This window comes from Protopterus annectens, chromosome 7.part0, assembly GCF_019279795.1.
Source record: "Protopterus annectens isolate FY-2018-M chromosome 7.part0, PAN1.0, whole genome shotgun sequence".
In the NCBI taxonomy this organism is placed as follows: Eukaryota; Metazoa; Chordata; order Ceratodontiformes; family Protopteridae; genus Protopterus; species Protopterus annectens.
The window spans coordinates 1,897,315,543-1,897,387,631 of NC_056739.1; positions in this window are offsets into that span (position 1 = coordinate 1,897,315,543).

Below are 72,089 nucleotides of genomic sequence, written 5' to 3' on the forward strand. Positions count from 1 at the left end.
GGCCTATGTAATTTCACCATGACCAAATTTCCAAATCATCACATCAGTAAATAATCAGTCTGCCAGTTTAATATAATTGACAATGGTACTGGCAAGGTATATGTCCTCTTCCCCATTGTAGTCCAATCATGGAGTTGGTAAACATAGGTGTGCTGGTGTGGGTGGCACAGCCCCCCCTCCACTTTGGAGGGTGTGGGGTGGCATAAAAACACACCAAGTGTGATTAACAACTACTTAACCTGTTAACATAAACTGTACAGTATAACAGCACACTAAGAAGGGGGATACGCACAACAATAACCCCAATGTGAGTGGCTGTGCCCACAGTAACCACACCCATTTATATATATATATACCAACTCCAGTATTGCTGTACAGCTGTACTGTGGGGAAGAAGGCATTTACACATCCAGTACTAGTTTTGATTGAATGTATTTCCACAAGATGATTGTTTTGTAATGTTACCTTTTGCCAGTTAGTTATCAGCCAAATGATCTCCTGGGACATATATTTTCTGCAAACTGAAGTAGATTCCTTCACATACACATGCACTTACTTGGCAACACTGAGAGTAGAACCCCTACCTAGGTACTTATTGCTACTAATGTGTTTGGCCTTAATTGCACATACCACAGAGCTTTTAGGGTGAGGTGTGTCCGGAGTTTCCTGCTAAGTGAAGAACATCACCAGGCCTTTTACAGTATGGTAATGGGGGATGTACTAGGTGTTAAAGAACAATACATAGTATGACATACTGTCATATACACATTGACAAACACATACAGTCATAGACACATTTGACAGACCTGGGTTTAGCAGTGCTAACTACCTTGTCACTGAGAAAATTCTGTTACAGAGTTTTTGCACACAGCACATGCATCATTGGGGTAGATAGTGTAATCAGTTACCTTTATGGTTGATGGTGACAGCGGTCCTCATACAGTGGACCTTGGGACATGCACTGGGAGTACCATGGTATTCAGACAGTATACCCAGTACCCACACCCCACATTGGATATTGTACTCACTGAAACCCATGATAATACTCTGACATACCCACAATCACACATTGACCAGGACTGCAATACAAACCCTTGTCTATCTAATCGGTGCTACTACAGGGATATGCATCTATTGCACATACCACAGGGATAGTAGGGTGAGGGGTTGTTGTGACTCTCCTAATGTCAGCAACATCACTATCTCTTATAATGTATGGCAATGTTTATTGTATTTGGAGAATGTGGCCTCAGAATGCTGTCACCTACAAATATGCACACTCATACACAATTGCACACAAATACACAAACTTTCCAGGACTCAGAGGGTAACCCATACCTATCTACCCATTTGTAGAACAATGTTATGCTGGTACTGCAAGCTACATGTAGCCCATAGGGTGAAGAGTGTAACAAGGTACATTTAATGTCAGTTATAGCAGCAGCCATTTCTAAGTATAGCAGTGGGGGGGTGTAGTGGGTGAGAAGGCCCTCAGAGTATTTTCAACTACAAGTTTACAAACATACAGACACTGCTATTCTCAGTAATGCACACTGACACATTTGTCAGTACTGAGGTCCATAGGTGCAGGTGTTCCTAGGTGTGTGCCAGGCTAATGTCCATGGAGAGATGAGAAGAGTACGGCATGTGGGTACCTTGGTATCATGCCACCTGACATTTGTCAGCAGGCCTTCTATCAACTGATGCCACTTGAGTGATTCCCAGGGTGACAGTTAAATTCAAAATCTAATCATCTGTTTTTCTCTTGCAGAGGACCAGTGAGGTGCTCCAATTGACATGTGTGCAACATATATTACATACGATGGCCAGTGTCTGGGTTAGAGACCTGTACCCGAGCATGTTCTTTTGACTGTGGTAGTCTGGTTGAGGTATCCATGGCATGTGGTGCATACAGCAAGGGGATTCCTAGCTGTAGCATTCATAACACAGCTGGGCAGACATGTCAGTGTCTGACAATCAAAGATTGTCTGTAAGCAGCCAAGATGGATACCTGACATCTGCACATCTGTACAGAAGACAGACAGAAATTAGCTAGCCAACAGGTTATGCATTAGGATGAATGTTTTGACAGATAGATGTCTGACATTGATAGGAATGCCATTACTACATGACAACAGCACTCAATGGCATGTCCTAAAAACATAGTAGTCTACAGTTAATATCCACATATCAGATTAATATCCAGTAGGAGATAATTAATAACATTCAGCTCACACACCAAGAACATGATAGTCAGTACTCAAAATCCAGCTTTGCATGCAGGAGTCTATGGTCCCAGTACTACAATCTGCAATCTACTCTTACTTGGAAAAAGCACTGCTAAAAGTAGTAATGTAATGATACAATACATGCAAGTGTCACTGCATATAACCTGGGATACTACGCATATATGAAACACATGCAAAGAGAAAAGATTGTGGTACTAGCCATGTATACTCAGGTATCTCATACAGTATACTCACACCCCTGGCTACTGTAATGACAACACATAGAAGCATGTTATGCACATGGAATTAAATACACTTACTAAAGATGTCATTACCCTGCTATTTTATCAGACTGGAATGTGATCACTGGTTACCAGGGCTGAGCTATGCTTAGCAGGTGTAAGCATTGCTTAAATGTAAATGCTAAGCAGATTTAGTCACTGGTAAACAAAGCCTACACGGTGCAAGTGCCTTTTTGTTTAACTGTACATTAGCTCCACTTACCATCACGCAAACCCATGCAAACCTGCTTAAAGCTGCTCAAAACTCCCTTAACCACTCTGTATCCAACAGTCCTTGTTCTGCCTAGCAACAAAATAGACAGCAATTGCAGGTCTTAAACCCAGGAACCTGTAGACTACAGTCACAGCACTTAACCACTAAGCCATCTGTGCTGTAAAACCGTTTGTTGCTTGTTCAACTATATCATTCAGTACACATACTGAATAGTAGTGAACAACTGCTTTGACTACTACAATTGTTTTCTACTTGTTAGTGAAAATAGTGTTGAATCAGTCATGTTTTTATATCTAAATATACACATATCAGATAAATATGTTGGGATACATCTGAGAAGGTATATATATATATATATATATATATATATATATATATATATATATATATATACATATGTAGATATATGTATACATGTACATACACACATATATATTTATATATATATATATATATATATATATATATATATATATATATATATATATATATGTATATATATATATATATATATATATATATATATATATATATGGCTCCCCTTCAAACCATCGAATGTTTAAATCATCAAAGTTCAGATCATCGAGACCAGAACATCGAGTTTTAAAACATCGAAGGTTTGAAGAGGAAGAAAAAGGTAAGTGTAGGTGGGAGAATGTTTGTGCTTTTGCAGGGCACCAAGGTGCCATGCATACTGTGTGTGTCTATGTGCCATCTGTGTGATGGCACTACAGATAGGGTACGGAAAATCTCCCGTTTAGCGCTTCTGCATATAGCGCTAAATGGGAGATTTCCCTTTACTCCACTGTAGTGCGGTCTCGGAGTTGGAATATTAAAGTAGGGGGTGTGTGGGCACAGCCCCCCACATGGGGGGTGCAGGGGGCAAAGCCCCCCTGCATACAAGTGTTAAATTTTCTTTTTCTTTTTTTTTTTTGATTACACTTGTAACCTTCGATGTTTCAAAATTCGATGTTCTGGTCTCGATGATCAGAACTTTGTTATTTTGAAATTTCGATAGTTATAAATGGAACCATATATATTTATATATAACATATGCCCATAACAAGTAGTGGAGTCATACCTCAGCACCATAACTCACAACCTCTTAGTGCAAGGGAATGTAATGTAAGTATTGCAGTTATAAATGTAGAATGTTGCTACAGTAACAGGGGTTGTGTCAACAGACATGTTGTGTAGAAAGGCTCTTCTGAAACTGACATGTACGCCATCAGTTACTGACAGACATCACAAGATCATCATAGTGAAGTACCACACAAATCACAGTAATCATCCTGTGGAATACCCCAGAAATATGACCAATAAACATGGATAGTCTGAAACAATCCATCAGTCCAGAGGTATACACAGAACTCCTTAGTTCAAGACGTGTGGACCAAGCCTGTCAAAGGGGATGTTTACAGCCATGAAAATGGGGATATAACACAAATACTGGAGTAGATAAGCTCACACAGTTGATGCATTCACACCCTCCTGTCTGTCTTAACACATATTAACTGGAGGAGCAGAGGTCCCAAGCCCACATACTTCCCACTAGTTAGTGACATACATCTTCACAGCATCCCACTGCTTTTTCAGAAATACACAACACATATGGTGGCCAGGCAACAGTACATCTGATAACTATCCGGACATAACATCACACTAGGTAAATACACTGAGCTGCTAGGCATGTCACCTAGCACTGTGTAAACTACAGGCAGAATGCCAAAACACTGACCCAAGTTTCCTATGGGGAAATGCACATGTAATTGCAAATATAGCAGGCACTACAGGCATGTAACAGCATGGAGTAACGGACACCAGTGTGAATTTGCATACCCACAACCAACCTCAACACAGTCACATTATGGTAAGCCTAATTAATAGTACAGTATATGGACTGTGTGAAAAAAAAACATCCTCATATTTGCCGCTTACACACTAAACCTACATATACTGGTCCAATTCACAATGTAGTCTGATGCCTGACTGTGGTATGGGAGATGTCTCAGTTTGGCCCTCCAAACAAAATAGGGTACCAGAAACTGGAGCAGCATGCAACGTCAGATAGAACAGGACCAAGAACACTGACATCTACCACAGTCTGTACACAGGCCAAGTAACATATTCACAATACACTGCTACATGATACTGACACTCTGTCAACAATCACCATAAGTACACAGACCTCACCACTGTACAGACTACAACAGAATGTCCAGGTTTTGTCCTCAAATATAAGGCCTACTATACATAACATGTCTGGCAGTCTGATATATCATTGGCTTGTTATCAGGAATGATGTCAGTAAATAATGATATACTGTGCATATTCACATCTTACTGCATGACATATGGACAAAGGGTGACAGACTTGGGGGACAGAGGCACAAACACAGGGCCAATATTGACATATCGCTGTGATAATCTGAGAAAATTGCTGGTGTAACAGGGTTTGTTGTGACATATCTCTTCTGAGGGTTATGAAGTCAGTAATACAGATGAGTGTCACCATTTACTCACTGCAATCATCAGAGTATGCTTCTGCATTTCTAAAGACAGGAAATGTGTGAGTAACACACCACATCTAATACTCCAAACTCTGGCCAGTCTGCAGATAGCTCTACAGGTGAGTTTCCTCAACCACATAACACTGTCATGCCAGACTTTAAATCATGCAGAACAGCCATATCCACACAAATCCTGTTAAACCAACATTACTTCAAATGTAGAATAGCAATACTTACATTCTGTCCTCATGTCTGGAACATCCCCCTCCTGTTTGTCGGCCTGTCTCCACAGTGTTTGTTGTAAGAGGTGTTTCCAACTACCCCCTGTGATGCTGTTTGTCAGACACCAACATGAAGTCCTGCTCAAAATGAAGGAAAAGGGCCAACAACCACATGAAGTGCTTAGTTATAGGAGTGTGTTTCCATGCAGTTGGCTATAGGAATGATACCACAGCTGTTCTACATGCAATAAGCAAGTGGGGATGCCAATTCATGCACAGGCCATTTGCTGAGCATGAGCATTACCTACAAAAGTCAAGCTGCTGCCTATGCAAAACAGATGCATTTTTCCACATCTACCAGAGAGAGAGAGAGAGAGAGAGAGAGAGAGAGAGAGAGAGAGAGAGAAAGTAAGAAAGGAAGGGAGAAAGAGCCAAGCGTGTTTGTGTATGATCTGTGTGTGGAGAATGGTATCTGGGTATTATAATGGTTGCCTATATTGCTTACTAATCCACACTGTCATATAGTAATTGCACATAGCAGTACACATTTATGGCTGTGGATTGTCTACAACAACCTCTATAATGTTTGAAAACTGTTGGCCTTGTAATGTGGACATTGGGACATATAGGTCCTCAATATAATAATGTAGCAAAACTCACACTGCAATGGATCCTGTCATTACAACTAACACCCCTGCACCCACAAGGATACTGATGACACACACACACACACACACACACACACACACACACACACACACACACACACACACACACACACCAGTACTGATTTTCAAACCCCTAGCTGGTTAATCATTGCTATTACAGTGTTACACAGTTATTGGATGTGCCATGGAGCTTATGTGTTAAAGAGTTGTCCAAAGGTATCTTTGAAGGTGAGTGACATCAGCAGCAGTGCTAAAGGAGGGGTAAGGGAAGTGTAGTAAGTGTGAATGTCCACAAAATAAGGTGTTAATAAAGACACACACACACACTCTCACACAAACACACACTTTATCACAGTTGCCAGGACCAGGATTAGAACTCCTACCTAACTAGTTTGCTACACTACAGTATTACACAGTTATCCCAAGCACCACAGAGCTTATAGCGCTGAAACATGACCAAAGGATTTTTCAAGGTGACTGACATCAGCAGGCATGCTAAAGTAGGGCAATGGGATGTGTAGTGAGTGTGAATGGCCTCCAAATCATTCATCTCCACACACACACACACACAAACACACACACACACACACACACACACACACACACACACACACACACACACACACACACACACACACACACTTGCCAGTACTGAGATCCATAGGTTCATTGCTTAACAGAAGAATGGACATAGGAGAATGGACCTAAAGGCTCTACAAGGCATGGCCAAGGGAATACTTTGGCATCAGGCCACATGACAATACTCCCCAGTGTGGTTCAAGGGTGTAGTCCCTGTAGTGGTCCCCAGTGGTGGGTATTGTATTCACCATCCACTCATCTGGGTTACTATTGTGGGTGGCCAGTGATGTGCACTGCTTCCCATGTATGTGATCTATATTCAATAACATGGACAATGTCTGGGTTGTGCACATGTCCCACATGCATGTTCTTTGACATGTAGAAGTGTACTTGAGGTCTCTTGGGCATGTTGTGTGGACAGATTGTTATCTTCTGATGTAGCATTCCTGACCTCATTTGGTAAGACCTGGCTATGTAGCTAAGGTTGTGCTTGCACTTAAATTGACAGGATGATACAGGTATTCAGTGGAGTTAGTGGCATCTGTCCATACAGGGCATGTGTATAAGGCATGGTATTCCCTTTGTGGGGTACATTTGCAGACTCTACAGTTGTTGCAAGCATCCAGTGGGGAACATGGCAAAAGGGCCACTGTACACATTTATTTGGCTACTGAGGAGATGGAACAGGGTGCCATGTCCTTTTACTTGCTGGATAACACAGTCAGGAGATGTAACACATCAAAGTACTTTCTAATGTCAGTGGCACTGTTGTGGTCAACAGGCATGTAGTCCACTGCAATCACACCGTGGGTACTATCTGGGAAGCAATATACAGGAAACTACCAATATAGTGGTTGTTGGCTAGCCAAGTGTGTGCATGAGACATGGGTGGAGAGTGTTCTCTGAGTAATAGAAGGGTTGCCTATATTGTTCACCAATCCATACTGCCACATGTAGGGCTGTGGATTGTCTACACTAACCTCTCTGGTGTTTGACATCTGTTGGCCTTGTAATGTGGACATTGTGACATATACTAGGTCCTCAACACAATAATTTAGCAAAACCCGCCCCACAGTGGATTCTGTTATTACACAATCACAGCACCCCCCACACAGGATACTGATGACAGACACACACTTGCCAGTACTGAATTTCAACCCCCTACCTAGCTATGCATGGTTACTACAGTGTACCACATTTATCGCACATGCCATGCAGCTTATAGGATGGATGTTGTCCCAAGGTATTTCCAAGATGAGGAACATCACCAGACCTTATAAATACTGGCATTGGGTGATGTAGTGGTTGAGAGATCCCCAAAATAATTTTACCCTGCATACACATTTACATTTGTCCAGGGGTGAGGTTTAAACCTCTATCTAACAATCTTTTCAAACTATTATGTTACACATTTGCCACATGGGATGTGTAGTGAGTGTGAATGGCCTCAAAATCATTCATCTCCACACACACAATTTAGTGTTGGCAACAGGTACTTCTAAGGTGGATGATATCTGCAGGAATGTTAAAGTCAGGCACTGAGATGTGTACTGGGGTGAAAATCTTTGAGGTACAGACATACATATGTACCCACACAAACACTTGCCACATATGAGATTCAAACGCATACCTATGTAGTTACTGCTACCACATTGTTCCACATTTATGGCACACACCATGGAGCTTACATGTTAGAGAGCTGTGCCATGGTATCTTTGAAGGTGAGTAACATCAGCAGCAGTGCTAAAGGAGGGGAAAGGGGAGAGTAGTAAATGTGAATGTCCATAAAATGTGGTATTATCAAAGACACACACACACACTGTCTCACACAAACGCACACAGTTTCACAGTTGCCATGTCTGGGATTAGAACTCCTGCCTAACTAGTATGCTATACTATAGTATTATTCAGTTATCACAAGCACAACAGAGCTTATATGTTGGAAAGCTGTCCAAAGGTATCTTTGAAGGTGACTAACATCAGCAGCAGTGCTAAAGGAGGGGTAAGGAAAGAGTAGTAATTGTGAATGTCCATAAAATCAGGTATCATCAAAGACACACACAATCTCTCACACAAACACAAAGTTTCACAGTTGACATGGCTGGGATTAAAATTCCTATCTAACTAATATGACACAGTATAGCATTACGCAATTATCACAAGTGCCACTGAGCTTGTAGGGCTGGCACTTCTCTAAAGGATTATTTCAAGGTGACTGGCATCAGCAGGCATACTAAAGTAGGGCAATGGGAGGTGTAGTGAGTGTGAATGGCCTCAAAATTATGCATTACCAAAGACACACACATTCTCTCACACAAATGCACATGGTTGTTATGTCTAGGATTAGAACTCCTGCCTAACTAGTATGCTACACTATAGTGTTACACAGTTATTGCAAGTGCCATGGAGCTTATATGAGGAAGAGTTGTCCAAAGGTATCTTTGAAGGTGACTAGCATCAGCAGCAGTGCTAAAAAAGGGGTAAGGAGAGAGTAGTAAGTTAAAATGTCCATAAGATCAGGTATTATCAAATGCACACACACTCTCTCACACAAACACACAGTTTCACAGTTGTCATGTCTGGAATTACAACTCCTACTTAACTAGTATGTTACACTATAGCATTATGCAGTCATCGCAAGCGCCACGGAGCTTATAGGGCTGGCACTTGTCCAAAGGGTTATTTCAAAGTAACTGACATCAGCAGGCATGCTAAAGTAGGGCAATGGGAGGTGTAGTGAATGTGAATGGCCTCAAAATCATTTATCTCCACAAACAAACACACACACACACACACACACACACACACACACACACACACACACACACACACACACACGCACACACACACACACACACACACACACACACACACACACACACACACACAGTTGCCATGTCTGAGATTAAAACTCCTACCTAACCAGTTTTCCACACTACAGTATTACACATGTATCGCCAGTGCCACACAGCTTACAGGGCTGAGACCTGGGCAGAGGGTTATTTCGAGGTGACTGACATCAGCAGGAGTGCTAACATGGGCAATGGGAAGTGCAGTGTGTGTGAACGGGCCATAAATCATTCCTCTGGAAACACACACTCAGTCACATACAACTTTACATTTGACAGGACTGGGTATACAAATGCAAGATGAAGACTGATTTGTACTATCATGTTACACAGTTATCACAAGCACCACAGACACTATAGGGCTGAGGGCTACCAAAAGAAATGTCTACAGTGATTGACATCAGCACATCATGTGATATCGGCTATTGGATGTGGGGTGGGTGGGACAGGACTCATAATGGAAATCTCTCTGTCACTGTCAGTCTCTCTCTTCCCCACATCTGTGTGTGTGTGTATGTTTGACATATTATAGTGTGTTGGACTTGGATATGTGTGAGTATTCCTATCCAATGTGTGTGCAAAGCATGAATGGTGTACAATGTGGTGTGTGTGCACAGACATCTGTGACTGACGGATATGTATAGTCCACTGTGTTGTCAGACATGGGCTTCATTTCTCTAAGTGTAGGAGCATGTGCAGTATGACCTTCTGTACTGAGTGTGTGACTCCATTCAAGGTAGGTTGTACTCCAGTCCAGGGTTTGGTGTTCTACACCTACAGCTAGCAACCTGTTTTTGCAGGATATCTGTAGATAGGTTGACAATATGGAGTCAGAATGGGCGACAGATGGGATACTGTAACTATTGCTGTCTGTGCTGCTTGTGTTACATGGTTGGTGTTAGCAGAGATATTCAGACATATGTACTGTTTTACACTGTGATGTATTATGTCATCAACTACTAACAGATATACTTATTTGCTCACAGTTATTTCCTGGGAAATACAAGATGAATGAAGATGTGTCCTGTATTGTGGTCTGCAGCCTACATATTCTTGAACACTCCTGCCATTCTGGAGGGGTTGCTGCAGACACTTGCTGATGTATTTGTGTAAATGGTCCATCACCTTGGTATTATGGTGGCTGAGGATCCCTTTCTTGTACATATATCGATGTAGCAGACTGGCCATATCCTGCTATGGCCATACCTCTCAGCTGTACAGATTCACCCAGATTACCCAGAGGCAAAGCTCATATATCTGTTCAGTTCCCCCTTCACATTGTGGTTTACAAGCAGGTTTGTAGCCACCCATTACTGGGTTTGCAGGCAGGGGTAGTATGGGTACACATCAGAGTTTCAGACTTCACACACTCCATGATGTCCATGCTTCTACACCCACCTACTCTGTTATTCTGTCCTTTTCCAAACATTATGCGAGCAATATCTGAGAAGCATCCCTATAGTTGGTCCTTCATCCCAGTGGTATTTAGGGGTTGGTCTACAGTTCATGCAGTAGGACATGGTGGGCATGCTACTGGGATTTGTCAACATGGCCTTCCACGTGTGTTCTGTTGACTGTTTTATGTTGTTAGTTGGGACCCCATGAGATACCATACATTGGAACTACGGGTGAGGCACAGGCCTTTGACAGAGGACTGTAGGCCATTTGGTAGTGATGCAAGCCATCTGTAGCAGGCTAGTGCATTCTGTCACTCCTATATTCCCAGGCTGCGAGCCAGTAGATTTGACTGGGGTGACAGGGTAATTGTGCAAGGTGTTAATGGCAATAGTTCATATCCATATTAATCCATTGGTCTGGATGCTGATAGGGTGCAAAAGTGGGGGGGGGGTCATTCATACTGTACTCATTCCCAACAGCAAGGATATCACCCATGATAAACCTGTGGCTGATGGTGGGGTGAGCTGAGTGCATGTGTGATATGGAAGCTACTTGCAGCTGACTCACAGATATACACGAGACATTCCCCTTATTTATTTATTTCCAGTTTGATAACGGGGGAAGTCTACTGGGCCCAAAAGCCTGTTTTCAGTGGAGGCCCAGGGAGAAAAGCTACATATTACAAACACATTGCACACTTAAAGCTCCATATTCCTAACACATTGCACACTTAATTTACAAACAAGTAAAAATAATTTTTTTTATACACTTGAATTGTTAGCATAGAAGAAAAAATATACATAGATATGAAATGCAAATGAAGTAAATCAGAGGAGAAGTGTAGGAAAAAGGAGGTGCAAAGAAATAAAGGGGAAGAGATGCCAGGAGGAGGGAAAAAAAAAGAACAGTTAGACAAAGATTCATTTTATGTTTGTGGTGAAAGATACATCTTATGGAAATGGTAAAAGATACAGTTGCAAAAATAGGCATATAGGCAGTGGGGAAGTGAAGATATAAAAATAATTTACATAGAGTTTATACAGGGGGAAAAAAGATAAAGAAGTAGAGGGTGGGGAGCTGAAGAAAGAGTTGGAAGAAGAGGGGCAGGAGGGAGAATATTGAAACCAGGATGTAATAGGATCTAGGTAGGAAGTATACAATTACATTTCCAGTTTTGGGAGAGGTGAGAATGGAGTAGAGATTTTAATTGTTCAGGGCTTCTAATGACTCTTAGCAGAGGAGGAAGCAAGTTCCATGTTTTTGCTATAGTATAAGAAAGTAGAAGGTGGCCAGGGGGTCGTTTAGGTTTATGCACTGAAAGAAGATTTTGGTGGCCTGATCTTAGGGGCCTGAGAGGAGTGCAGAAAGGCAAGATATTAGATAGTGCATGGCGAGCAGTGGGTTTAAAAATTAGTTTGTGGGCAGTAGTAAGTTGGAGGTAGTCAAGATGATTAGGGAGTTCTAGCCATTGAAGACTATGGAGGGAGATGCAATGGTGTGTAGAATGAGTAGAGTTAGTATCGAATTTGGCGATTTTGTTGTAGCAGCTTTCTAGTTTTGAAGAGATAGAAGCTGTGAGGTTGGTTAGAAGAGGAGCGCCATACAATAGAGAAGGTAGAAGGAAGGTAGAGGTGAATGTTTGTCGTGTAGCTAATGATAGAAAGTTAGCGTTTCTATAAAGCATACTGAGCTTCTGATGGGTTTTTTTATGTTTAGTTGAATATGAGTATTAAATTTCAGGTGTTCATCGATGATAACACTAAGTAATTTGGCACAACTAACAACTTCTATTGAGGAGTGGGAGAGGCTGGTGATCTTGAAAGAGAGCTTATCAAGTGGGAGTGCTTTTGAGGGGGAGAAGAGAATGATGTGGGATTTATTGGCATTAAGGGAGAGATGGTTTTGAAGCATCCAAGTCTCTGTAGTTGTGAAGGCCAATTGGGTCTTGGCCTGGAGCTCGGGAAGGCTAGAGGCTGAGCAGACTAAAGTGGAGTCATCTGCATATTGCACTATTTGAGAGTGAGTAATTGCTGAGTGAAAATCATTGATGAAGACATTAAAGAGCATAGGTCCGAGAATAGAACCCTGTGGAACTCCGGTAGGGGTAGGAAGGAAGGTAGAGGTACCCGTTTGCCATTTCACAGCTTTGGATCTATCTGAGAGATAACTTTTGAACCAAGAACGGGAATCGAGGGAGAGATTGAGGTTAGAAAGGTGGTTAAGAAGAAGTGTGTGGGATACAGTGTCGAATGCCTTAGAAAGGTCAAGAAGAACAGTGGGGACAATATCTCCAGAGTCATGGGCAAGGTTGACAATGTCTAAGAAAGACAGGAGAGCAGTAATGGTACTGTGGCCAGGACGGAAACCGTGTTGAGTAGGGGTGAGGAGATGGTTATTTAGGAGGTGGGGCATGAGTTGCAGGTGGATACATTTTTCAAGGACTTTTGAAATTGGGGAAAGAATGGCTATTGGGCAGAAATTAGAAATGCTATTATTTTTGCCTCCTTTATGAAGGGGCAGAATGTAGGCAACTTGCCATAGTTTGGGAACGTAAGATTCCTGGATGGATCTATTGATGAGAATGCCGATGGGTATGGCGATGCCATCTGCTGCCAGCTTGAGAAAGAGTGATGGGATATTGTCAGGGGCATTGGAGCATGGCTTGAGTTTGGAAAGAAGTTTTTTGATACAGGTGGTTGACACAGGTTTTAGATAAAAAGTGGGAGTGGGTTTAGGGGAGCAGGGGTGGGGAGAGGAGGGGGAAGAAGGTGTAGGGGTAGGGCAGGGGGTGGATTTGGAGAAGGTTTTGGTAAGTTCAGCTATGGAGTTGGTAAAGAAGGAGTTAAAAAGGGTTGCTATTTCTGTGTCGGTCTTATTGTTAGCGGGACAGGGATTGGATTTAGTACCTGGGTGTAAGAGGGAGTTGATGGAATTCCTGAATTGTTTTGGGATTTTTTGATAGGGTAGACTGTAGTTTGGTGTAGTACAATTTTTTATCTTTTGTGATAAGTTTTTTGGTGAGATTGCGGAGTTGCTTAAATTGAAGGAGTGTAGCTGCGTGTTTATTTTTATTGTAGAGTTTCCATGTTTTGTCCCTTTGTAGCATGAGAGTTTTAGTGTCATTAGTTAGCCAAGGGGCAGAGTTGTATTTTACTCATTTTGTTTGAGTTGGGGCTTGGGAGTTTAGGGTTTTAAGGCTTCTAGGGCTTCATCTAGAGGAAGAGTTTTTAGGATATCCCAATTTGTTAGTTTAAGGGTTTCAGAGAATATAGAAGGGTTGAAATTAGTGAGGTTACGAGTGTGGGCATATTGGTGTTGGTGAGGGAGGTGTTGGGCAGCTCGGTGAATAAAGGCTGGAAGATGATCACTTATTGAGTCAGGTAGTATACCAGAGTCAGAGATCTCATCAGGGTGGCTGACTAAGATCCAGTCCAGGATGGACCCTGGTTATTTTTGTTAGGTCTGGTAATGTTGTTTATTAGTTGAGTAAAATTATAAAGATTGATAGAAAGAGTGGGAGTATTGTTATTAATTTTATTCCAGTTGATGTTGACATCACCTAGAATGTAAGTCTCAAGTTTGATGTTGTTTGAAGCCCATAACAGAATATTCTCTAGGGTGGAAGTGTTGTCACAAGGGGGAATATAGATGTCTATAATACAGATACTTTTAAAGTTGTTCATTTTGAGGATTCCTATGATTAGTTTGGCATTATTAAACTGAGGAATGGGATTCTGGTAAGGGCAGAGATTCAGCAGGCAGTTGTAGATTAAGGCTACACCACCTCCTTTTTTGTTTTGGCGATTGAATCGAAGAGCTTGGAAGCTAGGTGGTATAATTTCAGAGTTAGTAGTTTGGTTTTAGCCAGGTTTCAGTGACTGCTACTATGTCAGGTGCAGTGTAATTTAGCCAAGCATGGAAGTTTGTTATTTTGTTATTTATACTCTGGGTATTAATGGTAATGAACTTAAGGTATTTATGGCTGTTTCTAATAGAAGAGGTAGTGGGAGAGAGATTGTTACTGGGTGTGGGCCCAGGGTTGGGATGGATGTCACCTGCTAGAGCAAGCCAAAAAAAGGGAGAGAGGAGGAGACACGTTGGATTGTGACATAAAGTTAGAGGGAGATGCAGTTTTGATTTGATAGCTGGAGGTTTTAAATAAACTGTATGGAGTTTTAATTTAAAATAATGAAATGGGTTTGGTTGAAGTAGGGAGGGGGATATTAAATAAAAGTGGAATGTCGAAGGGTGGGGAAGGGAGAGAGTGGAGGTGGAGGGGGGAAAGAGGAGGGTAGTTTGGTAGAGGAATAGGAGGTTGCATTATAGAGAGTTATTAGGAGGCGAATACATGTAAAAGAGGTGAGATGATATGGAAGAGACATGGATGAATAGAGTAGGATAGATTTTAGAAGAGGAGGTAGAGTAAGTGGGGAGAGTTTGGAGATGTAAGGTAGAGAAGTATATGTGAGAGTGTAGTCAGGTAAGCGATAGAGAGGGGGAGGGGTACTTAGTTGAATTGCAGCTAGGAGGGGGGGGGGCAAAGAAATGGGATAGGCTGAGGGGAAATGGGGAGGAGATTCAGGCGACTATAAAGGTAGATGCACTGGGGGTGGGAGAGATTTGGGGATAGGGTAGGGGAGCGGAGTGAGCCCGTAGGGCGAACAGAGCGGGTAGAGCCACTGAAGGAGAGAGGCCAAAGAAAAACTATCAGTGGAGAGCTGACTTGGTAAGGTAAGTTTGGGGATGGGTAGAAGGTAAAGGCCTAAGCAGTAGGGATAGTTGACAGAGAAAAGTAAATGAATTGGAGTACAGGTAGAAGGAAAGAAAAAGATGTAGGGGCAACATTTCTACAATTATTTAATAACTGTAAGTCTAAGGGAAGAGTTTTGAGTCAGTGAGGTAAGGCAGGGAGAAGGGTGCCACCTAGTGGACAAAAGTTATATAGTAATGAGTAGCTTCTTCTGAAAAGTAGCAGGGCTGGGAAAGTACAAGTACAAGGGGGGGGAGGAGTTATGTTTAAAGAACAGAGGACACAAGAGGAGAGGGTAAGCAAGAATTTAAGGAAAGGCTTTGGCTGCTGGTCGATCTAGCTAGGGAGTGTATAAAAAATATCCTGGAGTATCTAAACAGAACTAGCTTTAAAATATACTGGAGTATCTAAACAGAACTAGCTTTAGAACAGTCAGTTGTATTAGGAACACATACTTTCTTTTGTTTTATTTTTCTTCTTAGAGGGACTGTTGCACAGGGAGGTTAAGGTTCAGTTCCTCAGTTTAGGTTATGGACAGTAGAAGATATGGTGGGTGAAGGACGTTGGTCAACAGTGACAGGGCAGTCTCCCACTGGAGGACAATACAGGCAGGTTGGACAGCTGGGTAAATAAAAGTGGAGTGAAACAAGAAGTAAAGTAAAGTAAACAGAAAATTAGGCACACTAAGTAGAAATACTAGGCACTGATATTCATAACTTAGGCAATATATCACTGTTCTACATAAACAATATAGCAAAAGACAATTTAAAAAAAAACAGACATTTCCAGTAGAATAGTCAGTAAATAGATTTGGTACACTCAGAATAATGTCATACAATCGCAGCAATACCACTCTGTAATTGAAGAAGTACAATTTGCATTTAACAGAGACTAAGGTAAGGAGCAAAGAATGTTGTTTGAGTGCAGGCAAAAGTTAGCATAAATATAGGTAGAAAAACATGGGCACCAAATTAGCATGGCTTATTTAAAGTCAAAAGTATTTCAATTGAAGCAATTAGCACAAATAAACAGTACAAATCAGAATGAGACATTTATAAACTGCAGGAGTGCACATTTCAACAGCAAATATCCTGAAACAAGATCGCCAAGATGCTATATTAGCTAGGGGGTTGTTAACGTACAAGAAAGCAGCAGTGCAGCATCACTAAATAGTTCTAAATGTTTGTCAATACAGTATATTTAACAGTATTCTACAGTAAAAGTAGGGGGTAAGGCTAGTATTCTGCCTTGTCATAGCAGTTTAAAGCAAAGTATTTATTCTATATTGGTTAATTCAGGGGAAATCTTCAATAGCAGTAAAGTATAGGGCTAGTATTCAGCCTCGCTCTTCATATAAGGCATTAGTGGTTTAAGTAGAGCGTTTACTTGACAAGGATAGCAGCAGAGACTCAAGCCGCTATTTACAATACAGTATATCCGTTCCAAGACCAGGAACGCAAACCCAGGTAGCTGTAGCTGTTGACAATTCCCAAGTTCACTTACACCAAAAGTAAAAACAAAAAAAAAAAATCCTCCCCAGTGCACACAATCCAAATGTTTTAGCTTAGGATAAGAGTACAAGTGTATAAAGCAATAATCCTTTATAAACAACGACAGTTCAACCAAAACATAGAAAAATATTGCTGTATAAAGCAATAATCTTTTATAAACAGTGGCAGTTCAACCAAAATATAGTGATAGAGCCTCTGGCTTCTGAGTGTACAAAGCAGATACATTTAGGTTCTACTCAACAGTAAATAGAAGCAGAATGGCATATAGCTATTTACGATAGCGTATATCCATTCCACGTGCAGGAACGCAAACACTGGCAGCCGTTAGAGGCGATTAATACATAAGAACATTTAGCGTAGTTAATGTGTGCTACCTCGGCAATTAAAATAAAATAAAACAATCTATCTTCGCACAATTAAGTGGAATGATAGGACAACATGAAAATAGCTAGGCAAATACAGCAGGACTCACCTTAATTAAAGTATGGATTCCGTAGCCAGGGATGCACAGCAGCTGAGAGGTAGACCAGGGGGAAAAAAGATGGTGTCTCATGAGACAAGGAATATTTATGAAGTCAGGGAGGATGTAGGAGGGAGGGGGAGGAGAAAGAAAAAGGGGGGTGAGGGCAGGTAAAGACCCGAAGTAACTAGGGCTCTGCAATAGAGCACGAGTCAATACAGCAGCTACAGTAGGCAGTTTAAAGTGTCCAGCTAGAGTTAGTCAATGAGAGTATAGATAGGAGAAACAGAAGGCGCAAAATGAATGGGGCCAGGAGCAAAGTAGCTATTGATAAGAGGGAGCAGTGGAAAGGAACGAGAGAAGAAGAGACAGGGTCCAGTCCACTGAAGGAGAGAGCCCAAAGAAAAACTATCAGTGGAGAGCTGACTTGGTAAGGTAAGTTTGGGGATGGGTAGAAGGTAAAGGCCTAAGCAGTAGGGATAGTAGACAGAGAAAAGTAAGTGAATGCTTTTACTTGCTTTTATGCTGCCTTGTGCGGGGACAAGGTAGTCTCTAATAACTTCATAACTGTGCCTTTTGTGGTCTACCAGTGAATGGCCAGACTGCATCAGTATTCCATACCACACAGACAAATAATGTGCTGCTAACTTGTATGTACAGTTCCAAAGTTGTGTGCAGTTGACAGCTGCATTTTATGTACTCTGTCTAGGGTACTTCCACCTGTGTGCTGTGTGAATGTCTGGGTCCACATTCATGGTATGTCCATCTTTCAGACAGTGACAGATATTGACATATTGACAGATAGTATGGATGACTGCTGACATAGGTATTGCTGAGAAGCATTGTGGTTGGGACTACAATTGTTGGAACATGGCCCTGTCATCCACAGTACTGCCTATAGGCCACCGAGACATAACCCTTCATGGCTACATGCTGACGACTTCCAGACAATATTGAACACACAACAACCTAACACATGGACCCCTGCATATTGTACACATGCAACAATCTATCCTGCAGATTGCAACAGCTAGGGTAATATGTGCTCCAATGTTATTACACCTCACACGTACAAACTGCATTTCTACATAATATTGTGGGAGAGGCACACCTGACGACTTTAAACATTTGCTAGGACTGTACTGGTATTTCAGGTACTCTGTTGGCTTCCATTTCATTTTGCATTCTGACCTGTCATGCAGACTGGAGGCATATCAGTAGAGTACAGATCTTAGGTTTTATTGGCCTACAGTTCAGTTTCAGACTTTTTACCCTTCGGAACTAACATACAACTGCCAGACCTGTTGTAATCTGTCTGTGTATGTGTGGAGAGGGGCTATTAACCATTGCCATCATTTGGAGGCCTTAGCCGAGCCCTTCTTTATGGTCATCTTCACCTGTCCTACTGGCTGAGTCTGGTGGTGGGTATGTGTGCCTCAATGACATGCATGTGTGTGTCCTATGGACACACATTTGGGCCACCACATGTACTGCAGTTGGATTTTTCACCTTGTCTAGTACTGCCTAGTATGTTGACACCCGTATTTCTTATGGATTTCATGCTGCCCATATAGGTGTCCAGTATCTGCTGCCATCCCATTCAGCCACCCAATTCCCTTGCATGCTCACGTCCATACCATAGATACAACTATCAGAACATACTACTCCATTCAGCAGTTGATAGGAAGAGTGAAATACCTTGTAGCTGTGCCAGTACTGAGGATGGTGCTGGAGGCTGACTATGTTGGATGCACATAGTACACTCCCTATATATGGTAAAGCACAGGTAGTGTCATGTTTGGCATCCCTTTTTCTGTATGTGCGAGTCAGAGAGAGGTGTAATTCCCTAGGTCTCTAAAGTGTCAGTGTATGTGCTAAGCGTTCCCTCTTTGCCAAGGCCTGGGCATACTGGGCATGCCTCCTTCTGCCTACATGGGCAGGCTGAGGTTGTTCCTCCTCCGAGTCCCTCTGTGGCTGTAAAGGCCTTGGCAATGGTGGGGGGCTGTGTGGCCTTTCCCCATGCTGTTCCTGCTGCAGCTATTTCCTCAGGATCATATTGTGTAGCATGGCACATACTATGAACATTTGTGTACATGTAGCTGGAGAGTACTGCAAGGAACCACCAGATATGTCCAGGTAGCGAAATCCTGTGTTGAGCATCCCAAACACATGCTCTATCATGATTCTGGTTTGTGCGTGTGCCTCATTATGGAGCTCTTGTTCAAGTGTGTGTGCATTTCTTATGGGGGTCATCAGCCACAGCTCCAGGTGCATAGCCAGCATCCCCCACTAGGTGGCTGTACGGGATGTCCCCACCGGCAAATGACTGCTACAGCTATGTCATATGCCAGATGTGGGAGTTTTGATAGCTTACAGGGCTGCCAGCACACAAATTCAAGATAATGCCCTGGGCATCGCACACAACCTGGCAGTTGATGGAGGCGAGGCCCTTGCGGTTTATGTAGACCCTATCCCACTCACCAGGTGGTACTTTGATGTATATGTGCGTGCAGTCTATAGCACCCACTACCTCAGGGTATTCTGCTATTTGGTTGAAGAGAAGCATATTGGTGGTCAATGCCTCATGGGTGATGAGGAAATATATGTGCTCACCTGAATGTGCTGACATGGCATCCAGGAACTGGTGGAGTACCCTGGATACTGATGCCTTTAAGATCCCCATGATATCCCCAGCTGCCCTTTGGAAGGTACCTTTGGCTAGTATTCTTAAGCGTACACATACCTTGGTATCCACTGGGATGGGTTCCCCACTGTTGGTCCTGTGTATGAGGCATGGCAGGCACAGTTCGACAATTTGCTGTAGAATTTCCTTGTCCACCCTATAGCACTCTACTATCTCCAGCTCGTGTAGCCCCTGGTAGATTACCCTGGGTCTGTACCCTCTTCTTTTTCTCCTCACTGTGGGTTGGTCATCAGGATTCTCATCCTCACCACCTTAAGCCTTTTGCACATATTGATGTAATGAGAGTGACAGCAGCCCATAACATTTTGTTAGTTTTGTCAGGTAAAATGTCCCTGTCTGTGTACACTGGTGGTGTAGAGTTTATGGGAAAAACCAGACTGGAAGGTGTTTGCATAGTTTATAGTAGTGACCTAGGTGGGTCTATATTATATTCTTGAAAGCTGACAATGTCGAATCTGACATTGTCGACATGAGAATATTGAATGCTCAGAATCTCGAGCGTGTAAACGGAAATCTCCGTAAGGGGAGATTTCCATTTACTGCAATGTAGTGCAGTCTCGGAGTTGGTATATTTAAGTAGCGGGAGGTGTTGGGGGGGCAGGGGGCTTGCCCCCCTGTTTAAACCCATTAGGGTACTTTTTTCTTTTTTTTTGTCTGTTTATAAGTTCAATATTTGAAGACATCAACCATATGATGTCGACCATATGTTGTTCGATGTTTTGAAACGTCGATCTTATAATATAGACCCTGCTAGGCTGTTCAATGTGTAATTGGCTGATTCTGATACATTTCACCTCTCAGCTTTGCTAGTTCTCTTTGATTGCCTTCCTACTGTTGTTTTTCCCTTCCCATTGCCTTCCCATTTAAGCCCCAAGGCATGGCGCACATACCCAGTGCTCTGATGGGAACAGAGCTGCTATTTCCTGTTTTTTTTCTTTTTTTTTTAAAACCTGGTGTGTGGCACACACACCCATTTAGGCAATGTAAATACTGTTAGGTAGCCTCAGACACTAACCCTTCCTTAGCTGTGCTTAGCTAAGGGCAAACATGGGCCACAGACCTCCAATAACCTTACAGCATGCATGACACTCCCCCTTATGAGGTTGTCTACCTCTTATACATATACAATGGTGTTGCTGCACCTACCTTGAGAGGAAATTTGTGATTCAGTATCAATCCTCTCATTCCCACATCCCAAAGATATGCTGTAGGCAGATTGGGTACTCTCACATCAAGTCCACAGGCTTGGAGAAAGACGAGCCGATCAATAATAATTAACGTGGAACTTTATTCAAATAAAAAATACAAATACCATCAAGCACTTTCGCCTGGATAAGTACCAGGCTTTTTCAAGATAATCCATTTTTCAAATTGCAGGTTTAAATACTTAATCAGTAAAATCATGTGACCAAAGTATTAATAAATTAAATGTGCAATTAACTTTAAAGGCACTAGTTACAGGTTAAAAATAAATAGGTAAATAGTAAATAAACCATACGTCAAATTGTTAATAGTATACCCAATGAAATGCACTTTGCAAAACTCATGCTAAAAACATCATAAAAGGCTTAAGAAACTTTATAAAAATGTCTAAAAAAATCTGAAAAAAGTACAAACACCTCTTCACAAAATTTAGGCTCTAAAAAACCTAAAATCATAACTTAGCCCTTCTTAGTTTCAATACACTTACAATACTAATGCTTTCATTGAGACCAGGTGGTCTTGTTGCATTCAGTTTAAGTTGCCACAACAATTCTTTATACTACAAACGGGCCTCCCAGTCACCTCCTCTATTGTCCTGCAGAACCTGTTCTAGAACCATGAATTTAATCTGCATGTTGGGGCATGAGCCAAGGTGTTTAAAAAAGGTATTGGTATCCTTCCTCTTAGAGATGTCATAAAGATGTTCATATATTCTTCTTCTAAGGGTTCTCTCAGTTTTACCTATGTAAAAACTGAGACAATGAGTACACAGACCTAAATAAACAACACCCTTTGCCCCACAGCTGTAATAGTGTTCAGCCCTAAATTTAAACCTCCTAGAGGGGATATATAGGGAGCTGTCATTGATTACATAAGAACATTGTTTGCATGCCCCGCACTTGTAAGTTCCAAGTCTAGAACAAACGCGCTTACTGCTAGACCTGGGTCTTCCTTCAAAAAGACCTTTAAGGTTCTTGTCTCTTCTTCTAACAAAATAGGGCCATTCCTTAACAATCTGTGTGAACTCGTCTTGTTGTTTTAGAATAGGCCAATATCTCAAAATTGAGTGTTCCACCTGTGAAAAATCTTCCGAAAAAGTGTAAACAAAACTGTTATGAAAATCAAACTGCTCTAACGGTTTTGTTCGTGTATCTTGTACATGATTTTACTGATTAAGTATTTAAACCTGCAATTTGAAAAATGGATTATTTTGAAAAAGCCTGGTACTTATCCAGGTGAAAGCGTTTGATGGTATTTGTATTTTTTATTTGAATAAAGTTCAACGTTAATTATTATTGATCGGCTCGTCTTTCTCCAAGCCTGTGGACTTGATGTGTTTACCTGGTCCGGATCTTCATTAGTATTTGTTATTCAGATTGGGTACTCTAAATTGGCCCCAGGCTTGAGTGCATGCGTGTGTGTGCCTTCTGTGGAAGGCTGGGTGCCGGGTTGGACACTCGACACCATAAAACTCCACTGCCAATCATGAGCAGACAGGTGATCTGCTGTAGCGACCCCTAACCAGGAAAAGCCAAAAGAAGAAGAAGAAGTATCAGTCCCCTCATTTGCATAAAACAGAATGCCAATTCATAGTTACCACACTCACACTGAGCCTTCCCCCTTAGCAACCACTGTTCCCTGGTATTGTTGTCTTATACATGCCAGTGACTATTACGGCAAAATGCTGATTTGGGTTTAAAAGCTCATTTCCAACTTTTTTTTCTTATTTTCAGGCTGATCTCATTTGCATACAGCTGCCCTACACTTAAACGGCTGAAATCAGCCAAAAAAAAATAAAAGTATTTTTTTTATAATTTTCCAACTATTTCTCATGCCAGTGACCATGTATTTGGCCAGTGGCATGCCTACTATATTGAATACATTCTTTCTTTAGAGCTGTCATGCCTCCGTTTTGTAATTTGCAGACATGTATTTGGTTAGTAACCAAATACATTTCTGCAGGTTACACTATTCCTGCACAGATACCTGTCTGCTTCCTGGATCGCTAATTCACCTCATTTGCATGGTTTTCACTAGCAAATGAGGTAATTAGCATATAACAGTGGTGTCTATGCAGAAATAGTGTAGGAGCACTCGTGCACGTCCTGGGAGCTCATTCCTGGATCGCTTGGCGTCCATATTGCATGCAGCAGCTCTTGCACTACTCCTGCACTCTGTGCAGAACTTGCTGAATCTGGGGGACAGTCTTTACCACACTGTTCATGTAACAAAGGCAGATATCAAAGTATGCTAATAAAATCCAAGGGAATTCCATATTCAGAAAAAAATTGATGTGCATGAACAATATTAAACCTTCTAAAGATGCAAGCATGTCACCTGTGTGTATCAGATCTGGTGTTAGAAAGCCATTATTTTGTCTGATAGAATACATTACAGTCAGATTTCATGATTTTCTGATGAGTTCAAGGCACTTAGGTGCAGAAACACCTTGTCCCATGCTATCAGCTCTGGTATGTTTGGACCAATAAGCAATAAATGGATAAATGTAAAAAAACAGAGTTTTGGCTAATCTAAAGGAATCCTGACAGATTCCTAAACGTGAACGGAGAGTGTGCACAATCTGCTTTTAAATGTTCCTGTGTGATACGGGCCAGTATTCATATTCAGATTGCATAATATACAGAGTGGCACTGCATCAAAAGGAAGAATGTGCAGCTAGGTAGTGATTCTCAGCATCTGGTGGCACTGTAGGTTAATGGGTTAAGAGATGACAGGCATGTCAGCCACCTTCTGTGATTGTCCATTGTATCATGCCACTAAAGCACATGCAGCCTATGCCATCAGCCTTCTGGACCCAGGACCTCCATTTACTGTAATAAAAATAAAATCTCTTTGAGCTGGTCAGCAGCTGGGCAGTTGTCACTTAAGAGCAGTGTCAGTTACCTGCCACCAAATTTTTACAAACAAATATCACACAGCACAAATAATAAAACAGAATCTGAAGAAATCTGTGGTTTTTCTACCCTTTCCCAATCTATTTTATGACAAGTCACTGCCCTGTAAGAACAGAAGTGGCTCCTTGCTACCATAGCTTTATAGCACAATACCGTACTGCATGAAGAAAGAACACCTAACAGAGCTGCAGCTTTTTTGTCTTTCTATAGTCTATTTAACCTCAATTCAATGTCTTGTTAGAAGAGTAATAGCTCCCTTCTATCAGGTCCTTTCAAGCTGATACTACAATACTCAAGTAAATGAACCATGAGCAAATTTGTAGCTTTTCTGAACTATTGGTCTGTTGAAATCTAATTAATTGCAATTTAGTACATTAGGTCAATTTTAAATTATAAGTTATTGATTGCCATTTTCCAATGCAGATGACAATAGTGTTCATTTTAAATGCAAACGGCTATGATGCTGTTGATTCCCATGGTCATTGCAGAAGTATTTGAACATCCATTGCTTCCTAGGTGTATTAGCATTCGATAGAATACACAATGCTGTGGTACTCCCAAATGGCATTATGATAGAAACTTAGCTTTCTTCTATGACCTTTTTGTATTTTATTGATTTGCCAGGTGCATATTATCGATTATTGCAAACACTTATTTGCATTGTTTAAACTTTGTTCTGCAATAATCAATAGCTGACATATGTTGCCTTGACAGTAATATTTGCCTTTGTAAGCACAGGAACAATCCCAGGCTAATGGACGTATTCTATGCATGTACTGTATTCCACCATCCGGCTGTGCTTTTGTCCCTGCTAGTAAAAATCCCTTGCTTCTTCCATAGCACAGCAGTAGCTTGTATGGAGTAACACCTCCCTGTAGCCTCCCACAATAGCTTATACGTGTTTTTTGCATTTATATTTTTATTATTTATGCTGCACATTTAACCCCTAAATGGCATAGTTTTAAATCATATTGTATCTTTGAATATTGAGTGAATAATAAAAATGATTGCTTGCTTTCTGAAAGAGGATCTGTCTGCAGACTGTGATATGGCACATATATTCTAGCTTGGTTTAAAGCTGCATGTCGTCATTCAGAAATGCATTATTTGCATGGGTTGTTCACTTCTCTGGGTTGTGCATCTTACCAACTATGCATTTCATGTACACTAATGCATCTGCCTTATTGTGCAATGCTCTATGCCAGTGTTGAAAGTGAATAATGTTAAGCTGACTAGTTTTATTGTTCATAATAAGTTCTGAATGGTTTTAATTTGTATGTAATGTTTAACTCTACTGCTTCATGCCATTTGCAGCCTATTTTAATGGTTATCATCTAGCTCTTATATTTGCAGTCAAGATATTTGTGTTGTTTCTTGCACAACTTGATCTTGTTGCCATAAGCTGTCATTTATAAATAAATAAATAAAACATATCTTAGGTTTCCAGTATTCAGTAACTTACTGCAGTAATTTTGTGCCTGTACACATATGCATACTCTCTTACTTTGCTGTCTTTCTCTGCTATATGCTGAATGGCTGCTAAGGGTTTTGCTAATCACATTCCTCAGGATTCAATAAAGTCCATGTACAGTAGGCTCCATGTACAGCCTACACAGAATGTATTTGTGTACATGGCCACGGTTCCCCCTCAGCAGCATGACATACATAACAGTTATGGTGCGCGGCTAAGAGAGGTCACAGAAACTTGGATATTGAATCCATTTAAGACTTACAGCACAGCCACATACATTTTGGCCCATTAACCTTGACCAAAAGGTGTACAAGACATTTTATTTCATTAAATTGGATTTTTATTTTTCATTTTTTTACATTTATGTGCTTATTTACACATTGCTGCACTTGCTTAGCTATGCTTAGCTTTTCACACATATACATCAGACATCTGCTAGACATCTAAAAATAGAAACCGGATGCATTCAATTTTAATTTTTTTTACATGTGCTTGTTTGCGCGATGTGGCTCATTGCTTAGCTAAGCATAGCATGCCGTACTTAAGCATTATCCATCTGCTAGACAGCTAAACATAGAAACTGGATGTATTCAATTGTTGCAGTTCTGCAGTGCTTAGCAATGCACAAACCAGCACAGCAAAGCTGTACTGCACTTACAGGCAGCTTTGCAGTATATCTGAAGATATACAAGTTCCCTTCACTATCCCAGTGGCTAGAATTGTTGAGTCATGACCTACAGTGTAGTAGGTCCAAGTTTGAGTCCTGGGCAGTAATACGTTTTACACATAGTGCTGTGAAACTGTGTCAGGTGACTGAAACATCATTTAACTTTAAATTAAATAATTGTTGCAGTTAGAAAAGCTGCGCAATGCTAAGCAGTGCTTAAACATGGTCAACTGTCTTTTCCAGTTTGGGCGTTGCTAAGCTTCACCTAAACATGGTTTGTGTGAGTTTGTGTGATGCTAAGCAAAGCAGCATGTTTTTGAAAGTTGCAATATGATGTACAAGGGCAGGAATGCAGCCTATTTAAAGGCCAATATGTAGGAATTTTACATTATTCCTTGAAGCCTGACTTTGACTGTGGGTATGGCTGCTGGTGTTGGTGAATGTGTTTGCTTTAGGGCACAAAGATGGGGTGTGTAGGAGTCGAGGGTTTTCATTGGACTCCTGATACAACACCATGGACCCTGGCTGTTGCAGGGAGACTACCAGGTCTCAGAGTTTAAGTCTGAGTCCTGGGATAATTTGGCCAGGGACCTGACCAGTGCAACTGGTATCCCCACATTGGTGAGCAGTGTATTCACCACTATGACGACCTGTATCATAGGAAGAGGGGAACCTTGGACACCTGGATCCAAGAGGCTAGGGATGGACACACACCACAGATATGTAAGATTGTTTTTCAGTAATTTATGCATATACAAGGTTAATCTGTGCAAAACTGGTATGCATAATGGTTTCCTTTTCTTACCACAACTGCAGAAGAGAGGGATTGCAATATGCAGTCCCATGCAAGGTATTTGGCCAGGATGAGGCAAGCGCTTGCTATGTAAGAAAATCAATAAAGTAATAACTTAATAATAAAATAAAGTATTGCAGTCTTAACAGTTATGTATGAAATACCTGGGACTTCATGCATTTAAGTGTCAATGCATATCAGAACTGGTAAAGCAAGCTAATGCAAGTAAGCATGCATTACTTTGCAACATAGCTTCCAACTGCCAGTTAATGTTGTGGTCTACCCAGATTAAGATTTAATGTTGTGGTATGCTCATTGTCTCAAATATGCTGTAGATTGCACTCAGTAAATGAATAGGGTAAATGTGTAAGTTAACAGAAGTACTGGACCGCTATCCATGTGTGTAAATCCCACATTTGAAGCAATGTTAATCAATAAAGTGTAAAAGGAGATGGTGCTCTAATAATTAATCTTTCAAATAAAATATTTAGTATTCCTGTAATCACTGTTTGTGGGTTCTAATCCAACACCAGCCAACCGATAAATGTACAGTAGTCAATAATGTTTCACAATATGTCATAAATAAATGCTGTGCAATATCCAGAACCAGTCACTGCTGTGTTCTGCTTATTTTGTCTGACATATGCTGTAGGTTGCAGTGAATAAATGAATAGGGTAAACATGTATGTTAACAGAATTACTACACAGCTATACATGTGTGTAAATCAAGATTTGAAACAACATAAATCAATAAAGTGTAAAAGGAGATGTTGCTCTGGTAATTTAATGTTTTCAAATAAAATGTTCAGTATTCCTGTAGTCACTACTTGTGGTTTCTAATCCAACACCAGCCATCACCCAATATGTTCAGTAGGCAATACTGTTTTAGTACGTAAGAAATAAATGCTGTGCAATATCCAGATTAAGAGTCAATGTTGTGTTCTGCTCGTTTTGTCTGATATATGCTGTAGGTTGTAGTCAATAAATGATAAGGGTAAATGTCTAAGGTATCGGAACTTCTACACAGTATGCATGTGTGTGAATGCAAGATTTGACAGAACAGGAATCAATAAAAGTTTAAATAAGATGGTAGTCTGATAATTTTTTTTTTAAAAATAAAACATTCAGTATTCCTGTAGTCACTGCTTGTGGGTTCTAATCCCACTCAAGCCAACTGAGAAATGTCCAGCTGTCAAGTGTAATCAGTCTACACAAACATACGTCTTAACTGTCATGATTTTTGCAGAATGTAATGCTTATTACCCCATATGTCTGGTCATCTGATTTGCAGATATATGACATTACTTGAAATGTAATTTAATGGCAAATATTTTATCAGAACACCTTGCTACTATTGTATGAGCACACTATGCAAAAATGTTCCCTGTCATTGTGCCTTTGTACCACCATTATGTATGGCTTGGCCCATAATGTCCAGTGCTAAGAGGTTGAGAGCTATGTATGTGGAACATCATATATACAATATAAGCAACCAGAAAAAAAAAAATCACAAACCAGAAGAGCAAAAATTAGCAGCAAAGGATGAGAACTATAGGTGCAAAATCCAGTAAAATATGGTTTATTGGTAAGCGCTTTCATCAAGTTTAAAATCACCAAACTTCTTCAGACACCATTTTACAAACATAGGTTCATAGGATGGTACTAGGCTATCAGCCCTAGGGCCTATACAAGCCTAGCCATAACAATTCCCTGACTATTTCTTCCCACAGTATTTACTTCCCTGGACCCGTGTCCAGCAGGGTGACTGATGTGATCCCCGGGGTGAATTTCCTTTCTCCCATTCAATCATCAAGGTTCCTTTTGAAGAGGGCAAATGAGGCACTCTGCTTGACATGTATGGGCAGTCTATTCCAGAGTCTGGTGAATCTCTGGGTCAGGAACCTATCCCTCCAGCATGTTTTGTTCATTGTGATGACAATGTTTAGATCCCTGGAGTGTGTGTTTCTGAGGGATTGGGATTTCATTAAGTGTAGCATATCCAACAGCTTGTATGTTAAGCAGAGATCGCCTCTGAGTAGACGATATCTGACAGAGTACAGCTGGAGTTTTTTTAGATGGTCAGCATAGGGCATCTGCTTTAGGCCTGTGATTCCTTTAGTGAGGCATTTCTGCAGCCTTTCCAGTTGTAGATGTCTGGAGAGGTACATACCAAGTGGGGCATTGCATTCTATAATGGGTCTAATGAGGAATGAGTAGAGTGGGACAATGACCTCCTTTTTTCTGGATGAAAAGCCCTTAGTGATGAGGTGTGCCACATAGAAGGATTTCCTGACTGTTGTGGTGATGTGGTTACCGAAGGTGAGACCACTGTCCACCTGTGTTCCTAAGTCTCTTATCACAATTTTGGTGTTTAGTGTACTGCCACCTATGTGGTAATTCATGGGTACATGTTTTTCCCAAAGGGGATAACTATACATTTCTTGGCATTGAGCTTGAGCCCATGGCTCTGGCACCAAGCATCTGTTTCTGTAAGGCCCATTTGTAGAATACCCACATAATTTGGGGATTCAATAATGGCTCCCAGTTTGCAGTCATCTGTGAACTTTGTCAGCCAGAGTCCCTTAGTGTTGGCCTATACTTCAGAGAAGTAGATGCCAAACAAGAGCGATCCCAGGACTGAACACTGAGGTACTCCACCTTGTCACTTGTCTGGAGCTGGATTTGGAGTCGGCTACATTTACAATGTTAGTAAGTTTATCTATTATTCCGGAGTGGGAGATAGTGTCGAAGGCCTTGACGAGGTCCAGATAGGGTGTGTGGACTACCTTACCCTTGTCCACATCTCAGGAGATTGATTCAAAGAAGTCAATCAGGTTCAGAAGACATGATTGGCCCTTCACTAACCCAAACTGCATGGGGTCCAGTGTTTGAAGGTTGCCAATGTCTTGGTTTATAAGTTCCATGATAATATGTTCCATGGCCTTGCAGATCAGGCTCACCAGACTGATGGGGCGGTAGTTTCCGGGAACCAAGGTGGACCCCCCTTTGTGGAGTGGGATAACTGTAGCTGTGCACCACTCATAAGTTCATAGGTTCATAAGTAGGTACTAGACTATTGGCCCTAGGGTCTATATAAGCCTAGCCAAAAAATGTATCCTGGCTTTCGCCACCCAAGAAAATTATTTTCCTGTGTCCCTGTTGAGCAGAGCCACAGAAGTGATCCCTGGGGTGAATTTCCCATTTCCCATCCAATCATCAAGATTTTTCTTGAAGAGTGATAATGAGGAGCTCTGTTTGACATAGATAGGTAGTCTGTTCCAGAGTATGGGAATTTCTGGAACAGGAATCTATCCCTCCAGCATGTTCTGTTTATTGTGGTGACAAGGTTTAGGTCCCTAGAGCATGTAGCTTGGAGGGATTGGGATTTCTTTAAGTGGAGTTTGTCCAACAGCTCTGGGTTTGACATAGCTTTGTATGTTAGGCAGAGATCGTCCCTGAGTAGGTGATATGCTACGGAGTAAAGCTGGGCAAGAAGCCTGAGGTGAGGCTATGATTAATCATGACACTTAGTTGGGGTGCCAGTTAATTTTGTAGTTCATGTAGTACACAGCCTGGGATGTTGTCCCATGGGTGCTGTATTCTTAGCTTTGGAGAGTGCATGGTTTACCTGTGTGGCCATTATTACCGGAATTTGGCAATCTTTCAGTATTGAGATGGGTCCTTTAGGGGGTGAGAGACTGGTGAAGTTTGCACTGAATCGATCTGCCAGGATATTGGCAATATACTTGGGATCAGTATATTTAATGTCATTCTGTTGTAGCTCAGAGCAGATCTGAGCATTGCAATTTAGATTCTTGACATAGCTATAGAATGCCTTGTGGTTGTCTTTGGAATCATTGGCAATTTTATTTTTGTAACTAGCTTTGGAGGATTTTATGAGGGATCTCAGCTTCCCACTGAGGCTGGTGAGGGAGTTTTTTGCATCCTATGATTCTCCTCTTTTCTGCAACAATTTCTTCTTTTTGTTGTAAAGTTTGTTTATGGCAAGGGACCACCAGATTGGCTTCCTTTTTTGGGGGAGAGCATCTTGGTTCTATTGGGGATGGCACAATTCATGCACGAGTGGATGTGCTCATACAGTGCCTTAGTGTAGGATTCAGCAGTCAAACTTTCAGTTCCCGTCTGCATGGGTGTCATGAAGTTTGTCACTCCTGACTTGAATAGCATGAAGTTGGCTTTGGAGAAGTTTTTTACGGAGGTTTCCTTACTGGGGAGGTGGGGGTGGGATGTGGATGTTAAGGGTTATTAGCTTATGGTCAGACATGACCAAAGAGTGGGTGACCATAGGTGTGGAGCATCAATTTCCCATGTTGGTAATGACCAGGTCTAGGATATTGGAGCCCCTGGTGGGACTAAGGATTTGTTGATTTAGGGCATTGGAATTTATGAATTCCAAGAACCGTTGGGCAAAGGTGTTGGTACACGAGTAGTTTTCCCAGTTAATGGCAGGGTATTTGAAATCATCCAGTATTAGGGTGTTTGGTTGTATCTTAATATTTTCTGGTATGTTTAGAAAGGTGCTAGAGAATCTTGGTGCATGATGGGGGATCTGTAGCAAGCTACAATTTGGATTGGAGTCTTACCTAGTATTAGTTGCACTTGGAGAATTTCAAATGCATTGCGTTGTGCAACTAGACTGGTGTTATGAATATCCTTGGTGAATATGGACACTCCTCCACCTTTAGTGTTTTCATCCCGGTTTTGTGGCCGAAAGTGTGGTAAGAGTTGTAGCCTGGTATTGCATGGGTGCTCTCTGGAGCCTTGAACCAGGTCTCAGTTACTGCACAGATATCAGTGTTCTGCATTTTTAGAAGTGCCTCAAGAGAGTGCATTTTGAGGTTTAGACTTCTAGCATTGAGTAGCATTACCTTCAGATTTTGCATGCTTGTACCTGTTACTGTGGTGTTTTTTGTCCTTTGAACTCTGCCTAAAAAAGGCACTATAGGGGTGGCAAGTGCCTTAGCCAGTAACCTGAATCCCAGGGGGTGACATATGCAGACCATCTCTGGCAAATCATTGTGGACTGTTGATCATGTGAGCTCAGGCAGACAGATACTGGATCCCCTTTGAATGGCACAGAAGCTTAGCCAATTGTTGAAGTCAATCATTTTGTCCTTATACTGTGGTATAATTCTGGGTGAAGGCAGGATGCTACTCAGGACTAGGGTCATACCTTCCTGGGCCACATGATCCGAGAGCTCTTCCATGTCTCTTTTCATGTAGTCCAGGGAGGTACATCTCAAGTCATTCACTCCAACATGGACAATGACAGAGTCATATTTGTACTTGTTGTGGAGTGACTTGAGTGCATGCATTATGTGGCGGATCCTGGCACCCGACAGGCAGCTGACTGTAATTTTCTTCTTGTTCAGCCCAGTGAGTGGGACATCAGTGTGCCTGATTATAGAGTCACCTATGACTAAAGTGTTGGGTACGTTATCTTACCTTAGATGCTGTTGTTGGGTGGCACACTGGTGTTGTAAGCTATGAGACACTTTGGTTGTAATTGGTGTTTGTTTGTGTTTCAGCTTTGGAGGTACTTGTTGTTTGGGCAGGTTACTGTTAAGGGCCTCCACATATGTGTGTTTAGTGTTGCTATGTGTGGGTGTTGGTGTTGTGGGTTTAGAAGGGCTATGTGTTGCTTGAGGTGAAGTGCAGGTGTTAACCTTCCCTCTTGACTGTCTAGCACAATCTTGGGTGGAGAGAGCATTGGTTCCAGTTTGGCTATGTAAGTGCATCTCTTGCAGGTTGTAGTGTTGGGTGGAAGGAGGAGAGGGTTGTCTGTGTACATGAGGCAATTGCTGCATTGCTCCAGTATGCCCAGATTCATCAGTTGGACAGGAGAAATCACTGGAAGCTGACCCTTGGACATGCCTGGTTTGGTGCTTTTTTGTAAAGTACAAGAGCTGTTTTCCCTTACCTGAGCAAGGTAATTGGCAATTATCGTCTGTTTAGTGCCTACGATTAATTTCTCCTTATTAACAAAGAGAGTTGAGTGCTTGTATCAGTTTAAGACTTCTTAGTGCTTTCCAGCAGGTTTTAAAGCAAGTGCTAGTCACAGGGATGATTAAAGGTAAGATGAAACAAAATGGTTTATCCTAAACACTGCAGTGTGCACTAGAGGAGTTAGATGTGAAAGTAGGTAACTTAAGTTTTACTTGACTAAAAAGTTAAGTTTTAGTGGAGAGTCACTATTTTTAAAACATAGATTGAAAGGGGGTGGTCACTTTTGTATTCTGGTACTATGGAATACAGTAGCATGGCCAATAAATTTCAATCATTGAAGGGGAGTGATTTCACAAAATGATAATTGTGTGCTTACTCACGCAAGCCAGTAAAAACATAGAGGAAATGAGATATATGGTCAAATTAACATAAGGGGAAGGCAACTAGAAAGACAGTGGTGTTTAAGAACACTACAGTAACTGGGTGGGGAAAAATTCTGCCTGACTCACAAGAGAGAGCTGTGGTCTCTTTTCAAGTTTTAATATACACTTAAAAGCAGAATACAAGTAAAAGACAAGGTAAATAAAACAAATAACAGTATTCAAAATAGAAAAAGGCAATAAAATAATACAACAAATAAAAAGCAAAGTAACCTTTCCCTCACAGCAAAGTGTGACAGAGTATGTGTGAGCCTTTCTAGTAAAGCTTTGAAATGTTTTATTTTACCCCTTAAATAGAAGGTTTAGTTCCTAGCTCCACCCCTCAGTTCACAGATGATTAACCTTAACTGACCTGTTCTATTGACCTGTACTAATTTCTGCCTGACTCACAAGAGACAGAGCTGTGGTCTCTTTTCAAGTTTTAATATGCAGTCAAAAGCAGAATACAAGTAAAACACAAAGTAAATAAAACAAATCACAGTATTCAAAATAGAAAAAGGCAATAAAGTAATACAACAAATAAAAAGCAAACTAACCTTTCCCTCACAGCAAAGTGTAGCAGAGTCTTGGTAAGCCTTTCTAGTAAAGCTCTGATATGTTTTATTTTACCCCTTAAATAGAAGGTTTAGTTCCTAGCTCCACCCCCACAGTTCACAGATGATTAACCTTAATTGACCTGTTCTATTGACCTGTACTAATTTCTGCCTGACTCACAAGAGACAGAGCTGTGGTCTATTTTCAAGTTTTAATATGCAGTTAAAATGCCTAGACATTTATATCAGTGTCATAACTACCAGCAGCCAATGACATCAAGTAAACACCCTCGCATGATTCATTTAAAAATTCAGGAACTTCCACGTTTAAAAAATTACATGTTCCTTAAAGAGACATTCACAGCACTATCAATGTTGCATTACATCCCTCTACTATTTGACTTTATACATCACAACACGTTTCTAGTGATAAAGAATGTAATTCTATCTATCATAGACTTTTAATTTAAGCAAACTTGAAATGGACACCATGTCATTTAATCCTGGTGGACAACTAGCATTCAGATAAATCTGCCACCTTACCTCTTTCTCTTCTAAATATAGCTTCCATGGTTCCCCACGAGCTTCACTTTGTATCTGCTGTAATACTAAAAATGTAAAAGTGTGTTGGGGAAATACCTTTAAGTGTCTATATATATAAACCACTGCCTGAGAATAGCAGCTATATTTGCCCTTTATTTTTATTGTCTTGTCCACTACCTTAATGCTGGACCCAATAAAAATATGTTGGCATTGATGGCACATACCAAAATATGTTGGCATTGATGGCACATACCACATGGTGCCATATGACAGGTCAGTGTCCTGGTATCAATACATTTCCTTTCCAAAATATTTTTTATATTACTACCCCTTCGATATACTACCTTAGGGGTTGGTCCAAAGGTGTCCAACATATCTAAGTCCCCATTTATAATACTCCAATTTTTGTTTAAAATATCAGTTACCATATAACTGTCTTCACAAAATGTAGTAACAAAAGGACAAAAAGAAGTATCATTAGTAAAAGTTAAACTCCTTTCTTTGCCATAACTAGATTTGTATATTGCTAGACTACTACTAGTCATAAACTCATGTGATGATTCTACCTGTGTCCCAGGTTGAATGGGGGGGGTGATATTAAACTTGACCCTTGTATTAGAGGCACATAAAATCCAGTATTTCACTTCCTTATAACTTCATCCCTTATACTACGAATCAAAGGTAAGGGATACCCCCTATCCAAAAACCTCTGCCCCATTACATCACATTCACTCAAAAAAATAATTAAATTCATAAACAATTCAGGCTGCTCTTAGAAGTTTCCCCTTAATGATTCCATGTTTAGCATGTGGTGGATGATTACTAGTGTAGTGTAAATAACATAAAATGTGGGCTTTCTATATATTTTAGATTTAATTCCCCCACCTTCTGTCTTGAATAATTCAGCATCCAAATACACTGTACAATTTGTACCCACTGTGTAAGTGAATTTCAAAAAGTCAGTCTTCTGATTAATATATTCTACAAATTAACTTATTTCCTCCGGGGGTCCCTTCCAGCAGATAAACAAATCATCCAAAAAGTGAGCATACATAGAGATATAGATATGAAATCTGCTAGTAAAAAAGAAAACATCTTTCCCACCAGGTCATAATGATATTGGCATACAGTGGACCACAGGCAGTACCCACAGCCACTCCCTGGTTCTGCTGGAAATAGTGCCCTTCAAACTGAATGAAGTTATATCTTAACACTATATCTATTAGCTGGTGTTAATAACATCTTGGTTGATTTCCATCACTTCATGTAAAAATTCATCTAACCATTCCATACCAATTTGATGGGGTATGCAACTGAGCAAATCATTCACATCTAAATTTCATTACATATAGGCTTTAAACTGTTACACATTGATAAAAAGTGCCCTGAATCCTTACAAATGTAAGGAATCTTTGAAACACATTTTTTAAACTTGTTATTAAGGAATTTTGCTATATAGCTAGCTTTAGACCAACCAGAATCAACAATTTGGCATGGGGGGGGGGGGATTATTGAGATCCTTATATATCTTCGGTATACCAAAAATCACTGGGAGCTTAGGAAATTCAGTGGTCATATAATTATCTTCAGTGACTGTTATTTGATCTTGTGTCAACATGTCCGATAAATCGTAGTCAATTTTCCTATAAGCCACATTTACTTCATTTAAAGAAGCTTTACTATAGGTCTCACTATACAAAACTTGAAACATTATCTGTACATAATCGTCCCGTTGCATAACTACTATCCCACCCCTCTTTTCAGGCTGCATGTATCTTATATCATGGTTGGTACACAATTCCTGCAAAATATTGCTTTCCTCATTTGTTAAATTACTAATAGTGTTGTTATACTTCAAAGAATGTCTGAAGTCAACCATATATGACATTACTTGAAATGCAATTTAATGGCAAATCTGTAATCAGAACACCTTCCTACTATTTTTTAAGCATACTATGTAAAAATGTTCCCTGTCATTGTGCCTTTGTACCACCATTATGTATCGCTTGGCCCATAATGTCCCATGCTAAGAGGTTGAGAGCTATATATGTGGAGCATCATATATACAATATAAGCAGTCAGTGTTCTCGCAAGTGAAATGTAACATATCTAGAAGTATGTAATTGTAGTCTGTGTAGTTATATTATCTGTGATGTTACTAATGTATGTGTAATTGTATCTACAGCATGCACTTGCTATAATAGGGACTCAGTAGCTCAATCTGTTACATACTTTGAAAACATTAATCTTTGGTCCACATGGTCCTGGCTTCAAATACAACTGTGTCTAGTATTTAAAATCCATTAATGTGTACATCACCAGTATAAAATCTGATATGTATGACAGTCCCAGCATCTATTTATCCACCCAAATCAGTACATATTGAATGCCTGCTTCTAAATAATGGAAGTCAAAGGCCTACAGATAGGACCACATTTAAACTATGCCTATTACAACACTAGAAATAGAATGTCTGGCCATGCATTAGTGTGAATTCTCAGAGGATTTTGAAGTATGTAAGTCAAATGAGGCCCAGAAATATCAGATTGCAGTCCACAATGAGTTGCTAGGGATAATACAGACAAGCACAGCTGCACAAGTAATATACATATATGGATGTCATACTAAAAGTAAGGGTTGCCAGCACACATGTTCCAGATGATTACCAGTCAGTGGTGCAGCAGTAGCATTTTCACCTCAGAAGAAGAGATTCTCCGGTTCAATTCTCAGCTGGGGTACCTTCTGTGTGGAGTCTGCATGTCCTCCCTGCATTTGTGTGGATTTCCTCTGGGTGCTCTGGTTTCCTCCCATGTTACAAAGATGTGCATCTGAAGCGCTTCTCCCCAGACTTTGCTGCATATTGGCTCATTCCAAGTTGGACTTTCATGGTTAATAAATGATAAATAAATAAAACATAACACATTACTTGTCAGTTATCCAACTTGTTGACATAATGGTTAATGTACCCCATACATTGTTCTAAGACACACCAAGCATGTTGCCCTTTGCTCTGTTAATGATACCCTTGGCTAACATACTTACCTTAAACACATACCTTAATTTCCAGTGGGATGGGTTCCCTCAGTCAAGCTCTGGCTGTACATGAAGGCTGACACAGGTCCCACAGTTACTCAAGTGCTGTTGTCCTGCACATTCTACAGCTTGTCTGACTATGTCTATTGCCTGCAGCAGCAGCATCAGCTTCAGTCTGTAGCACACACATCTGTATGTAAAATGTAGCTGCTACAAACATTCTCTCTGTGCTGATGTAATATATTTACCCCAGTAAGTTCCACCCCAAAATATGTGAAAGGGGATGGAATCTACATTGAGGCCTTAAATATTCTTGAATAGTTGCATGAGATTGGCTGATTATACTGCAGATCAGCTGTGGATGCTGCATGTACCATCCCTGAATCATAGACTGGTTCAGAGGAAATCACCTGCTAATGAGAACTATCTTAAAAAGGCTCCTAGCTAGGAGAACCATTGTGTATGAGAGTTAGGAGAACCATTGTGCATGAGAGCTAGTTTGTATGGATAACTCATTGACACAGTATTCATATAGCTGTATCTTTCAACAGAGGAGTATTGTGCTCCATCAGGTATGCAACCATTTTTTCCAACATGATGCATATGTTTAAATATACTTAGAGGGAATGGGAATTGCGTCAGTAAGCCTTTCTTAAAACTGTACTGATGACATGACATTGATTTCCAGCTGTGTTACACCTACAGCCGATGTAGAGTACAACAAGCGTATAATGCTGTGTGTTAACTAGGTACACAGGTCTCCTGGATACTTCCTTTGTTAGCAGTTGTAATAGTATGCTGCTATTTGGTTGGCACTGTTATTTATACATATGTTATGGGGGGTCCTGCTATGGGGCACACTACGATGGACTCCTGTGTTGGGTGTGTGATCATACGTGAGTATCTGTCATGGCACAAACAGGAGTAGGTCACTATTGCTACTATCCTACTTGAATCCACAACCTTTGTATGCTTGGCACACTGTTTCAGATGAGATGTGTAATCAAGTGGGGAATACTAATAGCCTTCCTTTATTGCTGTGTCTCCACATACTGTACTTTCATGTATGTGATCCTGACACTTGTTCTCATTTATTTATATTTAGGTGATATCATGCATGCAAGATGCCTGGCACCTTTCACTGAGGCAGAAAACAACCTCATCATTGAAGCCTTGTGACAACGCTACCAGGTCCTGCTGTCCGGGGGGGGGGGGGCAAATAGGCAAGAGTGTGAGAGGAACTGGTGCCTAACATTAATGCCGTGGGTCACCAGAATCGCACATATGAGCAGGTGTGACACAGTGCCACAGATATGATTCACTCCAGCACTTAGACGTGCAGTGAACATGGCCAGGGATCATCAGGTCACTGGTGGTGGGCCTGCATCAGAACAACCTCTGTCAGCCACAGAAGAATTCCTGGCAAACCTTGTAACACAGGACAGCTTTCAGGCATCCATCACGCAATATCTTATGGATGTGGGTGCCACTGTTTCCATTCAAGAGGAGCATCCAGGTATGCTTATTTGGATCAGTATTGGAATACTGTAATATTCAGTGTGCCAATCTGTACATAGTTTAACATAGGTGTCAGCTGTTTTATGGGGGGGGTTAGCTGCAGTTTTAAGCTCATGCACAGATTGTGACCCACATACCTGTTAACATAGTAGTTACTGTAAATGTGAAATATTTGGATGTATTACCCCTGTTAAACTGAAACATGTGGTGCTGTTTACATTACCTCTCCCTCAAATATTTTCAGGCTTTCAGAAATAGGAAGAGGCCGTGCTCCTGCTGCTGGTAAGCAGAAATCTTTTTTGTCAAAGCTGTAGATTTAGTTCAATATATTCGCTAAAGTGTCATCAAAGGGCTGTCGGCTGGATTGATGTACTGCCTGCATGATTGCCAACTGTACAGATGTTTTCTGACTGTACACAATTTAGACTCATACCTATGCCATAAAGGTGTGACCACAGTGATTGATTTTGACAGTATTGTAAGGACATTACAGATTGCCATAACTGACAACTGTGCAGAGTTATGCAGAATGTCAACAGTGTACATAATTTATGTTTTGCTCATGAGAATCTTGTTTAAATAACCTTTATTTCCAAATAATTACAGATTTAGGTTAGAAAATAATGTCCTCGTGTCCTGCTATATGAGGATGGGGTTATACACATCTGTAATAGTGACATCAGTGTATACAGCTTAACATATATTGCAACATAGTACTGCAGAGCATAGTAGTGCAGGTATTAATGTAATGCTTTAACCTTTTTTATCACATGACCAGGGAAGTTGGTCTTTGTCCCCTTCACAACCTGATGTCAGTGTCTCTTCAGACTCTGATGATCATGGTGGCCAAAGTGAGGCACAGCTGAGGATTGCATGGGCTGAATCTGACACACAGGTTGACATCCTTCATCTTCCCTCATTATCACTGTACTCATTCAGTATGCCTACACATACCCAGTCCCCTGTGACCACAGATATTGGACAGTCAGAGGGTGGGGACATTGAACAGGGAAGTGTGGCTACTGTGTCTGTAGTGACTGCTCACACTGGCTATAGCCAAACAGTTGGTGAGGTTCCACACAAGCCAATTGAAAGGGGTGCTCACAGGAGGCCTGCTGAACCTCCAACACCTGTTGCAGGTGTCTCATCACTTGTCACTTGGCATATGTTTAGGGCCATCATGGAGGCACAGGCATGTTCAAAAAGGAACTCCCTATGAATGCGCAGGGTTATGTATGCAGTACAGTCTGCCATCAATGACTGACTCCACAATGTTGCTGATACCCTGGAAAGGTTGACTGATGCAATGGAAAGATGTTATTCTGAGACAGATTACACACTATCTGTCTTGGAATGCACATTGTCTGTGAAGGAACATCTGGTTGGAGTTGTGCATTGGCCTCGTGGACATAGGTCAGCAACTATATCTGCTGAGAGTCAACATGGCTCCCATAGTGGACAGTACATCCAGTGCTCCAGGGAGCAGTGCATTGTCCACACCAAGACGTGGCAGGACATGGGCTCTTAGTTCTGGGTGTTCCCATGAAGGGCATGTTCCCAGCAGAAAGCAGTCACCCTCCGGCAGTAGCACGGCATCTGACCTTGGGCATGGAGGTGCCACTGCAACTCCTGGCAGAGCAAGTTCACATGTTTGGGGTGGAGACAATGAACTGTCAGGTCTACCATGCATGGCACACAGCTGTCCAACATACAGAAATGTAGGGCTAGCACAGAGCTTGGCTGTGTTCACACAGACACTCAGCCACCACTTTCCCATTCAGGTAACCTACAGATACACATGCCACATTTACATGGTCCATCTTGCCTGCTTCCCTTCCTGACTCGCATACATGCTTGCCAACCTATTGAGTCAACCTAGTCCTCCTGCATCACCACACAACACTCTGTGCAACTGCTGATAGCTATGCCACATCCCTACCATCTTTCTCATGGATGCAGGGAAATAAAGATATATGTCTGATGCACAGAGCGACTATCTTCATTAATATGAATTTGTTTCATCCATTGTTGCTTTTGACATGCTACTTGTACTGGTCATTTACAGATATTGTACGTTGCCATTTATAATGAGTATACCATAATAATGTGTGTACATTATGATGGATGCTGTTGTAATGGCTGGGTAGTCACACAATGACAGGTGTCTCATGGAAATGTTTACATTTCACTTTCAGGATTGTGTAGGACACACTTATGGGTACATATCTACAATCAACACATTAACATCAGCGCACTGGAGTGAATGTCAGTACAGAAGAAAAATGTCATCAGAAAGGTAAAACAGTATAGATTCATGGGATCATAGGTTCATATGTGTTTAATAGACACAATGGCATCTTTAAGCATAACCATGCATCCCTAAATTCTGTCAAGGTTTAATACCGTTGATAAGTGTAAGCAGGGTTTTCGGAAACATGTACAAGCCGGGGTGTGGGAGGTGAACCATCTACAGTTTCCCAGCATCCATTAGAGACATTGGTGCTAAACCAGGTATGCCTGTCCTGTCCTTCATCCAATTGTATAACTTGCACTTGATTTGCTTTAGGGCAGAACTCTGCTTCACATGGATGGGGAGCCTGTTCCATATAGGATGTAGTCTCTGGGATACATACCTGTCTCTCCAGCATGTCCTATTTTTACCACAGGCAAGGTGGAGGTCTGTAGAACAGGTAATTCTGGTGCTAGTTGTTTTGTGGATATGAAGAAGGTCCACAGAGGTCCACAGTGGAGTCTGATACCACCCTGTATGGCAGGCATACATCTCCCCTCCAGAGCATATAGGAGACAGAATGCACAGATAAGGCCTTAACATGGTCTGAATAAGGCATGTTACATACACCGTGTAGTGGTTTAATGTGGAACCTCTGTGGATGTTACAGTTGTTGGATATGCCTGGTTAGTTACATACCAAAGGTGGCATTGCACTCAATGATAGGTCTGATGAATGCTGAATAGAGTGGAACAATGGCTTCATTGAATTTACATACCATACCTTTGTTTATAGATTGTGCAACATAGAATGATTTCCCCAGTAGGCATGTGACAGTCAATGGCTAGATCACTATCTATGTGTCCCTAAGTCCCTGACTACTAGGTCAACTGTTGGAGGTGTGTTGCAATACGATAGTTACCAGGGGTGCATGACTTCCCAAAGGATAGTATTGTGCATTTCTTGGCATTTAGTGTTAGTCCATCGCTCTGACAACAACTGTATGTCTATGCCAGCCCCTCCTGGATAACATTTGTGTCAATGTGGGATTCAATGACTGCTCCTAATTTGCAATCATCAGCAAATTTAGTCAGCCAGAGACCACTGACAGTGGCCATGACTGCAGAGAAGTATGCCTAAAAGGAGCAGTCAGAGGAATGTTTTGGGAGGAAGTCCACAGGGGACTGGCCTCATTGTAAAAGTGGACTCCCCAATGCTAGCTTCCTGGATCTTGTTTGTCAGTCACTTTGCTATCCACTGGCTAACATACTATTTGCTATATAACCACGAGTTTGTCAACAATGCCTGATAGGGTTATAGTGTCAAATACCTTGTCAGGCCATGGTAGGTGGAGTGAATCATTTTTCCCTCATCCATTGCTTTGGTTACCTTCTCAAATAGGTCCACCAAGTAGGGTAGGCATGATCTTCCCTTGATTAAACAAAACTGAGTTTGATCCAGTGTCTGTAGGTGTACTACATCTCTTGATCATTTCCAGGATAATTTTTTCATAGCTTTACATATCATACTACTGAGACTTCTGGACCTGTAGTCCCCAGGGTCTATAGATGGCTCACCTTTCTGCAGAGGGATGACTGTTGCTGTTCTCCATTCATAAAGCACAAAGCCTGTTTGGTGGCTACAGTGAAATACTAATTCCAGAGGCCCTGAAAGGTCATATTTCATGCTATAGAGAAGGCATGCTGGGATATTGTCTGGGCCCACTGATGAGGTGTACTTGGTCTTAGAGAGACCATTAAGGACCTGATCCCAAGTGATAGTAGGGGTACTTAAACTTGATGGAATTTCCAGACGGAAGTTTAAGGAGGAAAGAGGGGTAATATTGTGGCCCAATTTATGAGCCAAGAGGTATGCTGTATCATCTGCCTCATTATAGGTGGTTCCAATTACAATGAGATATGCACACAATTCTGTTTTACTTTTACAGTTGCAGACATAGCTAAAGTATGCTTTGTGGTTGTCTTTGGCCTTGGACCCTGAACTTATATCAAATCTGGCTGTGGTAGACTTCACTTGTCCTCTGATTTATTTGTTTACTTTGAGAGTGCTGTTATCCTGCTGTGTACTGCACCCCTATGTTTTGCCATGAGTTTCTTCCTTCTGTTATACAGCCTATCTACTCTGTGATTCCAACAGGGTGGCTTGATTTTGAGTTAGGTCTGTACTTTCCCCTGGTGGGTACGGCTGTCTCTATGCAGCTAGTAACATGCTCATATAGGGTTTTTGTGAACATGTCTGTATAGATTGCAGTGTTCTCAGTGTTTATGGGGCTTGAGATTTCAACAGTGTATCACCTAATAGCTGGAGGTCAGCCTTATAGTAGTTCCTGAATATTCCATACGTAGATGGGGGTCCATGATTTATTTCTACCTCAAAGGAGACCATTTGTGTTTGGACTTACCAGGAAAGACATTACAGTACAGTATGTGGATGACTCTGCCATATTGCTGAGGCCTACACCCAGTATGGTTTCTCCCTGGTTAGAGTGCTGGCTATCTGTTCCAGGGAGTTACTGTTTACAAAATCCAGGAATCTATCTGCCTATATGTTCAGTGTCATATAAGATTCTCAGTTAATAGTGGGATACTGCAAGTCACCCATGTATATGGAATTGTGTGGGATGGCTAGAGTTTCCAATAAGTTTAAATACATGATATGGATTTCTTGGGCTATAGAGGGGGCCTACAACTTGCATGGATGTAATATTGTAATATTAGATTTCACCTATTGTGATTTGAACCAGACACAGCTCAAGTGCATTTTCCTGTTTGACCAGCCTTGAGGTATCTTTAGTTTTGATGTACATAGAGACACCTCCATCTTTAGTCCCTGCCTGTGACGTAGCTGGTCTAACTGTGTGAAAGGCATAATAACCTTGCACTGTTGTTGTGCTCTCCGTGGCTTTAAGTCATGTGTCATTGAATGCATAGAAATCTTCTGAGAGCTCAAACAGTATCTGTAAGTATAGTCTAGGGAGGTATGTCACAGTTCATGTACTCTCACATCAACTATGACCGGGTCATATCATGAGATCATAGAAACTTAGTAGGCTAATTACCCTAGGGCTCTTACAAGCCTTGCAAAGTTGTACCCTTATTTCCATGATCAGCAACAATTGCCCCTGTTCAAGAAGGACAAAATTGGAACCCCTTGCATGAATTAAGTTATACATCCAATCGTCCAGACTGTGTTTGAAGAGGACCAATGTGGTGCTCTGTTTGACATGAAGTTGGAGTCAGTTCTAAAGGTGTGGTAACCTCTGGGAGTCAAATCTGACCCCCTAGCATGTTGTATTACTGTCACATACCAGGTTAAGGTGTATAGAGCGAGTAACCCATTTGATTTGCAGATAAGCAACAGTTCCAGTAAAGCCTGGCCACAGATTGCCTTATGTGCAAAGTATAGATCTCCTCTGAGTAGTCTGCATGAAACAGAATAAAGTGACAATGATTTCAGACAATCCACATAAGACAAATGCTAAATTATCCTTGTGAGGAACCTTTGTGGTCTCTCCACTTGCTGTGGGTGCTTGCAAAGGTGCATGCAAAGGTTCATACCCAAAGCAACATTGTATTCCATTACTGGCCTCATGAGGGAAGAGTACAGAGAGGGTATAACTACTTTTACTCTTCTGGGTACAAAGGCCTTACTTATGATATGAGCAATATAGAATGCCATTTTTACCACTGTGGGGGACATGGTGATGAGTGCATACGTAGAGTTTTTTATTGATATGTGAGTTAGCAGGAACATTGCACTTACTGAGATGGATGTTAATACAGTTTTGTTGCATTGAGATTAAGGCCATGGGTTTGGCATCAATCATTTGTGTGTGTACGACCCTCTTATAGGATGTTCATAGGTTCATAGGTTCATAGGCTTGTACTAGGCTATCGGCCCTAGGGCCTATACAAGCCTAGCCATAACAATTCCCTGGCTATTTCTTCCCACAATATTTACTTCCCTGGACCGCTGTCTAGCAAGGTGACTGACTTGATCCCAGGGGTGAATTTCCTATCACCCATCCAATCATCAAGGTTCCTTTTGAAGAGGGCTAAAGAGGCACTCTGCTTGACATGTATGGGCAGTCTATTCCAGAGTCTGGGGTGTCTCTGGGTCAGGAAACTATCCATCCAGCATGATTTGTTCATTGTGATGACAAGGTTTAGATCCCTGGAGCATGTATCTCTGACTGATTAGGATTTCTTTAAGTGTAGCATATCCAACAGCTCTTGGTTTGACATGGCCTTGTATGTTAATCAGAGATTGCCTCTGAGTAGACGATATGTGACAGAGTATTGTTGGAGTTTTTTTTGACAGTCAGCATAGGGCATCTTCTTTAGACCTGTGATTCTTTTAGTGAGGTATTTCTGGGGCCCTTTCAGTTGTTGCAGATGTCTTGAGAGGTACATACCAAATGGGGTGTTGTATTCTATAATGGTTCTAATGAGGGATGAGTACAGTGGGACAATGATTTCCTTTTTTCTGGATGAAAAGCCCTTAGTGATGAAGTGTGCCACATAGAAGGATTTTCTGACTGTTGTGGTGATATGATTATCGAAGGTGAGACCACTGTCCACCTGTGTCCCTAAGCCTCTTATCACACTTTTGGTGTTTAGTGTACTGCCACCTATGTGGCAATTCACGGGTACATGTTTTTTTCCCAAAGGGGATAACTGTACATTTCTTGGCATTGAGCTTGAGCCCATGGGTCTGGCACCAAGCATCTGTTTCTGTAAGGCCCTTTTGTAGAATATCCACATCATTTGGGGATTCAGTAATGGCTCACAGTTTGCAGTCATCTGCGAACTTTGTTAACCAGAGTCCCTTAGTGTTGGCCTGTACTTCAGAGAAGTAGATGCCAAACAAGAGCGGTCCCAGGACTGAACCCTGAGGTACTCCACTTGTCACTTGTCTGGAGCTGGATTTGGAGTCGGCTACTTTTACAGTGTGGGTTCTGTCAGTAAGCCAGTTGGCAAACCATCGAGTGATGTAGGGATTAATGCCCAGCTTAGTACGTTTATCTATGATTCTAGAGTGGGGGATGGTGTTGAAGGCCTTGGCGAGGTCCATATAGGCTGTGTGGACCACCTTACCCTTGTCTACAGCTCTGGAGACTGATTTGAAGAAGTCAATCAGGTTCAGGAGACAAGATCGGCCCTTCACGAACCCAAACTGCATTAGGTTCAGTGTGTGAAAGTTGCCAATGTCTTTGTTTATAAGTTCCATGATAATACATTCCATGGCCTTACAGATCAGCTTGTCAGACTGATGGGGTGGTGTTACCCGGGATCAAAGGTGGATCCCCCCTTGTGGAGTGGGATAACTGTAGCTGTGCACCACGCAGTGGGCATGAAGCCAGATGTGAGGCTATGATTAAACATGACACTTAGGTGAGGTGCCAATTCATTTTGTCGTTCATGTACTACACAGCCTGGGATGTCATCTAGTTCCATGGATGCTATATTCTCAGCTTTGGAGAGTGCATTTTATACCTGTGTGGCTGTTATTACCAGAATTTGGCAATCTTTTGGTATTGAGATGGGCCCTTTAGGAGGTGAGAGGGGGGTGAAGTTTGCACTGAATCGATCTGCCAGGATATTGGCAATATACTTGGGATCAGTGTATTTAATGCCATTCTGTTGTAGCTCAGAGCAGATATGAGCATTGCAATTTAGATTCTTGCCATAGCTATAGAATACTTTGTGGTTGTCTTTGGAATCTTTGGCAATTTTATTTTCGTAAATAGCTTTGGAGGATTTTATGAGGGATTGCAGCTGCTTACTGTGGCTGGTAAGGGAGTTTTTTGCATCCTAGGATTTTCCTCTTTTCTGCAACACTTTCTTCCTTTTGTTGTAAAGTTTGTTTATGGCAAGGGACCACCAAATTAGCTTCCTTTTTTTGGAGGAGAGCTTCTTGGTTCTATTGGGGATGGCACGATTCATGCACAAGTTGATGTGTTCGTACAGTGCCTTAGTGTAGGATTCAGCAGTCAAACTTTAAGTTCCCATCTGCATGGGTGTCAAGAAGTTTGTCACTTCTGACATAAGCAGCATGAAGTTGGCTTTGGAGATTTTTTTTACGGAGGTTTCCTTACTGGGGGGGGAGTGGGATGTGGATGTCAAGGGTGATTAGCTTATGGTCAGACCTGACCAACAAGGGGTGACCATAGGTGTGGAGCATCAATTTCTCATGTTGGTAATGACCAGGTTTAGGATATTGGAGCCCCTGGTGGGACTAAGGATTAGTTGAGCCAGGGTATTGGAATTTATGAATTCCAAGAACCACTGGGCAAAGGTGTTGGTACATGAGTCATTTTCCCAGTTAATGGCAGGGTAGTTGACATCACCCAGTATTAGGGTGTTTGGTTGTATCTTAATATTTTCCAGTGGTTTAGAAAGGTGAAGTGAGAATCTTGGGTCATGGTGGGGGATCTGTAGCAAACTACAAATTGGATTGCAGTCTTACCTAGTGTTAGTTGCACCTGGAGAATTTCAGACGCATTGTGTTGGGCAACTAGCCTGGTGTTGTAAATATCCCTGGTGAATGTGTGTTTCAGTCCTGGTTTGGTGGCCAAAAAGTGTGGTAAGATTTGTAGCCTGGTATTGCAGGGGTGCTCTCTGCAGCCTTGAGCCAGGTCTCAGTTACTGCACATATATCAATGTTCTCCATTTTTAGGAGTGCTTCAAGAGAGTGCATTTTGAGGTTTAGATTTCTAGCATTGAGTAGCATTACCTTCAGATTTTGCATGCTTATACCTGTTATGGTGGTGGTTTTGTCCTTTGAGCTTTGCCTAATAAAGGCACTATAGGGGTGGCAAGAGCCTTAGCCAGTAACCTGAATCCCAGGAGTGACAGATGCAGACCATCTCTGGCAAAGCATTGTGGTCTGTCGATCATGTTGTCCTAGGTAGAGAGATACTGGATCCCTTTTGAATGACACCAGAAGCTTAGCCAATTGTTGAAGTCAATAATTCTGTCCTTATACTGTGGTATCATTCTGGGTGAAGGCAGGATGCTACTCAGGGCTAGGGTCATAACTGTCTGGGCCACATGATCTGAGAGCTCTTCCATGTCTCTTTTCATGTAGTCCAGGGAGGTACACCTCAAGTCATTCACTCCAACATGGACAATGACAGAGTCATATCTGTACTTGTTGTGGAGTGACTTGACTGCATGCGTCATGTGGCAGATCCTGGCACTCGACAGGCAGCTGACTGTAATTTTCTCCTTGTTCAGCCTGATGAGTGGGACATCAGTGTGCCTGACTATAGAGTCATCTATGACTAAAGTGTTGGGCACGTTGTCTTGCCTTAGGGGCTGTTGTTATGTGGCACACTGGTGTTGTGAGCTATGTGACACTTTGGTTGTGATTGGTGTTTGTTTGCATTTCAGCTTCAAAGGTCCTTGTTGCTTGGGCAGGTTACTGTTAAGGGCCTCCACATATGTGACTTTAGTGTTGCTATGTGTGGGTGTTGGTGGTGTGAGTTTAGAAGGGTTATGTGTTGCTTGAGGTGTAGTGAGGGTGTTAACCTTCTCCTCTTGACTGCCTAGCACAATCTTGGGATGAGAGAGCTTTGCTTCCAGTCTGGCTATGTAAGTGCATCTCTCGCAAGTTGTAGTGTTGGGTGGTAGGAGGAGAGGGTTGTCTGCTTTACTAGAAAGGCTTACCCAGACTCTGCTACACTTTGCTGTGACGGAAAAGGTTAATTTGCTTTTTATTTGTTGTATTACTTTATTGCCTTTTTCTATTTTGAATACTGTGATTTGTTTTATTTACCTTGTGTTTTACTTGTATTCTGCTTTTAACTGCATATTACAACTTGAAAAGACACCACAGCTCTGTCTCTTGTGCGTCAGGCAACATTTTTTCCCCACCCAGTTACTGTAGTGTTCTTAAATACCACTGTCTTTCTAGTTGTCTTCCCCTTATGTTAATTTGACCATATATCTCATTTCCACTCTGTTTTTACTGGCTTGTGTGAGTAAGCACAAAATTATCATTTTGTGAAATCACTCCCCTTTAACTATTTAAATTTATTGGCCATCCTACTGTATTCCATAGTACCAGAATACAAAAGTGACCACCTTCTTTCAATCTATCTTGCTGTTTTAAAAATATTTACTCTCCACTAAAACTTAACTTTTTAGACAGGTAAAACTTAAGTTACCTACTTTCACATCTAACTCCTCTAGTGCACACTGCTGTGTGTAGGATAAACCATTTTTTTCATCTTACCTTTAAGCATCCCTGTCACTAGCACTTGCTTTAAACCCTGTTAGAAAGCACTAGGGAGTCTTAAGCTGATACAAGCCCTCAACTCTCCTTGTTAATAAGGAGAAATTAATTGTAGGTACAAAACAGCCTACAAATGCAAAGTACCTTGCTAAGGTAAGGGAAAACAGCTCTTGTACTTTACAAAAAAAAGCACCAAACCAGGCATGTCCAAGGGTCAGCTTCTGGTGATTTCTCCTGTCTACCTGATGAATCTGGGCATACTGGGGCAATGCAGCAATTGCCTCATGTTGTCATCATCTGGAGCTTCTATTACCACTCCCAATTTGCAGTCATCAGCAACATTTGTCAGCCACAGACCTTTAATTTTAGCTTGTACTTTGGAGAGCTAGATTCCAAAAGTAGAGGTGCCAGGACAGATCTCTGTGGAACAACACTGGTTACAGGTGTGCTGTTGGAGGTAGATTGTACTATTTTACAGGTTCATAGCCTCATAGGTAGGTACTAGGCTATCTGTCCAAGGGTATTTATAATCCTAGCCAGAGTGTGTCGGCTTTCGCCACCCCATTGATTAATTAACTGATCCTCTGTCAAGCAGAGCCAATGAAGTGATCCCAGGGGTGTATTTTATGTTACCCATCCACTCGTCAAGGTTTCTCTTGAAGAGTGTTAGTGAGGGGCTCTGCCTAATGTAATTTGGAATTTTGTTCCAAAGCATGGGGAGTCTCTGTGACAGGAATCTATCCCTCCAGCATGTTCTATTTATTGTTGTGGTGAGGTTTAGCTCACTAGAGCGCGTGGCTTGCAGTGACTTGGATTTCTTTAGAGAAGAGCATGTCCATCAATTCTGAGTTCGACATGGCTTTGTAAGTCAGGCAGAGATCACCTCTGAGTAAGCGATATGCCACTGAGTACAGCCGGAGTTTTTTCAGTCAGGCTGCATAGGACATATGTTTGAGGCCAGTAATCCTCTTGGTGAGGTACTTTTGTGGTCTCTCCAGCTGTTGGAAGTTTCTTGTGAGGTACATCCCAAATGGGGCATTGTACTCTATGATGGGTCTGATGAGTGACATGTAGAGGGGCACTATAACCTCTTTATTTCTAGATGTGAACCCTTTAGTAATTAGATGGGCCACATAGAAGGATTTCCTAACTACTTTGGCAATATGATTGTCAAAGGAGAGATTGTTATCTACCTGGGTCCCCAGATCTCTTATTACCTCTTCTGTATTAAGGGGGCTGCCACCTATGTGGTAATTTGTGGGTGTTTTGTTTTTCCCAAATGGGATGACTATACATTTTTTGGCATTTAGCTTGAGGCCATGACTTTGACACTGGTGTTCATCTCAGTAAGGCCCTTTTGGAGGATGTCCATGTCAGCTGGAGAGTCAATTATGGCTCCCAGTTTACAGTCATCAGCAAACTTGGTTAGCCATAGTCCTCCTGTGTTTGCCTGTACTTCTGATAAGTATATGCCAAACAGTAGGGGTCCCAGGACCGAGCTTTGCGGGACACCACTTGTGACTGGTTTAGAGTCGGATCTGGAGCCTGCTATTCTTACCATGTGAGTTCTGTCTGTAAGCCCAGTTGGCAACCCATCTCGTGACATAGGGGTTTATGTTCAGGCTGGTGAGTTTTTCTGTAATACCCGAGTGGGGAATGGTGTTGAAAGCCTTGGTGATGTCAAGGTAGGCTGTGTGAACAACCTTTTCCTCATCTATGGCCTTGGTGACTGTCTCGAAGAAGTCAGACAGGTTTAGTAGGCATGATCTGCCCTTAACAAAGCCAAACTGGGTCTGGTCAAGTGTTTGGAGGTTCCCAATGTCTTTGTTAATGACTTCCATGATGATGCGCTCTATAGCCTTGCAGACCAGGCTAGTCAGGCTTATGGGGTGATAGTTACCAGGGTCAGTTGTGGCCCCTCCTTTGTGGAGTGGAATAACCATTGCTGTGCACCATTCTATGGGCACGTAGTCTGTGGAGAGGCTGAGGATGAACAGCGTGTTTAGGTTGGGGGGTTAGTTTGTTCTGAAGTTCATGCAAGAAGCAGCCTGGGACACCATGTGGCTTCATTGACACTGTGTTTTTGGCTTTTGAAAGGGCTATTTTCACCTGTGTGTCTGTGACTTACGGGATACTACACTTTTACGGTATTGTTGTGGGTCCTTTTGGAGGTGAGAGGGGGGTGAAGTTTGCACTGAATCTATCTGCCAGGATGTTGACAATATCAGTAGGTTCAGTATATTTTGTGTTATTTTTACACTAGTTCAGTGCATATCTGTCAGTTGCCACTTAGATTCTTAACATAGCTAAAAGAAGGCTTTGTGGTTATCTTTTGAATCCTTGGCTATTTTTCTTTTGAAGTTAGCCTTGGATGATTTTATGAGAGACCTTAGTTTCTTACTGATACTGATCAGGGATGTCTTTCCTTCTTGGGATTTGCTTCTTTTCTGAACTAGTTTCCTCCTTCTATTGTATAGCCTGGTTATGGCAGGGGTGCACCAGACTGGTTTCCTTCTCTTAGAGGAGTGAGTCTTGGTTTTGCTAGGGATGGCACGATCCATGCATCCTTGTAGGTGCTCACAGAGTGCATTTGTAAAGGTTTCTGCATCTTGGTCAGCATTATCCTTTAGCGTGGGGAGGGGGGCTGTTAAACTTACCGCCTCTGTTTTAAGTAAGGTGAAGTTTGCTTTAGAAAATTTTTTTACTGTGGTTTCCTTAGTTGGGGGTGGTGGTGGGATGTGGACATCCAGAGTGATTAGTTTATGGTCTGATCTAACCAGTGACGGGTTGACCCCCAGTGTGGAACACCTGTTGCCCATGTTTGTGATGACAAGGTCCAATATGTTTTCACCTCTGGTAGGGGAGTTTACCAGCTGATCCAGGGCGTTTATGTTGATGAATTCCATGAAGCGCTGGGCCTGGGAGTTTGTACTCAAGTAGTTTTTCCAGTTAATGGTAGGGTAATTGAAATTGTCCAATATCAGGGTCTTTGGTAGGACCTTCATGTTTTCCAGTGTCTCCAGAAATGTGGAATGGTGGTCTTGGGTCATGGAGGGTGATCTGTAGCAGGCCACAATTTGCATTGCAGATTTGCCCAATGTTAGTTGCACGTGGATGATCTCAGAGGTATCATGCTGTGCCACTAACCTGGAGGTGTAGGAATCATTGATGAAAATGGATGCACCCCCTCCTTTTGTGTTTCGGTCCGTGTTCTGTGGCCGAAATGTGTGGTACAAGTTGTGGCCCGGTAGTGCTGGGGTGCTATCTGGAGCCTTGAACCAGGTTTCAGTTACTGCACAGATGTCGACGTTCTCCATACTGAGGAGTGCTTTGAGTGTGTGCATTTTGAGATTTAAACTCCTGGCATAACCCTCAGTTTTTTGTTAATTGTGCAGTTTACAGAGGTGGGTTTGACTTTTGCGCCTTGCCTAAAAAAGGCACTATGGGGGCAGCAAGAGCCTTGGCCAGTATTCAAAAGCCTAGGGGTGACAGGTGCAAGCCGTCTCTTGTGAAACAACATGGCTTGTCGAGCATGTCGTCCCAGGCTGACAGACATTGGATCCCCTTTGAATGACACCAGAAGCTTAGCCAATTGTTGAAATTGATAATTTTTTTCTTTATACTGAGGTATCATTCTTGGTGAGGGCAGGATGCTACTGGTGGTCAGGGTCACATCAGCCTGGGCTACATGATCAGAGAGCTCTTCCATGTCTCTTTTCATGTAGTCCAGGGTGGTACATCTCCGGTCATTCACACCAACATGAACAATGACAGAGTCATATTTGCACTTGTTCTGGAGTGACCTGAGTGCTTGTGTTATGTGGCGGATTCTGGCTCCCGACAGGCAGCTAACAATAACCTTCTGCTTGTCCAGCCTAGTGATTGGGATGTCAGTGTGCCTGACTATAAAGTCACCTATTACTAGTGTGTTAGGTATGTTATTTCACCTTAAGAGCTGTGATTATGCAGCACACTGATTTTGTGTTTTATGTGTTGTCTGTTTTTTGACGGGAGGTGCAGGTTGTTTGGGTGTCTGCTTTGGAGGTCTCTGATGCTTTTGCAGGTTTTTATTTAGAGCCTCCAAGTATAATTTTGTGTATTTATGTGTATTTTTTGCCAATGCTGGTTTAGTACATCTATGTGTGGCTGGAGGTGTGGTGCAAGTGTTAACCTTCTCCTCTTGACTGTCTGTTCCAGTCTTGGGAGGAGACACCTTAGCCCCCAGTTTGTCTGTATAATTGCATCTCTCGCATATGTTAATGTTTTGTGGCAGGAGGAGAGGGTTGTCTGTGTACATGAGGCAGTTGCAACATTGCCTCAGAATACCCAGATTCGCCAGCTGGACTGGAGAGTACACCTGAAATTGTCCTTTGGTCATGCCTGAATAGTAGGGTGAGCTGCTTAGTTGCTTGGTCAGTGAGGGGTGAATAAAGAGCCTTGCCCTGCTGGGCAATCAAGTGTCAGGGTATATTCATGCTTGCTATTAGGTCTGAGCAAGTGCTGGGCTGTAGGATGCTTTTTGAGTGCTTAGGTTGAGAGTTAGACTAGTTTCAAGGGAAAAACTGAAGAGGAGACTTAGTGGAGCCGGGAATAATTTAACCCTAACTAACAGGCACTGCCCGGCACACAAAACCATGCAAATGCGTTTTTTTAGCAAGGAAATTAAAGAGGTAGAAATTAGCCCAAAATGGCCAATAAACTACTAACTTCTGGGCTGGAACTATTCCTCCAGGGACAGATAGGCTTCTCACAGGTGAACAGAGAAACTTCCTTGTATCCAAGTAAGGTATGAGCAACTCAGAAACTTGTAACACAGCCCTGAATTCAGCACTAGCCTGAAAACTGGTCTGTACTATCTTAGAAAGGTGGGAAACAAGGATTTTTTTTGTTTTGTTTTTTTGAAATGATAAGGCAAAAACAGTAAAAATGCACTTAAAGCAGCTTTAAATGACTATAAACGATCAGAAAAGGCTTTTGTACTTTAATGTGTAGCCTACAACAGTTAAATTATTTAAACAAAAACAACTTTTTAAAAGTGCACAATATGTGAAAAAAACAAGCTTTTGAATCACAATAAACGCTGGAGAATCAGCGTTTAGGTGGAAAACAGTTAAGTACAGCAAGAAAGTACAGAAAACTAATACTTAATCACTCCAAAGTCTCTTTTCTAAGCTAGAAGGCTTGTATCAGTTTAAGGCTTTCTAGTGCTTCCCAGTAGGTTAGTTACAGGAAAGATGGGAAACAAGCGCAGATGTGGTCTTTTAAACCAGAAAGTTGAAAGAGATGGACAAACTGTCCAAATGGTCAATAAATTACAATTTCTGGGTCAAGAACCCCTCCTCTTGTGGAAGACAGGCTACCTAGTACTTACCACTCCCACTGATAAGCTAGAAGGCTTTCTTCCAACACAGAAAGGCTTGTGGGACTCAGAAGCTTACCAACAGTCCTGGATACAGCAACTCTGTGTCTGGACTAGGCTAGTTACAGGAAAGGTGGGAAACAGGCGCAAGTGCGGCTTTCAAACCAGAAAGTTGAAAGAGATGGAAAAAAACTGCTCAAACAGCCAATAGCTACAATTTCTGGGCCAGGGACCACTCCTCTTGTGGTAGATAGGCTACCTAATGCTTAGCACTCCCACTGATAAGCTAGAAGGCTTCCCTCCAACACACAAGGCTTGGGGGCTCAGAAGCTTACAAAGAGTCCTGGATACAGCAAATCTGTACCTGGACTAGACTAGTAACAGGAAAGGCAGGAAACAAGCACAAACACAGGCTTATAAATCAGAAGGTTGAAAGAGATGGAAAAGCTTCCCAAACAGCCAATAAACTATAATTTCTGGGCCAGAAACCACTCCTCCTGGGGTAGATAGGTTACCTATAGTGCTTACCACTCCCACTGATAAGCTAGAAGGCTTCTTTCCAACACAGAAGGGCTTGGGGGGCTCAGAAGCTTACCAACAGTCCTGATACAGCAAATCTGTACCTGGGCTACACTAGTTACAGGAAAGGCGGGGACCAAACGCAAGCACTGGCTTTTAAACCAGAAAGTAGAAAGAGATGGAAAAACTGCCCAAATGGCCAATGAACTACAATTTATGGGCCAAAACCCACTCTTCTCATAGTAGATAGGCTACCTAGTGCTTACCACTCCCACTAATAAGCTAGAAGGCTTCCCTCCAACACAGAAAGGCTTGGGGGTCTCAGAAGCTTACCAAGAATCCTGAATACAGCAAGTCTGTATCTCAACTTGACTAGTTACAGGAAAGGCAGAAAACAAGCTTAGAATTTTTTTTTTTACAGAAAAGCAGCTAAAACAGCAGTAAATACAATTCAAATTGCAGTGCAGGCTAGCACTCTTGAGTATGTAGCAATATTACTACAAATACAGTTTAAATAAATGCAATTAAATTAACAAATGACTAAAAACAAGTGCAGAAGGCAGTAAATTATAAGGCTACTAACAAGCAGTAATAAGTGCAGAGTAAGAGCAACTGAACAGATAGCATGCAGAACAGCAACTAAGACAGTTACAGTAAAAGCAGCTGAATAAAATATGTATATACTTTATTTATTTATTTATTTTTTTAGGGAAGGAACAGAGCAGGATTAAGAGGCTACAGGGGTTGTCCTTCACAAATGCTCTCTTTGTACACAGTAGGAGTGCCTGAAATCATATGATCTCACTGCACTCAGTTGAGTGAGCAAATGAGATGGGCCCAGAAAGAGTATCCAAATACAAATTTACAAGAGGGGTGGGCAGTTTCAAAGCCACCAACATTAACACCACAACAAGAACAGGGAAGGTGAGTGGGGAACTAACTGTAGAGACACAGCCACTACTTTCAGTTGAGTTAATATTCAGTGAGAAACACAAATAAATAACGTAAATGCAGAACTATATGAAAAAGAACAGATAAAAGTGTACTTAAATTCACTTATACATCCAGTTGATTTCAGGCAGATCTTAGCCGAAGCAAAGTTCAGATAATAAGCAGAAATAACCAAAAATGTACCACTTATATAAGGCAGGACAGGATACCATACTTTTCACTCTATGGGTTCTATCAGTAAGCCAGTTAGTGACCCATCTAATGATATAAGGGTTGATACCTAGCTGGGTGACTTTGTCAATCATGCATGAATGGGAATAATGTCAAACACCTTGGTGGTATGTACAAATTTCTTCTTGTCCAGGTTCTTAGTGACTGTCTCAAAAAGTCCACAATGTTTTACAGTAATTATTTCTCTTTGACAAATCAAATCTAACTTTGGGCAGCTGTTTGGAGCTTACCTATATCGTTGTTGATAAGGTCCATGATGATTCACTCCATGGCTTTGTAGATAAGGCTAGTCATGCTAATAGCTCTATATTTCCTGGGGGTCAGTGGAAGCACCACCTTTGTGCAAGAGAATAATGGTGGCTGTTTTCCATTCATCTGTGACAAAGCCAGTGCTTAGACTATGTTTGAAAAGAGTACCCAATGGTGTTGCTAATTCCTGTTGGAGGCCATGTAGGATGCAGCCAGGCATATTATCAGGTCCCATAGATGCTGTGTGTTTGGCCTTAGAGTGGACATTTATGACATGCTCTTTAGAGATACAAGGTAGGGGACAAGTGGCATATATGTCATGGGGTACATGTGGTGGGGTCAGCTGACAGATGAGCTATGTCTACAGGCTCAGTATATGTGCTATAATTAACTAGCAGTTCAGCACAGATTTGGCGTGTGCTATAATTAACTATCAGTTCAGCACAGGTTTGGCCTTGTCCTTTTAGGTGACAGATGTAACATAATAACACCTTTTGGTTGTCCTTTGTGGAGGAAGCTAATATGAATTCATAGTTTGCTTGTGAGTACTTCACAAGAACCCGTATTGGCTTGTTTAAGCTGAGTAGGGAGTGTTTCCAGTTTAGGACTCACTCCCTCTTAGACAGCTATTTTTTTCCTCTTATTGTAAAGCCTGCAAATGGCAGTTGTCCACCAGGCAGGTTTTCTCTTCTTTGCGGAGCTTGTTTTGGTTCTATCAAGTATGGCCAAGACAATGCAGTTAAAAGGTGTTTTTATGACACATTGGTGTAGCTCTGGCCATAGTTGCCAGTTCCATCTGGGGGGGTGCAGTGCAGCTATTTATACCATTCCATACGAGGTAATTATGTGATTTGGAGAAGTGTTTCAGTTTATTAGATGGTTGGGGGAACATGTGATACTTAGTTCACATGTGCCTGACTTGTGGTCAGATCTCACTAGGAAAGACCTCATAGTGGGGGGTGCTAGAATGACACCCCATATTGGTAAGCACCATATCCAGGAGAAGTGTTTCAGTTTATTAGGTGGTTGGGGGTCATGTGATACTTAGTTCACATGTGGCTGACTTGTGGTCAGATCTCACTAGGGTAGATCTCATAGTGGAGGTGCTAGAGCGGCACCCCATATCAGTAAGCACCATATCCAAGATGTTGGCACCCCTTCTGGGGGTGTCAACCAGCAGGTCCATTGCATTGGAGTTAACAAAGTCTAGGAACCTTTGGGCAAGTGAGTCACACCACAAGTAATTTACCCAGTCAATGGATGGGTATTTAAAGTCAACCAAATCCAGGGTGTTTGGATGTATGTTGATAGACTCAAGTAGATCCAAACAGGCAGAGTAGTTGTCCTGATTCACATAGGGGGTCCTGTAGCTGGAAATGACTTGAATAGGTATCCTACCAACAGTTAATTACACCTGAAGTATCCTCAGGGAATCCTACTGTGTAACCAATCTGGATGTGTATTTATTTGTAATGACTTTGGAAACCCCTCCTCCTTAAATTTTCACACCTTCATTTTGTGGTCGGAACGTGTGGAAGGAGGTGTAGGACAATAGGGGTGCTTACCACAGCTGTGAAACAGGTCACCATGACTGCACAAATGTGTAAGTCTTCCAAGGTAAGGACTGCTTCCAATGAGTGTAGTTTCATATTAAGACACCTTGCATTTAGCAGCATAAACTTTAGGTTGTTGTAGTGTGTAGTTTTCATGTCTGGTATTTTGTCCTTGAGGCACTGCCTAAAAAAGTCATTATAGGGGTGGCAAGAGCCTTGATCAGTAGCTGAAACCCCAGGGGTGACAGATGAAGACCATGTCTGGTAAAGCACTGGGGTGTGCTGATCATGTCATCCCAGGCTGACAGATAGTGTATCATTTTTGAATGACACCAGAAGCTGAGGTAATTATTGAGGCCAACCAGTTTCCATTTGTATTGCGGCATCATCCTAGATGAAGGTAAAATGCATCTTAAGGCTAGGGGCATACCTACCTGAGACACACAGTCTGACAGTTCAGTCATGTCTCTCTACATATAGTCCAAGTAGGTACATCTCAAGTCATTCACACCAACATGGAATATGACAGTCACAACATTACCTGTTTTGGGATACTTCAGTGCATATGTGATATGGTGGATCATGTCACCTGACACACAGCTGACTGTGACACCCTCCTTATCCAGCCTGGTGAGAGGGATATCTGTGTGTCTCACAATGAAATCCCATATGACTAATATGTTTGTTTTACTCTTTTGCCTTAAGGGTTAACAGCTGAGAGACTGCAGCGAGAACTATCACGTATGCTGTGTTCTGCTGTGAACATATTATGTGTAGCATGCTTATGTTTGTGTTTGGGAGGTCTATGGTGTTTATGTATGTTTCTGGTGAGGACCTCCACATATGTAGGTATGTGTGATGTGGGTTTGGGTGAAGTGAAAGGTGAGGTGTGCATGGTGGCAACCTGCTCATTGTCATATGTACTGACTTATTTGCAAGAGAGCATGTATTCAAGGAAGTTAATATACTTGTATGTCTGACATGTTGAGTTTGTGTTACTTGTGGTCCCATGACATTATTGTATGCATAATGTGACAGATCACAGCCCCTGATAAGCAAGTGGCCATGCAATTCTCCTTATTCAGCTTGGTGAGAGGGACATCAGTGTGTCTCACAATGAAGTCTGCAATGACTAGAATGTTGGATTGTGTGTCAGCTTGCCTTATGGGCTTATTGGTTGGTCATCCATGAGATGCTGCTCTATGGGTTGATATGTGTGTTGTTTTTACAGAGTGCATATGCGGCTGCTGAGGGTATTTGTTAGCTGGATTTTCTCTATGAGGTCTTTGTAATTTATGAAGGTTACGTGTCAGTGCCTCTGCTCATGTCTGTTTTGAATTTTGTGTGATGGATACAGCATGTGTACCACTGACTACCTTATTGACATTAGGAGTGCTTTTATGTGAGAGCTTTGCCTCCAGTGACATTGTGTATATACATCTCTTACATACCATATCAGTTTGTTTGAGAATGAAGTGGTTGTCAGTAAACATGAGGTAATTTCTACATTGCCTCAGGATGCCCATATGGACCAAGGTGGTAAAAGTCACAGTGGGAAACTTCATATCCATGGAAACAGATCCTTTTTTATTGATTAAACAGTTGTATTGAAGATATCACGCAATGTCATAAGTATCTGTTCCACAACTATGGGGACAGTGCTTGTCACTGCATGCTGCTTGTCCTGTGTGCAACTCAGTATTAGAGTTATTTCCATCATGGTTTCCAAGAAAAATGTAACCAATGTGCCTGGGTCTGTACAGAACACTGCCAAACACTGGAGGGGAAACTAATACATATACCCTGTAAAGTAAAGGATGGAGTATTTAGGGAGTTTTTTCTGACGTTAGACGCTAATCAACCAGTGCTTACTGAAAACAATTAATTACATTGTGAAGAATGCTGAAAAGAGGGGAGTTGCCTGAATTGCTGCTGCCTGGCTACTACTACTGCTGTTCTCACCATGGCCTCACTCTGCTGGGATACAAAGCTCCTGTTTTTCTTTCTATCACCAGAAGCAAAATGCAAGTGCCAAGCTCAAGATAAAAAGAAAGTCATAGCCTGTTTGTTGATCCACACACTTGTCCCAGATGATGCAAGACTCTGTAGGTCTGTTGTAGCCTTTTCCAGGCTGATGCCTTTATTAGCAACCAGACCAGTCATTTTGACATTTGCATATATTATGCCTTGAGTTCCAAGGCTCATAGGATTTGACTAGGGTACTGATCTGATGGTGATTAGGAGCACAGCTGGAGCATCACAATATAATGTTCAATTTCAGGTGACATAGGTGTCCAAGGTTGCTCTAGCAAGCTCCACAGCAGGAGTGATTCATATTAGGTAACAGTTTCACAGCAATTCATGCAGCCTGCCCTTCAACAGCATAATGATGGTGATCTGTGTGACACGGATATGAGGTCTACTGCAGAGGAGTGGCCACATTTGGGCCATGTTTCTGTCCCTCCTACCTGTCCTGGTATGTCATACTGTACATTTATGTTCCCAGAAAGACAAAACTGTTTACACATCATTTCACACAGCATTCCATTTGCTGTCTTGTTGTTTGACAGGCACTGTAGACTTGCAAGGCCAAAGTAATGACTGCAAAGTTGAACAAGTTTTCTGTGCATGCACAGACATCCATATCGTCACTGCAAAGAGTGCCTACAGAGAGTGTGTTTAAGGCTGTGAACCCCAAGGGTGTATCAGCATAATCCTTACTTTGCTGGACATTGTCACATTTGCAAATAAGCTGTTGCAACCCTGCCTACAGAGGCACAGTAAACTAATCTTAAAAGGGTACCTTCTGTGACCTACTTTACAGAGGCACAGTAGGCTAATCTAATAGGGAGGCGGAAGCCAAATACACTCTGGCTAGGCTTATAAATGCCCTAGAGCAGATAGCCTAGTATCTACCTATGAACCTATGAACCTATGAACCTATAATATCAGGACTATGGTTGATGCAAGTGCCACATGCCTGGGAAAGCAGAATACTCAATCTACCATGTAATCCCACACTGCCAGATACTGTTTTACCTTAGAATGACACCATAAAGGTAATAACATGTTACATTTAAGGATCTGTCAGGCCAATGACTAACTATGTCCTGTTGTGATGTATATACAAGCAATAATCTATTGCTAATGGGATTATCACTGAGCGTAGAAGAGATGTGGACAGTGTCTCCAAACTTCCACTCTTACTCCACACAAACACAATGTGTGAGACATACAACTATATTAAAACCTTGAATCCCTGCTGTCTCACACACAGGTCAGTACATATGACAGCCAGCGGGTTGCCAATATACACACTTCACCTCCTACTCCATCAAAACCCACATCACACATACATATATATATATGTGGAGGTCCTTACCAGAAACATACATAAACACCAGACACCTCACAAACACAAAAGGAAGCATGGTACACATAACACTAGCTCTGCAGAGCACAGTACACATAATAGCTCACATGCCATTGTCTCACTGGTCAAACCCTTAAGTCGACACACAAAATCAAACATATTAGTCATAGGTGATTATATCATGAAACACATTGATGTCCCTCTCACCAGACTAGATAAGGGAAAGGTCATGGTCAGCTGTCTGTTAGGAGCCAGGATATGTCATATCACACATGCACTCAAGTCTGTTAACAACAGGTACTGTTATGACTATGTCATAGTTCCTGTTGGTGTACAACTTGAGATGTACCTCTCCAGACTGTATGAAGAGAGCCATGACTGAGATCTCGGACTGTGTCTCAGGCAAGTATGTCCTTTGCCTTCAGCTGCATTTTACCTTCACCTAGTATGATGCCTCAATACAAACAGAAAATTATTGATGTCAGTAACTGGCTTAGCATCTGATGACATTCTAAGGGGATCCAGTATCTGTCAGCCTAGGATGACATGCTCAACAGACCTGGATGCTTTGCCAGAGATGGTCTTCATCTGTCACCCATGGGATTTCGGCTACTGGCCAAGGCTCTTGCTATCCCCATAGTGCCCTTTTTAGGTGGTGCCTCAAGGGCAACATTTCCAATGTAAAACCCCTCATCTACAAACAACATTGAGGTTATGCTGCTAAATGATAGGAGTGTCAACATGAGACTACACTCATTGGAAGCTGTCATCACCTTGGAAGATGCAGATATTTGTGCCATCAGAGAGACTTGGTTCAAGGCTGTGGAAAGCACCTCAGCCATACCAGGCTACACCTCCTTCCACATGTTCAGACCTTAAACTGAAGGTGTGCAAACTAATGGAGGCAGTGTATAAATATGCATTAAGGATACATACACATCCAGATTGGTTAAACAGTATGATTCTTTGGATACACTTCAGGCCACTGACTGTTTGTTGGGCACCTATTCAAGTCATTGCCAGTTACAGGAGCCCTTGCCTGAATCAGGACACCCAGTCTGCTTATTTGGATCTACTTGAGTCTATCAAGATACATCCAAACACCATGGTTTTGTATGACTTTAACTACCCACTGACTGTGTAAAGTACTTGTGCTCAAACTCACTTGTCCAAAGATTAATTGACTTCATTAACTCCAATGCCCTGGATCAGCTGGTTGACACCCCCACAAATGGAGCCAACATACTGGATCAGGTGCTTACCAATATGGGGGACCACTGTAGCACCCCCACTGTGAGGTCCTCCCTGGTGAGATCTGGCCAAAAATCAATCTCATTCAAAGTAAGTATCACACTTGCCACTCCTCCCTTTGCAGTAAATAAACTAAAAAATGTCACCAAAGCAGATTATAACCTACTATGGGATGGTATAAATAGCTTCACTGCATCTCCTCCCTTAGATGGAACTGGCAACTATGCTGACCTTTACACCAATGCTTTATACAAACACCTGTATAACTGCATTCACTTGGCTTTATCTGACAGGAGCAAAACAAGCTCCTTATAGAAGAGGAAACCTGCCTGGTGGAAACCTGCCATTAACAGGCTTTACAATAAGAGGAAGACATTGGTGTTTCAGAATAGAATGAATGGAGCCCCCCCTAAACTGAAAACAATCCCTCCTCAGCTTAAACAAGCAAATAAGAGTTGTTGTGAAGTCTTCCCAAACAAAGTATGGGTCCAAATTAGCCTCCTGCACAAAGGACAATCCCAAGGCATTCTATAGTTACATCTGTAACCTAAAAGGAAAGGCCCAGATTTGTGCTGAAATCATAGTTAATAATACCACATATACTGAGCCTGTAGACATAGCTAACCTGTTGGATGACAGGTTATTTGAAAACTTCACACCCCTGTCCCCACCACACATACCCCATGTCATCCCTACCACCTGTCCCCTACCTTGTATCTCTAAAGAGCAGGTTCAACATGGCCTCTCTACGGATAAAAACACAGCATCTATGAGAACTGATAATATCCTAAGCTGCATCCAACATGGGCTCCAACATGGATTAGTAATACCATTGGGAACTCTCTGCAATCATAATGTAACCACTGGCTTCATCTCAGCTGACTGGAAAACAGCAACTGTTATTCTCATGCACAGAGGTGGTGCATACACTGACTCTGGGGACAATATACCAATTAACCAGACTAGCCATATCTGCAAGGCCATGGGGCAAATCATCATAGACTTTATCAACAAAGATATGGATCATCAGCAAACAGTTGAGACTACAAAGTTTGGATTTGTCAAAGGGAAATCATGCCTGTTAAACCTGGTGGACATCTTTTAGACAGTCACCAAGGACCGGGATGAGGTGAAATCTGTGCATACAACCTACCTGGACTTAGCCAAGGCATTTTATACTATCCCCCACTCAGGCATCATTGACAAACTCACCAGACTAGGCATCAACCCTTATATCATTAGAAGAGTCATTAACTGACTCACTGAAAGATCTCACATAGTCAAAATAGGGAATCCACCTTCAATAGCAGAACTGTAACCAGTGGTATTCCACAGAGTTTTGTCCCAGGTCTTCTACTGTTTGGAATCCATTTCTCCAAAGTACAAGCACAAAGTAAATATCTGTAGCCGACAAGGTTTGCTGATGCCTGCAAACTGGGAGCAGTCCTAGAATATCCAAATTATGTCAACATCCTACAAGAGGGTCTTACATGAATAAATGATTGTTGCCAAAGTCATGGCCTTAAACTCAATGCAAATATATGTATTATCATTCCTTTCAGTAACAGGGATGTTCCTGTTAAGTACCACATCAATAGCAACACCTTAAGTACATACTCAGGGGTGAGATATCTGGGCACACAGGTTGACATCTACCTTACCTTAGGGCACCATGTCTCCACAGTGGTAAGAAGGGCATTCTATCTTGTTCATGTCATAAGTGAGGGCAATGTCTCCAAAAATAGAGGAAGTTATAACCTTCATGTACTCTTCCCATGTCAGACCTATATTTTAATGCAATGGCCCTTTTGGTATATACCTTTCCAAGCACCTGTGGCAATTGGAGAGACCACAGAGGTTCCTCACAAGGGAAATTCAAGTCTTTAGCATCTGTCCTGCAGGGATCATCTGAAATTACTGTCACTTTAGCATGTGTCATACAGACTACTCAGAGGTGATCTCTGCCTTGCATATGAGGCAATATCTGACCCTGCTTTATTGGAAATGCTGCATATCCGTAAGTCAAATGGTACATAGGTTACTCGCTATAAAGCCCTTAACCTGGTGATATGTGACATTAATAAAATCTGCTGGAGGGAGAGATTTGTCTACCAGAGTTTAGCACACCTTTAGAACAGACTCTCACTTCATGTCAAACAGAACACCTCATTGGCCCTCTTCAGATGCAATCTGTATGACTGGATGGGTGACCCTAAATTCCAAGAAACAAGAACACCACATAGATAAACCAGGCAAGATACAAAATGCAAAGCAGTAGTACAAAATCCAATGCCTGGAATCGCTGTGGTAAAATGCAGTGTTAATTCCAAACAGAAAAAAAATCACAAAGCTTTTAGGATCAACCCTTCATCAGTGTGTAAAAACAAAATCAAATGCCTTCATTTAAATAGTAAATTCAAACCATAAAACTAATCACATGACAGAGTTGTGTTAAGCCCTTCAGTTTAAAGACACATATACAGGTAAAATGCTGCTGAAACTCAGTATACTCATAAAATAAGTAAACATTTAACAAAGACCCATCCACACAAGATGTTATTTCAAAGTTAACTGTCTTCTTTTTAAAATAGGTTTGATGCTTACTGCTGTATTTAAACCTGGAAAACAATCAGCTTCTAAAAGTGTGATCCAGCAACATTTTACCTGTATATGTGTCTTTAAACTGAAGTGGTTAATACAACTGTGTCATGTGATTAGTTTTATGGTTTGAATTTACTATTCAAATGAAAGAATTTCATTTCTTTTTTACACACTGTTGAAGGGTTGATCCCAAAAGTTTTGGGATTTTTTTCCTGTTTGGAATAAACGCTGAGTTTTACTTCAACATTTCCAGGCTTTGGATTTTTTACTACTGACCTTAAATTCACCCCGGGGGTTACACCTGCATCCCTCTTGGACAGGGGCAACAGGTGCTGATTGTGTAAATAAGGGTAAGAACTTGGCTAGGATTGTAAGGGCTCTAGGGCCATTAACCTAGTAAATTCCAATGATCCTATGATCCCATAGGCTGATGTAAAATGCTCTGATTAATATCCACACACATCAAGTTGGCTAGAGTGAGAATAGTACCATTACCTAATTATATTTACAGAACACTGTAAATCACACACACACCAAGTTGGCTGGAGTGAAAATAAAACTCCTACTTATCTAATCTTACACACTACAGATTACAGTACTTAATTCACAAACCACAGCTTAAGTCTGATATTAACATGGCTTTAGGTACTCTTATGGTAGATGACATCAGCAGGCCTTATGAAGGACAAGAGTTTGGAAGAATGCATAAACTGCAAGGGCCAAAAAATGTAGAACTATTGTAGATTATAAGTCAGTGTGGGACTCACAATTGTTTTGTAGGGAGATGCACATACACACATGAGCACACCAAGTGGGGTGGAGTGAGATTAGATCCCCTATCTATCTAGTCTTACACACAACAGGTAACATTACTTAACACATGTGCCACAGCTCATGTCTGCTTTGCAAATTACTCCAGGTGAAGTAATCCTAGAGAACACAAACAAACCCTGTGTTGAACAGCTTGGAGGCCTGCCAAGTCATGTTGCTTCCTACTGTCATCTGCACCTAGTAGTCTAACAGTCAGAAAACTGTTTTGCAGTCTAGCTATGTGATAACATCACCCGTACTGGGGTGGGAGGTTGGCATAATGGTTATGGTGTTTACTTACAGACACAAGGTACGAGGTTCAATTCTCACATGGGGTAACTGCCTAGACTTAAAATGGCCCACAGGGGCAGTTAGCTTAGTACTAACCTATGAACCTATGAACCTATATGTGTCTGTTTGCATTTGGATGGCAAGCCTGTGGCAAACCTAATGTAGCCCTGTCAATGAGTGTGCACACAACATAATGCATTACACAACTTTTTCAGTTGTTGATGTATATGTGGTGAAATCCTGCAGACACAGAGGGCTGTAGTGAATGTGTGTGTTGTTGCTGCTGTAGATACAAACATATGGCTTCACAATATATGTACATATTCATATGCTGTGCCATAGATTTTTAAGGTTGCCACATGCTGTTTTAGGGAGACGTGGTATGACTCACCACTCTCCAGATGTTTGCAGCAAGTACACAGGTTTTACACATATGTATGTGTGTTTCACACTAAATTGTGGTTTGCTGTCAAATGGAGTATCATTTACACATGATGTGAGAGAAGACTGCCAGAATTCTGAACTTCAGATATCCCAATAATCCTCCAGTTGCAACACATGTTATTCTAAGCACTTCCACATTTTGTAAGTGCATTATCTAATGTTGAGCCCTTCCTTTTGGTCCTTTGTCCAACATTATAAGTGTTGAAATGCAGCTTTACTCTCAATGATTTGGATATGTAAGGCAATACAGACACACACACACACACACACACACACACACACACACACACACACACACACACACACACACACACACACACACAATATATATGGGTTCATTACTTCTTCTTCTTCTTCTTCTTTCAGCTTTTTCCGGTTAGGAGTCATCACTGTGGATCACCTGTCCACTCATGATTGGCAGTGGAGTTTTACAGTGTCGAGTTGCCAGCCCGGTGCCCAACCTTCCACAGAAGGCACACACATGCACACATTCATGCCTAGGGCCAATTTAAAGTGTCCAATCCACCTACAGCATGTCTTTGGGATGTGGGAGGAAACCGGAGCACCCGGAGGAAACCCACATGGCCACAGGGAGAACATACAGACTCTGCACAGAGGGCACCCCAGACGAGGATCGAACCAGAGAACCTCTTGCTGTGAGGCAGCAATGCTAACTACTGAACCACCGCGGCCACCCATATGGGTTCACTACTAAATATCAAAATTCTATGATCCCCAAGACTCTGAAAACAGAGGACCAGAATCTCGTGATTGTAGAATCTCGAAATAAAAAAAAAAAAGTAAAATACAAAACCAACTATTCTAACAATTATGCAGGGGGGCAAGCACCCTACACCCCCATACCCCCTGAAAATTAAATATTCCAACTATGAGATCGCACTACAATGGAGTGAATGGAAAAGTTCCCATTCCGCACTGTACATCAATCCCCATTCACTATTTTTGAGATTATACAGTCTCGAGATTCTGGTCATCGTATTCAGAGTCTTGGGATTGTGGAATTTCGGTATTATGTAGTGAACCCATATATGTATATATACACACATATATATATATATATATATATATATATATACACACACACACACACACACACACACACACACACACACATATATATATATATATATATATATATATATATATATATATATATATATATATATATGTATATAAATTTTGTGAACAAAATTGTGCAAGGAGCAACGGACTTGTACTCTGCTTAAGTAAGTGTATGAGCATATGCAGTGGCATTTTTTGGATTGTTTGCACATTGCGAAGCAGTGTAGGTAAAGTCACAGTTCCAGGCGTCTACACAAAGTGATTCAAAAAATGCACCTCATTTACATACATATTCATGCTGACAGCCTGGAAATTACATAGTTCATAACCGTGTAAGCTGGGTTACACACAAATTCACAGTTGTACGGACCTGGTATAGGGTCTTACAGTACATTTGTATAAACCACATTATTAATGTTAAAAATAAAGAAAATAGCGCATAATCCAAGGGGTTATTAATGTTATTTTACATTTTTTTTATATTCCTGTTAAGCATGTTTGCATAATGTGGTGCATGGCGCAAACATGCGGAAATTATTAAAAAAATATTATTAATTTTACATATTCTCTTCCTTTTTCAAACATCTACAATGTATCCTTTGCACATTTATGTATGTGATCTAACATTTTCAGTGGTGTTATATCCATATTTGTGTACTTTTACATCTCTTTCTGTCAGTGTAGACTCCTGTACGTGGAAAATTGCCTTTCGGTTTGTTAGATCCTTGCACCTGGCAAATTTGCATATGATTCACCTGCTTATGCAGAAATTTGCATTCCATGGAAGTTTTCCTATGTGCATTTGCCTGTGTGTCACTAAATGATGTTTACTGTATCTAAATATGTTTGCACTCAAGTACGCATCGTACATGAAAAAACAATAATTTAGGCTTTACTGAATTCCCCCTATTGTTTTATTACAGGCTTTGTTAAACATGGTCATACTTAGGCGAAATGGCAACCTAATTGAAGAGCTCCATTGTGTACCCTCTTCCCCCATGCCCAATCTTCCCTCACACACATATCCCACTGTGCCCTCTGCCCTCATTCATGACTTCACCACATTATCTATTTACTTTTTTTACCTTTTCACTCATTTTTTCCTTATTCTTCACCTTTGTCCTGCATCCTTCCAGGGCATCCTAACTGAACCACAGTGCATTGTAATAACTCTGGAGGAAATAACTACATTTAGAAATTAGTCTTGGTGGTATTAGCCCATTTCTTTCAATCTTCCATCTCTATAATGTAGAACACTGCCTCTCATAATGTGCAATAAATGAGCAAAATACAGAATACATGCAAATAGCTTACTAACAACTTCAACTAGGAAGCTTACAGCATGATTAAAATGTGTTACTATATACTTATCAAACATTCTTTTAATGAACTAATATGATTCAATGCTATTTTCCATGGATATAAGTTAAAAATAGTTTTAACTCTGAATGGATGACAGACCCTTTCAAGAGAGAACAATGCGGAACATGGACTTTTTAATATTCAAAATGAAGAACACTCCTCGTAATGAGATACACTTAAAATTTTCTAGCCCCACCTCCACCCAGAAGCCAGAGGTTTTCTAATTGCTCAGAGGTACATTTTACAGTTTTTTCTAAACCTTTGGATTGCAAAGTACCCTGAAAAAATTATAACTAAGGAAAGAAATTCAGTCTTACTCCCCAACTCTGCTTTTTCCTGCATGCCTTTCACACTCTCTAACTGGGCCAGAGTGAACTTTAATAACTTTAGAGGAAATAATTAAACTACACCAGGGTCTGAGGACCACTTAGTGCCTAGAAGCCATGTTTTTTTTTCTAGCTGTACATGTATTTTTATTTTAATTTCCAGTCTTTTGATTCAAAGATGTCTCAAACAAATATACCTAAGTAAGGAAATTTAGTCTTACTCTTCAACTTTCCTTTTACTTCCATCCCTTCCACATACACTAACTGGCCAAGAGTGCAGTGAATACCTCTGGGATAAAAAAAAAAAAAAAAAGTATTCAAGTGTGAGGTCATAGATCCTCCGAGGTGTACTGTATTTTAGAGCTATTTTACAACCGTTTGCTCCAAAGATGGTCTGGAAAAAAACATGAGCTAGGGAAGAAATTCAGTTTTATTTTTTTAAGTTGCATTTGATAAAACAGCAGTTTGCAATAAACTGAAAAGACAACAAATGCTTGCAAGAATGCATTAATCCCATTCCAATCTGGCAATAACACCTGGCTTACTACCCCCTAAAAAAGTCACCTTCTGTGTAGCCTTCTTGTATTAGACAGGGATTTGAAGGCACAAGTGGCTGCAGTCATATATTTCAATTAGCTGATCTCAAACATTTATTTATTTACTGCATTTGTTGACTGGGAAGGTCCACTGGGCCAAAGAGTGCCCATTTTCAGTGGAAGCCCAGGGAGAAAAGCTCCACAAAGATACGCATGCATACAATTTGATAAAACACAGTAACAATACAATGTTTACAATATGATAGAAGACAAGATAACAAATATATCAGATCAAGTTGCTAAAACTCAAGACCATACAATACATTCTATGTGATAAAAATACAGGAAGCAAATATGTCAGATTAAACTGCCTTACATATATTCAATATGCCTCCTTATCCCTACCATGAAAAGACAGACAACCTTCAGTGTACCACTCTGGTGTCAGACAGGGACAAACCTTTTGTTGTCTGAAGTATATAACAGCTTGCCTCCTTCCCACATCCCCCCAAAATAATCAGTTGTATAAGCGTCCAATATCTGATTATCAAGAAAGTGTTAAAAATGACAGTCACAGTAATTTACTCTAATCCATTGGTCCTAAACAGCACTATGCCTCCAGACAAGCTAAAGTGACATTCTATGCACACCTCTGAAGTTTGATTGTGAGGAATAATCAAATAAGTAATGACCAAACTCTCCCACAACCTCCACACAAGCTACAACTGCCTACTGTGCTCACCCTTGAGTAAGACCAGTTTTAGTCTTTGTAACATCCAGGGCACAGGCCACTGCTAATCCTGTGGCAAAATCAATTTATGCAGCCTGAGGCTTGAGAAGCACCAGGATCCCAGAAACTCTGAGGGTCTGGCTTTTCTGTTATTTAATCTATGCTATATTTTAAAAGCTAATGGCTTGCCGTTTGTTGTTTTTGCTGTTTTTTCCCACTGCTACCCAGGATAGTTATGTATGTGCCCACCAATATTGTGCATCCAGTCAGGCTCCATGGTTCAGGGGACAGATTCCCAACTGTAAACAAGGCAGCCAGTGTTCAGTTAGCAGCCCTAGCACTAGAGGAACCAGACATGGAGGGGAAGAAGTGAAGGGCATATCCCAATCTTTTCTCCCAGGAGGAGGGTGGAGTGTGCATGCGCAGTCAGGGGCACAATGTGCAGTGCCATCTTC